At 40.5% G+C, this 72,089-nt stretch overlaps 2 protein-coding genes across 2 annotated transcripts in view; both read right to left on the bottom strand.

Moving 5' to 3' along the window:
* The window catches only part of si:ch211-129c21.1 (uncharacterized protein LOC563087 homolog), an 82,009-nt gene extending 68,611 nt beyond the window's left edge, over positions 1-13,398 (bottom strand). The window contains exon 1 of the mRNA XM_039766878.1: positions 13,225-13,398. The gene's annotated coding sequence lies outside the window, so the exon portion shown is untranslated. The remainder of the gene's footprint in view (positions 1-13,224) is intronic.
* A 19,327-nt stretch (positions 13,399-32,725) lies between these two features.
* Positions 32,726-65,135, bottom strand: s1pr3a (sphingosine-1-phosphate receptor 3a). The gene is made up of 2 exons (XM_039766881.1): positions 64,973-65,135; positions 32,726-35,029 (listed from the first exon to the last, which is right to left on the bottom strand). The coding sequence occupies exon 2, from the start codon at positions 34,889-34,891 to the stop codon at positions 33,773-33,775; it is 1,119 nt and encodes a 372-aa protein (XP_039622815.1). The 5' UTR covers positions 34,892-35,029; positions 64,973-65,135; the 3' UTR covers positions 32,726-33,772.
* Positions 65,136-72,089: the final 6,954 nt, after the last annotated feature.

Raw genomic sequence — 72,089 nt, 5'->3', positions numbered from 1 at the left:
AAGATGACCTGTCAATTTAATTAATATGTGAAACTAAACTTTCTAAAAGATGTTTGTGTTTTGGGTTTACTTTATGATAGGAAATTATTCCGTAATTTCAGAATATAAAAGGAACATATTTAAATTTTGTGAAGTTAATTCAGCAATTAGGTTTAACAAAACTGTTCAAATATGTAACACATGCCTAATCCCTTCCACTATGGTTAGAGTAACTAATGTGACTAGTGTTAGATAAACCACAATGAACGGAGTTTGAACTAGTCTATTAATTTATGTGGAGGTTTTACGTGTAATTGAATTAAGTTCCTCCAGTGAATCACTTTCAGTTTATATAGAGTGCGAGAAATATGAAACCATGTCCAAAAAGCTTTGTGAGATACCATTTTGATAAAATGGTACAGAATTAAAATTTAAATCTGACTGTAATACAAGTAACAATTTGTGAAACTGTAAACAATACTTACAATTATTTCCTAGGCCATTGTGTGCAATTTTCTTTAAAGTCTACTACTTTAAGGTGTTTCTTTCAATCCAGACTTGTGAATGCTCTTTATATCTAATTGCTCCGAATATATTAACAAAATAAATAGGATTAATTTAAGCAATTAACAAAAGAAATGAAGGGGGTTTACAGTACACTGCATTGAAAATAAAAGGTGTAGCTCCACAAGGTTTGCACGCTGTGGGTTAGCAGGAACACAAATCATAAAGCAAAAACTAGGCAAATATTTTGCCTTGTACTAGATATAAAATTAACAATAATAGAAATATTTAGGGAGATATCTACAGTATTTATGGTCATTATGCATGGTTATACCCTATGTTTTTCTGAAATATGAGTAGACAACTAATTTGTTTAATTCAAATGACTAGCTTGTAATAAATATATGTTCGAGTATTTTACATGTTTAAATTTACTTTTAAGATAACAGAAGTAACTAGGTTGTGGTCAAAGTACTGTGCCAGTGCACAAATGTTTGTATTAGGCACTATGCATTTATTCAAAAAAAAGATACTTCCTACATTTTGTTGCTATAATCTGTTAAATAACATGCAGAATTTTTCTTGCACAAAAAGCTAGATATATGAAGTTTATATGCTCTGTTTTTTCTCTCTACAGAACAGGTGTCGAAGTCCAGGCCTGGAGGGCCACAGTGACTGCAGGTTTTCATTCTAACCCTTTTCTTAATCAGTGACCTGTTTTCATTGCTAATTATCTTATTTTCCCTTCCTTTTAATTGCCTTGTTTTTAAGGATTCAGTCTTCTGAATTTATTCTTTTTTCTTTCATTAAATGACATCCAAACAGAAATGAGATGAGAAGCAAGGCAACAGATGACCAGCTAAATTGGGATTTCAAACTCAACCAATTTCACTCCAACCAATCTCTTAATTAGAAGTAGATTATTGCTGTTAATTAAACCCGTTATTTAATTCCACAGCTTGTTGCTGCTCTCATTCTGCCATAGCAGACATTTCCAAAACTGTTGATTTTCTGTTTTTTCTAAGTACACTGTCAAAATATTTTGGTGACCTGAAAGATCAACCTTACACAGACCTTCATCTTTCTTTATTTTCAGATATTGTGTGATGGGCACAGGTGAGCTGGTCATGTGGGGGCTTGTTTTGTGTCTCATTATTGTTTGGTTGCTAGTTAAGGAAAAAAAACAACTACGAGACTGAGTCAAGTTAATTAAAACTAAGGCAAAAGAAATTAATTAGCAGCAAAAACTGGTCACTAATGAAGAAGATGGTTAGAAAGAAAACCTGCAGCCCTCCAGGACTGGAGTTCGACAACCCTGCTCTACAGTATATATAAAATAAACATACACACAGAGAATTGTATTTTAAAGGCAGTTTCTAAACAGATTACTTTTTTTTTCTTATTATGACAAGTTAAATTTAAATATAGAATTAACTGGCAATAACATTTCTACATAAACAACATAGTACAAGAAGTACACGTCATATATTTTGAATGGTAACACTGAAGAATGTAATGCTGAATTGAAAACAGGTAATGACAGCCCAGGTAATTTCAAAATTCTGGATTTGTACAAATGGTAAAGCAATAAGAAAGTGTGATCACTCATCCAAAAAACCTTGAAAACAGCAAAAAACAGAAACAACACTGTTATAAAGAAGTTCTGAAATCAACAATCTCAAGGATCCAAGTAAAACTGACAAGTCTAATTTCACATAGGGAGCTTTAAAGCTGGCACAAAAGTGGAACAAAAGGAGGGACAAATTTGGAAAATATGACCTTAGAAATTTCAATTAATTTGATCTGTTAAATATTACTCTTGGTAATATTTTTATAAACAGCTAATGATACAAATATAAATCTAACAATAGCAAATATTAAAAATTTAACCGATTGGTTCACTAACAACTGAGACTTTAAAGGCATGTGTTAACAAAAACAGCTTTAAAGAGTTGGTTTAAATTATAATATCTGGAATTATCTTAGAATTCACAAATTCAACAGTTAATATGTAATAATGTTTGAATTGTAATATTTAGTATGGATTTTAAGCAGTATTTTTCAGGTACTGGGCATAAAATGTTAAGAGAAAAAATTTAGAATGTGCACATACTAAAATATATCCAGTTGTTGATATATCATCTTTTATTAATCCCCTCAAGATTGTAAACCTCATTTGTCGTTACATTGTGGCGATCCCCATCACTGCCACACATTAAAATTGAAGCCCTGTATTGTATTTTGATATTTATGAATGCCAATGCTTGTTTGCTTAAATGATAGTTGATTAACTACTTGATGAATATACTAGCATTTTAAAGCTGTTGTTACTATTAATCTTTACTGTAAATGTTTTAATTGTATTACAGAAAAATTTTGACATGAGTGTCAGTAGGCTTTGCGCCTTAGAAACCAAGTTACCCAAACTATTCTATAACATTTCAGTAATTACCACTCTGATGCTGATCTTTCTGATCATAAAATAGGTAATTACGATAGCAACTGCCAAGAAGAATTCATAATTAATTGCAGAATTACGGTATTTGAGGGTTCCTCTAGAGTGCCTCTTTCTCTTGTACGATTTGGCTCAAAAACTAATTAGCACATCATCATCTCATAACAGGCTTGAGTTTCGAGTGTGGTATTTTTCTGTCCTGCTGTTTTAGCTCTAGACCGTCCTCAAGAAACTGTGACACACAGACGCAAACCCATCATCAAGATATCAATGTTTTCGGTATCAATTGACCCTAAAACACTGAGATTCGTTGAAAACCAGAGATCGAAAGTTTTGGCTCCTCCCTCATAGACTATAGGTTATGGTGGGATAGGGCACAAAGTAAAAAGGCACAATATTGTTCACTTCAATAAATGGAGGTACTTTAATAAAAAGCTACTGAATGGGATTTCTGTTTTTACTGTGGGATCAGAAGGTAGCAGGTTCTCCAAAAATAGCAACAAGAAATTCACATGAACATGAAGTGGGATGGTGAGACCTCTCAAGTTATATCCTTAGAAATTCACATGGCAAGTGAAATAATTCGGTTCAGGAGAGTATTCAGGTTAGGATTTTTGAACTGGAATGCTATGGGTAAAAATGCACATGTGAAAACATACATGAGAACAATGCACCGTGCAAAAACAGATGTTAATATTTTTTGTAAAATTATCATTCACTCATTTTCCACTGCTTATCCAGGATTGGGTCGTGGGGGCAACACAATTAGCACTGACACCCATGTGTCCCTTTCCCCAGTCAAACTTGCCAACTCATGCTCTGTGATCCCGAGGCATTCCCAAGCCATCAGGCAGAAATCCTTCCAGTGAGCCCTGTGTCTTTCCTCAAGTCTCCCCATAAAGACTTCACAGGGAACCGACCAGGAGGCATCGGTATTAGATGCCTGAATTACCTCAATTGGCTCCTCTCAATGCAGAAGCTCTTCTCCCAGGCTCTCCTGGATGTTTGTGCTTCTCACCCTATCTCTAATGGAGAGCCCAGCGGGGAAAACTCATTTAGGGTGCTTACACCAGTGATCTTGTCCTTTCGGTCTGTATCCATAGGTGAGGGTAGGGATGGAGATGGACTGGTAAATCAAAAGCTTTGCCATCTGGTTCAGCTCCTTCTTCATCACTACATATCAGTATAGCGACCATATAACAGTGTTTGCCACACCAATCAGTCTGTTGATCTCATCATCCCTTTTTCCTTCATTTCTGAATAGGACCCCAAGATATTAAACTCCTCCACTTCCGATATTAAGTCACCTCCACCTGCCGTTTTGCACTCAGACCCAAACTTTTCAATGCATGCTGGAGTTCACAGCTCGTTGAAGCCAACAGGACCATGTTGTCTGTAAAAAGCAGAGACACAGCTCCAATGACAATGAACTGGACACCTCCCCCCAAAAACAAGGCTGCACCTTGATATCCTGTCCATGAAAAATAGCAAACTGGATAGGAGACAAAGCATAGCCCTGGGGGAGTCCTACACACACACACAGATATTTGCTAAATGTTCCCCCCACCCCACGTGTGCGCAGACACAGCTCTCAGCATGTTTATAGAGGGACTGAATAGCCTTCGTTAGGGGCCCCAGTCCTTACCACCAAGGACAAAGTCATTTTTCCCTGTTGGTATCCCTCTGCTGCTCCTGGAGTCTCTTGTGCTAACCATACATGGAATGCCTCCTTCAATCTGATGGCACCTCTCATTTCTGGCATCCATCATTGGATTCTAGGGTTGCCATTTTGACAGGCACCTATAGCAATCAGGCTGCAGCTTTTGGCAGCTGCTTCCACAATGGAGGCTTTGGACAAGGTAAATTTGGAATATGTCTCCAACCACCCCAGAATGTGGGAAAAGCTCTCTCTGAGTGGCAAGTTAAGTCTTCTGGACAGCTTTCCTCAGACATTCGCAGTCCACCCTCACTACTCTCTTGGGCTTTTCAAGTCTGTTCAGGCACCTCCACCAGATTGTGGTGAGTTGACAGCTCTGTCCCTCTCTTCACCAGAGTGCGCAGAACATACGGCCATAAATATGAGGATATGATTATAAAATCAAATCATAGATCTTTGGCCTAAGGTTCTCTGGCACCTTACACGGAAGGCCTCCTTCTTCAGTCTGATAGCATCTCTCACCTCTGGTGAGCCACCTTTTGTTTGAACTTGGTGTTTGCGAAGGACAAACTATGTCTAGCAGAATAGTCGAATAACAAAACAATACTCAGGTTTAGATCAGGCATGCCATTTCTCCCATTCATGTCTCTCCAGGCATCTCCCTCACTACATATGTGAACACTGAAGATACCCAGCAGAGCAGTGGAGTCCCCATCTGAGAACCTTTCCAGGATCCCCTCCAGGAACTCCATGTTAGCCTGGTACTCCAAAGTGCTATTCAGTGCATAAGCACATATGGCAGTCAGAGTTCTCCCCTCTGCCACCTTCAGCTGCGCAGAGACAACCCTGTTGCTCTCCAGAAAAAACTCCAACATGGCATCGACCAGACTGGGTCTCAATAAGAAGCTCACTACCACCCAATGCCATTCCCCCTAGGCAACTTCTGAGTAAGGAAGAGTCCAGCCTCTTTTGAGAGGTTTGATTCCAGAACTAAGCAAATGGGTGGATATGAACCCAACTATATCCAGTTGATAATGCTCCGCCTCACTCAACAACCCCTGCTCCTTCCCTCCAAGAGAGGTTACATTCCCTGTACCAAGTGTCAGTCTGTGTGAGTCGGTTATAGTCCACCAAGACCTCTCTACCTTTGACTGCCAACCAGGTCACATTGCACTCTGCCCCTTTTCATCCTGAAGGTGATGGGCACACAGCTGGGCAGTTCCACGTTTCGAGTTTGGGCTGGTAAAACCCATACTGGATGGGGCTCTTGTAGAGCTGCATTACTAGGGGCCATTATTAATTATTCTGCATTAATATAGGTGGTCCGCAACATTATTTTCTTTAAAAACACTGCCTTATTTGGTAGAATGTGCCAGACATGATAGTTTTTCATAGGATTCAGTCTCACAATATTCAGGTAAAGTCCATACAGCAGATATTCTGCAATCCAAGTGCTGCAAGGTTTCAAAGAAATATTGTTTTGTTAATTTGTAGCTTATATCTGTGATCAAATACATGTTCTCAGGAGACAAACTGATCAGCTGCAAATGTACCATGAAACAGTCTGATGCCCTGTCCAAGGTTGGTTCTCAACTCAGTGCTACTGGAACAGACACTGGCCCCTGTACCCCTGAACTGGATATGCAGGTGAACAAAATGGATGGTACCAATGATTATTCTCATTTTTTATCACTCTGCATTTGTAGTTGCTAGAATGTACAAGCTCAACACTAACTAGGCTATTTTTGAACCTGTTGAAGGAGGGTAATGGGTATGAATTTTGTTTTTTATGGGCTATTCTCCTCTGTATTATGTGAGGTCTATTTGGGTTTCTCTTCAAACAAAAATGACACAAAAAGAACATTTCACTCCTTATGAGAAACACTTTCTGTAGGTTGCTAAAGTACTTCAAACTATCTGTAACATATGTCAAGCTTATTCATAAGCATCCCTTTAAGATGGATATCTTTAACCTCTATCTCCCAGCTGTTTTCAAGTTATTTTTGACCATGCAATGCTTGAAAATAATATTCATCGCCAGTTCCTCCAAAAACAATGTTTTCTTTTTTGGTTTTCTTACAGTAAAGTGTTATACTCTATTTAAATTAATTCATTTTTAATATAAAATAGGCTAATGTGTAGTGTTTAGAGCTCCTCCAAACGTCTGTAAAACTTAGAAATTGTCAGAAAGCAATTATTTTACTGGTAATTAGACCACAGGACTGTTAACTCTTAAATCATTGCGATTTCTGCACTAAATTACGGATCAGGTTCTCCTAACTGACATACTTTCATTCTGTCTAGTTGATTTCTAAGACAGATACTTGTTCTCTGATGTATCTGGCAACACTGGGTTCTTTAATAAAGAGGAAATTATTGATGTATGAGCACATTATATCACTTGCCACAGATTGTTCTGATAGCACTTTTTTTCACCTGCTGCTTCTGCAAAAATAAAAAACAAAAATGACTTGAAATGTTTCTGCTATGCTCTGCCCCAATTAAGAAAATCAGCACACATCAGGCCTACTCTATAAACACAACTCATCGTTGCAGAGACTGCAAAAGTGTTTGTGAAAAAGAGCTTAATCATTACAGGTTACACTGAACACATAAAAAGAATAAAATGTTTTATTTTCAGTTTAAGTATATTATATAAATTTGATCAACCTACTGGATGGTCCTTTAGCAACTTGCTTATTTCTTATCTTTAAGACTAAATATAAAATACAATTCTTTCGTCCCACCTCTTGGCAATATGGGGAAAAAAAACATTGAGGAAATGTAATTGTTCCTCTTTAATAATCATTTTTGTGAAACTGCCAAGTCTATCATATTTTAGCCTATTATCAGTATGATAAACTGTTTTTTTAGTGAATTTAATGAGCAGTTTAGAGTTAAAGAAAAAAATGTATCAAATCTATCCGACTTAAAAGAAATTTGGAAGTGGACATCAGTAGGCTTGCTCTTTAGCAACCAAATTAACCAAACTATTCTATAACATTTCAGTAATTATTTACCACTCTGATGCTGATCTTCCTGATCATAAAATAGGTCATTACAATAGCAACTGACGAGAAGAAATCATAATTAACTGCAGAATTATGGTATTTGAGGGTTCCTCTAGTGTGCCTCTTTCTCTTGCACGATTTGGCTCAATAACTGATCAGCACATCGTCATCTCATAACAGGCTTGAGTTTTGAGTTTGGTATTTTTCTGTCCAGCCATTTTAGCTCTATACCGTCCTCAAGAAACGGTGACACACAGACATACACTCATCATTGAGATATCCAGGTTTTTGGTATCAGGGGACCCTAAAACGTCGAGACCCATCAAAAACCAGAAATCAAACCTTTTGACAAATCTAAAGCTTTTTCTCCTCCCCCATTGATGACAGGTTATAGTGGAAGAGGGTACAAAGCAAAAAAAAAAAACAAGCCATGGGTAAAACAATAATGGGTGTGTCAAGACTGATCCTAGTAATTGTTACAATCATATCATATGTAAAAATGGGTTAAATGGGCACCTTCCGGGCCTAGGAAGTACAGTGGTGGTAAGATCTTTAATGTTTTATAGGCAGGGAGAATTAGAAAATTAAATAAGACTGACCTAAATGGGTACACCTATTAAATGGTTGTACTTCATGCTGAGCTGAAATGAACTAGCCAAAAAGGGAACACCAGTCATCAACGCAAGAGTCACTGCTTAGGTATAACCGGGAAAAATGATTTTGCCTAAAGCAATGATAAGCACAGTTACTGGTTAATCTTTATATACAATACGCTATCATGGCTGTGCAGGATTTTAAAGCACGTGTAGCTCGCAAACCGTTTGACCTATTGACCTGAAATGTGGTACACATGCTACGTGACGTCTACTATCTGTTTTCAGGGTGATGATTGACCTCCAGGGTTATTCCTCTTTTTATTTTTATATTATTGTAGAATCAATTCTTGGCAGAGGCCAGCAGGGCGGCCATGCAGTGCATGTGGATGGGCGCCGTTCTCATCCCTACCACCTTCGCCGTCACTTCTCCTACCTCTTCATATCTTCAATCAATCTTGAGGCAGATCGAAGACTTAAGTGCCAGCTTAAGTGAAAAATTAAACAAAACGTACTAAGTAATGGCAACACAATCCCTGACTTAGTTTTAACGTAAAAAGATGCAGACAAAAAAAAAGAGAAGAAGCGGGCCACTAGGGTGGAGAAAAGAAGAGCTGCTCAGGAAGCTGCAAGTGCATCAACCTCTGAGCAAACGAATGCTAAACGTACAGAGAAAGAGGATGAAAACTATGAATACTCAAGTGAAGTGTATTAACTACACATTATCGTGAAGTGCGTTGTTAGTGGTATATGATAAATGACTGAACTAGACAGACAGAAATAGAAAAAGATTCTGTGGTAGCATGACTTGGCATTAGACATCATGTGATATCATTAAAGATGGAAAATTAAAGAAGATATAGTACATCACTAGTGAAATGTAAAGGATGAGGAAGACTTCTTTCTGTGCTGTCACAAATACTGGGTTGTGAGCAACTCATATCTACACACAAAAATAAATCTAGCATACACAATTTTGTAAAACAAAAAATAAATTGATCACTCTGAAAAAAAGGAAGAGCAACAAAATACACAAATATCTGCAAAAAAACTAGTGGGCCAAGTATAATATAGTTTATATAGAGTTGCCAAAGTGTTGTGTGCCTGCATTTCCCATGCAAATGACTGTTCAGACAGTAACAGCATGTATACTGTTAAGTACAATTCACAGGATGAATAGGAAAAACTAAAGATTTATGTTGCTATGAAAGTGACATGAATGTAAACATCAAACACAGATGAAATAATGCCTGTGGAATAGCACTTTTGCATTGGCTTTCTCTCTTTATCATAGGAGTGTGCACAATTTAGTAACAAAAGTGTTACATTTTGCCAACAAACAGAAGAGTATAACAGTGGTGCTGAAAGAGGCATATCAGAAGGAACAACTTGCTGTAACTTGTCATGAATGTGGTGTGGCAGCCGAAGAGACATCCACAATTCTGTGAACAAAGATCTGAATGTGGGAATGCTGGTAAACCCACCTTATCTGACAAACTCCAGTTCCTGCTGATTCATGCTGAAGGAAAAAATCTGATTATGCCAAAAAAGTTCAGAGTGTCAGCAGCACTAGTACGAGTGGTATAATTTTGTGGGTTTTGTTTCTCTGGTGCACAAACTGGGTTGTTGACAGGTGTACAACAATATCTAAATGCCACATATTAGAACTATTGGATTGTTTGCCAATAAGACATCGGAGTTTGCCAACCAGGAACATATCTTTATGCCAACTTTGTAGTATTTTTGCGGAATAATACTCAATGCACACAGAATGGTTGCACAAAAAACTGTAAAGAATTTACCTTAATAAAGTCAAAAGAGCACAATTTAGATGAGTGTTAGTGGGAGGCAACAAAACAATCCACTTGCAGTAGAGGTCACCCACCAGAAAATGTAAAAACAATGATAAAAACAATGATATCAATATGTGCTAGTAACCCCATAATGCTACCTTAACACCAGCTCATGCTCCAGCAAATTATGGCAGTTCTTAGAGTAAACAGAGAAACAGCTCATTATTAAGGAGAGTTACTTAAAGTGGACACTCAATATATACAATGACAATTTTGCATTTTCCTCCAATACCTTTTTTTTGTAAATATGTGTGATATTTCAAGCCTCCTTAATGTGAAATACACTACAGAATAAAAGAAATTAAATAACCATTAATGTGCAAGATTTTAGAAACCTTTTAAATCTGGATGCAAGACTGTAGCAGCAAGTCTCCACACACCAGGCTAACATTAAGACCATATGGCCAAAAGTCAAGGATTTTATTTTAATGCTCATTCACACAATAAGTGACCAAGGCACTTGAAATCAGTAAAAGTAAATAAGTGGAGAAGTATGTAACAAATTATAAATAACAAATTAAAAAATTACTTTAAATATTGTGCAGATTATATAAAACAGAAGTGTATTGAAAATTAACAGGTTGGACAAAGAAAAAAAAAACTTTAGGGTTTGTTTAAACACATCTATTAACTAGAGATCTGTAAAGTAAAACAGCCACTTTATTAAAAATGAACATTTTTTTCTTCTTGGAAAACAGAAGAAACCATCCAGCATCATGCATTGTGCAAAAAGTGACACGTACAGAAGATGTAAAGGATCATGAACCTTTTTAATAATAATAAAAATAATAATAATAATTCCATGATGAACAAACAAGCACAAAGTTTGTGCTGGGGATTTAGCAATAGCAATCCTTAGTCCATATGTACTTAAAACACACCAAACAATAAACGAGAAGCATCCCAAAACATTAAAAGCAACTATGTATTTCTTACTTTGTTGAGCAAAATTCACCATTTAGGTGAACTAGGTGGTTGTCTAGTGTAGAAAAATGAGGGGCTCTCCAACCCTGCCTTACAAACACTCAGAGTCAAGACAACTGTCTGACTCCCATTAACTCTATTATATTTTATATTATTTTCATGTACTAACAATGTTTGATCTTACTGTCTGATGACCCACAACAACAGACATGGGTGGTCCGCCAAATTCAGCTTCAGAGAGGCTATCTTTATCCTAAACAGCCTTGTTCCTTTGTTTTCTTCAGGTGCAACTTTATAGTTTTACTTTTCGTTTTTGTACTGTTTCTCTTTTCAGCAAGTTTAAAAAAAATTATACATTGGGTTGATGCAGATTTTGGATACTTTTTTATTGATACATAAATATCTATCATTTTCCCTTTATTTTGCAAATGTGTCACCATCATGGGTGGCTTTAGAAGGAACTTTTTGTGTCTGTTACGCACATTTAACTACATCAGATAAAGAACAAAGAAAATCCAAAGCTGGTGTTCTGCCTAATTGCTGAACAGGTCAGCATACACATTACAGTCTTGTCATTTTTTAACTTGCATATTTAATACAATGTACTGTATACCTTACAACTATTATTACAATGCTATTATAAAATTAGTGAAAATTATATGAATACCCTATCATACAATGTGTGTGGGTTATACATCTCCTTATGATTCTTATAAAGTAATTCTGAGCAACCTTATCAGTGGAGAGTGAACTAGCCCAGCCCAAACATTGGATTTAAAAGAAACTGCTTGTGAGAAGTCAAGCAAAATGACACCTTTTATTGGCTAACTAAAAAGATTACAATATGCAAGCTTTCAAGGCAACTCAAGCCCCTCCTTCAGGCAAGATTGCATATTGACTCCTTTTATTGGCTAACTATAAAGATTACATTTTGCCTGACTTCTCATTAAGTTCATAATGGCTAACACGGAACAACACCCTAGTCCTAAAGGAACTGTTTGTAAGTTTGCAAAGATCTTCACACAGAGATCCACAGACACATTGAATAAACGACTAATTAGTGGGGTAGAGAGCAGGAATTTAGGGACCTTAAATCTCGACTTGATGTTATTTCAGAGAAATTGGGTGGATTGGATTGACAAACATTGTTGAGCGTAATGGCCTGTTCTCACGGCAGTTGTTCTAATGTTCTAAGGATGAAGTCACGAAAAAGGCAGTTTCGAATTTCATCAAACTGCATTTTTATAATTGAAAATACATGTATTTGAACATGTACCTTTTTAAAACTGGCATTGTTTGCAAAATTAAATTTGCATCAAGCAATGTACCTAATGATTGTGTTATTATTATTTAAATTTTTGAAACGTTTTGAAAATAAAAGACTCAGTTTAAAAAGCTAAAAGTCAAAATTCCATTCATTCATTCCATCCATCCTTCTGTTTTCCTACCTGCTTATCCTGTTACCTTATATCTAGTAGTAAACTGCTAGCTTTTTGTGGCATTATTTAGCAAAACCTGTGAAATTCATTAAAACAAACATATACTTACAATCTACAATAAATGTGTAAAGGAAGTTAAGAAGCCTGCCAATTACAGCCACCCAGATTTATTTATTTACAATTGTTTGGTTAGTTTAGGTTGCAAGAACTAAAAGCCCTGTGGAGTTTTGTTAAGTTTAATTATAAAAAAAAAAAAAGTTTGATGATACCTCACGGCTCTGCAATGGTCCCGTGTTCTATTAAAATTTGATTTAACAAACACTCCTGGGCTTTTAGCCCTTTAGAGTCTAAACTAACTAACTTAACTAAATAAAACTGAGTGGCTGTAATTGGGAGGCTATTTGGCTACCGTTACAAAGGCATACATGAATGTCACCTTAAAGGTCATAATCACAATCTTACAAACAAAACATTATACAGGTAACAATTATTTAAAGGGCCAAAGAGTAACGACCCTACATTTATTAAACTCTTGTGCCACAGAAAGGGTGCTGTGACTGGCGGCGGAAGGCGCCATTTACAGCTTCGCCTAAGGCACCAAAAATGCTAGGGTCGCCCCCTGGTAACCAAACTAAGAAACAGGTACTGTACACTTAGTTGAGTGAACCTTAGAAACAAGTTGCATTTTTAAACTCTAGACACACTTCATGCGTGCTCTGTAAAAACTCCTGAACAATCCACGGCCACTCAGCTCACTGCCCGCCCCCACTCCGCCTCCTTAAACGAATTCTCCCGACGCACACGCTCACCTTTACAGCGTTCTTCGGATCTGCTTCACTTGCAGGATGGGGGAAAAAAAAAGTAATCCAGTCGAGCGGCGTATCCGCACACAACCAGTTTACAGGCGGGCACGCTCAACGAGTAAACTAGCAGGAGCGTCACCTGTGCCGCGAGCGCGCGCGTCGGGCGAGGCGTGTCACATGACGAGGAGGTGTCCGCCTTTTCAAGGCAGGTGCAGGAAGCGGGAGTTGTTTGCTGGTAGACTTGTGCACGGGAGTTTTTTTTTTCTTTTTCTAAATCTCAATCCCATGACTATAAACAGACCTTGTATGACTAAGTATGGATGACATTAGACTTACACACCGTGCCAGGTCTCAAGATGCAATTATTGGGGATTTGAAAGTGGGTGGCGTAATGGTTAGCGCTGCTGATTCACAGTTGCAAAATCCTGACTTCCTGTACCAGCATGACCCATTTGCCACGACGAGCGCGTGAACTTTACTCGGAGTCATTTTATTCGTTTTCGCTTAACGTCTTACAGACACGTGACGACTCCAAAGTGGCTCTGTGTGAGTGAATATTCCCTTTTGGTGGGGTACTTAGGTAAGCTTTGGCCCTTGCCAGCCTGAACTGGATTTAGCGGGTTGTATCGTGGACAACAGATGATGCCAAAAAGAAGTCAACTCAAGGTTGTAGTGGTGGCAGGGGTGTAACACAGAACCCTTTGCCCCATACATCAGTGGTACTCTCGAAAACAAATTTTTTATTACATGTTTTGCCCCCCAGTGGGCCCTGTGTAATTATTACTCTTGACTACCATGCTGGCATAATGCTTATTTGAAATTTTAAGAATTGAGTAAATTGAGTGTTATCAGAAATAGCCTGATCTTAGCTGCTTTGTTCTTTGAAGTGGGATAGGAACAAGCGTTTTTGTGTGAACTTTGTGGTGGCAAATTGTGTGACTAGTGATGATTTGTTTCCCTAGTGAATTCAGAAAGTATGACAAGTACCATATAAGACACATTAAAGGAAAAACGTTCTGTTGTCTGATGAGACAAAAATGAAGTGTTTAGGCGGAACTCCAGATTCTTTGCTGAAGACAATGCAATACTCATCAGCTCCCTAATATCATTCCTACAGTAATGTAAGGTGGTGTTGGCATCATGCTGTGGTGGTGCTTCTCAGTAGAGAGACTGGTCAGGATTAAGGGAAGGATAAATTCAGTCAAATACAGAGAAGTCCCTGCAGAAAAGTTTCTCCAGAGAACACACACCCTCAGAATTTAGGGACGGTTCACTTTTCAGCTCGATAATGAGTTGAAACATACAGCCATGATTAGTCTCTGACTGTCCTTGATAGCCCAGCCAAAGGCCAAACTTAAACCCTACAGAACAGCTGCGTAGAAACTTGCAAGATGGAAGTTTACAGATACTTGCCATCCAATCTAATGGAGTTTGAGAGGATCTGCCAGGAAGAAAGGAATAAACTGCTCAAATCCAGGTGTGCAAAGCTTGTAGAGACTTGCCAACAAAAGCTCAAAGCTGGAATTGCTGGCAAAGGGGCTTCTTCAAAGCACTGAATTAAGATTGGGAATATTTATATACAGTAAATGAGAGATTTCAGTCATAAATTGATTTTTAGATTTTAAATACATTTGCAGACCTTTCTGAAAGCATGTTTTCACTTTGTCATTATGGATTAATGAGTATGGAGTGATGATAAAGTGCCAAATATTGAGGGGTCTGAATACTTTCCGAAGCCAGTGTATGTGTAATACTATGGACTGCATTTCTGGGTTCTGCTGGTTTAGTTTGCTCAACCACTGCAGTGGCCATTTGCCCATAGAATGTGCTTCAGTAGTCTTGCAGGGACAAATTTGATGTTATTGCCATGTCTGTCCATCCATTTTCTAACATCCTTACCTCAATTAAGGGTCACAGGAAACCTGGTGAGTATCCTGGAAGCACTGCATGCAACATTTTTATGAATGTCGGTCTTTCACCGGACATATTGACATTGGAATTCTTTTTGTGTAAATTAATAAGAATGTAAACAGTAAGAAAAAATAAGTATTTAAAAATCCATCCATCCATTATCTAACCCGCTATATCCTAACTACAGGGTCACGGGGGTCTGCTGGAGCCAATCCCAGCCAGCAGAGGGCGCAAGGTAGGAAACAAACCCTGGGCAGGGCGCCAGCCCACCGCAGAGTATTTAAAAATAAAGTAATTAGTTAAAAAATTTAAGTAATTAAAAATTGAGATTAGAAAAACAATTATAGCAGCAATGTATGAAGATTTTGCTCTACACATTGTATTGACCTAGGTTGGGTTGGGTGTGAGAGACAGAGGAATGGAATTAGTCACTTTACACAGACTGCTGGTTAGTGGTCCTGAAAAGTACCTTTGACTTCTTCAGCAGCCGCGTCCAGCACAGTGTTCAGATGTTCTGCAGCTCCATGCACTCCCAGCTGCTTCAGTCCTTTGACCGCTCATACGTGTCATACAGCCACCCGCCTTTCTCTGCTCAGTGGGGTCAAAGGCAACCCCTAAGACGCTCTTTCCCCCACTCCATGAGCCGACCTTAGGCCAGGCTCTTCAAAACATTCACAGTTTGGGGATAGAAAATTGTTTCTATACCTGTTGGTCAAGGCTTTGATGTTGTAGTACCACCTCCCAGACTGTAAAGCTAACAGCTGTTTGTGCTGCCATGATTGGAAGGTTTTATAATTGAAGAAGTTTAATTACACAGAATAAGCTTTCAAGTAGTGCAGTTTATAGTAGTACTGTGAGGATTTTCAAATCACAGAGTTTTGTACAACGGATAGAAAAGAACTGATGTGCTAGGCTGGACTAACTGCCGTGTTTTTGACAAATCTGTTTCTTATGAGATTCCGTGACCTTTGTGTGGCTCTCAAAACAGTCAAAATGGCCATCCTGTTCCTTTGGTTATTCCATCATACCACAGAGTAATAAAAAACAGACACTTTTATTGATACAAAAATAAAGGTTTGAACTTATGAAGTTTGCTTTTTCAAAAAAAAAAAAAAAAAGATTTCCAATTTGCTCATTTTCAGAATGACATCAGTGTTGTGGCATCCAACTCAGGCTGTCAAATGTCTGATACAGGAGGAAATACACACATTCAATCTTTTCATCTTTAGTTCAGAGGGTGCAGACCAGAATGTGAATGTCCCTGCATGTCCTAAACAAGCTTAATTTTACTAAAATTTTTTTTTATAGTGAATTCCACCATAGCCTCTATTCCAAACTGCCATTAAAGTTGACAGTAGGTTTTTTTTTTTGCTTGTTAACATACTGTACTAATGTAAGAAAAGGTTTGATGAAAACATGATAGTTAATGGCTCTAAAGTCCAGTGGTTCTTGGTGTGTGTGATTAATTAAACAAAGACATGCACGTCAGTTAAGAATGATAACTCCAGATTTGGTTCGTATAAGGAGGAGGACTGCCTGTTAAGTGAGCCCTGCGATGAATCAGCATGACTAGAATGTGCTTCCTGTCTTTGGCCCAATATTGCTGTCAGGGTTCTGACTCTTCGCAGACTTGCATTGGAAAAGGCAGGCAAACCAGCAGACACAGTAGTCACTCTGACCATTTTTGGCAACTCCTGTAGGAATGCGGCTTGTGGAACAGATGTAATTCTGTACATATAGATGGTGTCACTGGGCCATGTCTTGTTTGTGTGGGAGCCGCCAAGCTTATCAAGTTAAAAGAGCACACCTTTTAGTTCCAGTTGGAAGTGCCTGTTTGAGCTCTTTACTTAAAATACTGCAATGTTACTGTCACTTAGGGTTAGGCACACATACACAAATGCCCCCCATTTGAAGAACACTTTTAATTCAGATCTTTCACCCATACACTTTATGTGGCACATTTAGTAATTTGGTGGTGTGGTGGTGCAATGTGTATTTTTGCTGCCTCACTGCTCCCGAGACTTGGATTCAATTGTTGGTCTAAGCTTGTGCCCATCGCATGGGTTTCCCTCTGGGTGCTCCAGTTTTCTTTCTAGCTCCCAAAAACATCTTTTTAAGATAAAATGAAAGATTCTAAAGCCGCCGTGTATGAGTGTTTGCATAAACTGGCTTAGTAATGGAGTGTCACCTTGTTAGTTAGTCCACACATTCTGCCCAGATCCTGCTCTTGTACCAAAACTGGGCTGGGCAGGTTTGATAGTGGTTGTTTCGATATTTCAAACTGACAAACATCTTTTACTGATTACATTTACTTAAGGACAATATATCAAGGAACATTCGAAAACTATGCCATAATATTATTTCTATAATATATCAAATATATTTCTTCATGCAAAAAACTAACAACAAGAGAGATATCATGGAAAACAGCTTTCTTACAAGGAAGCAAAGGAAAGAATTAGTGTTTCAGATTAATACAATAAGTAGTTTGTTTTCACTTTGTGGTAGTATTTTTATGTCTAAACAACACAACACTTTTTTAAAGCTCCATCATTGTTGACTTCAGGAGGAAAGACATGGCACATACTCCACTTTTAATCCAAGGTGTCACTGTGGCAGTGCAGGATTTACGTATAAGCTACACAAGCTATAGCTTAGGGCCCCCGCCTTCTTGGGGGCCCCCAAAACAAATCATATTTGGCACTTACATAGAATATCTGGACTTATAAAGGGCCCCATGTCTCAAATAGCTTAGGGCCTTATCAAGTCTAAATCCGGCCCTACACTGTGGAGTCAGAAAGAAGAACCAAGTCCTTGGTGGTGCACATCATGGATGACCTGACATGGAATACAAACACCACCTCCCTTGTCAAGAAAGCGCAGCAGTGCCTTCATTTTCTGTAACGAATGAGGAGAGTAATCCCCAAACCTTTCCTCACAACATTCTACAGAGGCGCTATAGGGAGCATCAGTCTCACAGTCTGGTATGTTAACCACACTGTTTCAGATCGGAAGACCCTCAAGAGAGTGGTAAAGATGGCAGAAGAGCTCATCGCAGCTTCTCTCCAGTCTGTGCATGATCTGTACTTGTCACACTGCCTTAGGAGAGCCCAACCACCCAGCCCATGGACTGTTCAAACTTTTGCCCCCTGGCAAACGCTACTGCAGTATGTGGTGCAGGACTGCCAGACTCCATAGAAGTTTCTTCCCACAGGCTATCAAACTACTCCGCTCCCACCAACAACAAACAACATGCTGACCTATTGGGACTGTTAAATTCCTGAACACACACACAGACAGACACAGAACACATATATTCGGAAATTCACATCTCCTAAAATGCTGTAATGTCTGGGCATTATGTTAATGTTTTTGGTCACGTGAACACTATTTACCAGATTGTCTATTGGACTGTACATATATTCTGTCTGTTTATGTTGTCTATTACTGTATGTCCATCTGTTGTATAACATGCACTTGTCTTTATGTTTGTGTTCGTACATTGAGCCTGTAGAAACGCAATTTCGTTCATCTGTGCACTCCTTGTTGTATGGTTTGAATCATAATAAAGTACATCCTACCCAATTCAGTCTCTGCAGAGACATCTTTCATCTTTAAAGGTATTTTATAAATAGAATGTTTTGATTTAAGTGATTATGTTACTGCAATTTTGCAGCATTCTTTCAGTGTCTTTGTAAATAAATCATTTGAAATTAGATGCAATCTCCCTAAACAGAACACCAGAATTAATTGCTGCACAGCCCTGTGCACTTAAACATAACCTCTCTCAATGTGCAGCAAATGGCTTTTATACAGAGTGCCTACCTTCAGCGCATTGTGTCTTATTTTAAAAACACCACTGTCGTTTTTGACCACAGTTTCCTTTCGTGCAGCACAGTATGGTTTAGAGGAGGGGTTTCTTTATTGATGCTTGTTGCACATCTTTCTGTAAATGCTTTTTCAGTTTTATGGTTCCCCGTGTATCCTTGAAGTGTTTGTGTATCTCCTTCAGCGATATAGTTTCAGATCATAAAGCAATGGAGAGACTTAGATGCATTGCCAAGCCAGTGCAACTCTCTTTTCAGAGAACAAATTGCTAAATCCTCTGACGATTTCCAGACTTTTGAGCAGATCCCAATCTCCGGAACCAGCCCTCCCTGTGGCTGTTGTTACTATTAATTCATTCTATGCCCATTTTTTCTTTGTAAAATATTTTGCTATACTTTTCAATGTAAAAGGTGCTATACCAGAAAACAAATGTCTGAATTACATTATTTCTTTATTGCATAAGATCAGTTAAGGCCATTTACAGGTTTACTGGAACAAGTTTGCTTTGATAACTGATTTTTGTTCTCTGTGGAATTGTATACTTAGAAGTGTTGGTCTTACTTTATTATATAATTTGTTTGCTTAAAAATCTCATTATTAATGGTGACAGGATTTTTCACATACCCAAAGTGGTTAGAACCCAACCCCTGCTGTCCTAATTACGACCAAGTCCTCTACAAAAGCTTTTTCAGTGTGTTTTCTCTGCCATATATAGGTCTGGCCCCCTGCTACAAAACGCTGATCCCATTTTTAAAAAATGTTCATAATGAGGACTCATTAAAACATAAACTTCATGCAAGGGAACAAGTTAACAATTAAGACGTTTTGACATTCTTTGTGGACTGCTGCTTTCCTGCAGTGCTTAACTATGCTCTTTTGGTAGCCAACTCTGGTAAATCAGCAAAGTGATTTACAAGCAACAAAAGCAGAATGACAGGCTTGGTGTGTCACCGCTGTCTTGTTAGTGCAAGTCCCCTGCAAGGTGATGCACACATTGAGTCAAAGCAGGTTTAGAAACATTTTCAGACTAATGGAGAACATTGCAAAGAAGGGAAAACCAAGTATTTGAAATGAAAAAAGCAGCATCTTTAGCATTATAGAGTGTAGTGTGTATTTATTTTATTCATTGTTGCAATGTGTGGTAGTTGGGCATACTGAGGACAGTAAGAGGGAGAACTGTTTTATAGCAAGTACTGGATTAGACTGTGCCTGTGTGTTGACCATATTTTGACCTTTTCATGCTGAACTGGCAGTAATATGTGTAAATTACAACATTTTTTAGGTGGCACAAGGCCAGTCAGAGAAAGAAAGGCTGCTTAGAATTAGCAGATTTATTGCACAGCAATACTACCGTCCTTAGCGATATGAAAAGAGAGATGAAAAGTTTCAAGAATACAGTTCTTTATCCCAGTTACACAGCGGCTCAAGGCTCATTGATTCAATCTTATGCTTCAATACCAGTCAGAAGTTTGGACAAACCCAGAAATCTCCAGATTTTTGATAGAAATTGATACCTTTTAATACCAAGATGTTATTAAATTGATTTTAAAATACATCCAAGTCATTGCTAGAGTTGCTAATAGTTATTACTGCTTCAAGTGAATGAATTTTAATTCATTATTTACATGTGACTACAAATCCCTAATTTCAGTAGCCATTCTATCAACCTACTGACGGCCAACTCCCTTAGCTTATCCTTAATTAGTCACTTTAAATGCTAAGTGGTTACTAGAGCGGCCTTTGTAATTGCATTAGCACTACTGAAACCTGTTATTCTGTTCACTTGGGCTGTAAGGTACTCACATTACTAAAGTTCAGTTCTTGTTTCAAAATTGGCCAAAATAAACTGAAGAAACAGGCTCTTGTTCAGAAAGCGGACGCCACTTGGTTGTTTCACAATAATTAAGATTAGGTATATAGGTATGTTTCACATTCCTGTTATCATTTTAGGGCTAAAACAATGACTTAACATCAGGGACCTATTTTATTGACCTTTAGATTAGTGTTTGGGTGAGGAGAAGGCCGTCTCAAGTGGCGTCCGCTTTCTGAACAAGACCCGAAGAAACATGTCTGTCTGTCTGTTTTTTTTTTTTTTTGCATTAATTAATGCAGATCTGTAGTACCCAGGGTCCTGTATGGTGTTAGCCATTATGAATGTAGTGACAAGTCAAGAAAAATGACACCTTTTATTGGCTAACTAAAAAGATTACAATATGCAAGCTTTGGAGGCAACTCAGGCCCCTTCTTCAGGAGTTATCTTGAAAACTTGCATATTGTAATGTTTTTAGTTAGCCAATAAAAGGTGTCATTTTGCTTGACTTCTCACTACATTCATAATGGCTAACACAGTACAACATCCTAGTAACTTGAGAGAAGAGAGTTAACTGGATCTAATCAGGGAAGAAAAAAATTGGAAGGGCAAGATGGGCAGCTGCATAAGAGGATAAGAACATCAGATTCTGTAGTTTGAGAAACAAACACCGTATTAGTCTGTAAGAAGTATGTACCTCTTTCTCATAATTATATATTTTTTCCATTTTATTTTCTAACCCACTTAATCCAGACCAGGGTGCCATGCGTTTGGGTTGAACAAGCCTGTCCCAGTTGGCATAGGGTGCAAGTCAAGAACAAACCCTGCACAGGGTGCCAATGCATCTCAGGGCAAACACACTCACGTGCACACCCTCACACCAAGCACATGCTATGTTCGATTTAGTATTGCCAATTTACCTAACCTGCATAAGTCTTTGGACAGTGGGAGGAAACCAGAGCACCTGGAGGAGACCCATGGAGTCCTGGGGTGAACATGCAAACTCCATCTATGGAGGACCTGGGGCGAAGCAGCGGTGCTACAACTATGTCACTGTAATGCCCCCGATATTGATTATTCCACATATTCTATAATGTTGATAGAGGTTGTGAAAAGGTACTGCAGCTTCTTTCAACATCTGACAGATTTGCAAATTTGATTCATTTCGTGGCTACAGTATATGGGCCTAGCATGAGTTAGTGTACTGTTGTCATTGACATGCACTCTTATGTGACTAATGCTAACAAGACAGGCATCTGATGGAATAAAGGATTTCTGCAAATGGACAGACAGATGGATAGAAATCTTGATCTGCATCTCTGACTATTGCATCTCTTAACTGTAGTTCTCCAAACACTTGTTTTCTATATACAGTAGTCCCAGGTATCTGCGGGTGATATATTCCAAGACCTACTGCAGATGCTCAAAACCACAGAGAGTAGTGACCCCTATATACAAGTTGTTTTTCGTTTACATACACAGTACCAGGGTGTTGTACCGTGTTAGCCATTATGAATGTAGAAAGAAGCCAAGCAAAATGACCCCTTTTATTGGCTAACTAAAAACATTCCAATATGCAAGCTTTCGAGGCAACTCAAGCCCCTTCTTCAGGCAAGATGTAATTGCTGATTTGATCTGATTGATTACACCTTGCCTGAAGAAGGGGCCTGCGTTGCCTCGAAAGGTTGCATATTGTAATCTGTTTACATACATACTGTACCTACGATAATGTTTAATTGATAAATTACACACAATAAGACATTGGCAACACTCAATTATTAAAAAGATTGTACGTTATTACATTTTCTCTTTCGACTGAACATGTCGGCGTGGTAAAAATTAGACACAGAAGCACAACCTTTGCGACACTACTGACGGGTGCTGGGTTTTCGCTGCACGCAACGCACAGAATGCGGTGATACAGACGTGCCGCCTTGTATCCAAAGTGGTCAGAACATTTGTTCAGAATTGCACACAATTTGAAACTTATTAATTGTTTATTTCTGTAATTTTTCCATTTAATGTTTTCTGGTCACCTTAAACCAGGAATAAATAAATAAACCATGAATAAACAATCCTTCTATATAAAAGCGGTCGGGATTGTCCTTCCGTCCCGTGAGTGCTACGCAGGCGCGGAGTTTCACACACGCCCCGTCCATTTTGCAATGCATGATGGGATTTGCAGTTTCGTTTTTCCAGGTAAAAGATGATTTTCTACTCCAGACTGTGCGATATCTTCTTCTTCTTTCTTACTATATAAAAGCAGTTGGGATTGTCCTTCCGTTCCGTGCGTGGAAAGCGTAGCGGTATTCCGCTTATCACAGACTTACTACTTGCAGCTTGCGGTACGAAGCGACATGATGTGAGCAGAGTTCTGGTGCTCCCATCGTTCCCTTGCTTTTGTGCGCGATGCGCTGGAAAAATAGACAAAATTATGTCTCTGGAAATAATTAATGTTGATGGAGTACAAATGCCTCCCCGCGTAGTAAATATCAGGGGGGTTCAAAAGGGCGACCTCAATATAGAAAAAGTTTAAATTTCATCACAAAAATAACAGAAACTACGAGTATTAAAGTAATACCGCTCAAATGCAATATAACCAAATTAATGAGTTTGTATAAAATATCAAATTGATCTACATATTGAATTGCCTTAAGAAGTGGTCAACTTAAAAGTCGGTCGCCTTAAAAGGCAGGTCAGCCTAGTGAATAAATAAAAACTTTGATAAGCAAATCTGCACATCTCGTAATACCCACAGATTAGGTCAGGTTCAGTTCAATTTATCTTTCTTTCGCCCTCTAACAGTGAGTCAAACTGTATCTTCTAATATACCGTGGCTGTCTGTTTGGGATTTTAAATCACCTGTAGCTCGCAAACCGTTTCACCTATTGACCTGAAATTTGGAACACATATACTATGTGACCTCTACTGTCCGCTTTCGGGGTGATTATTTTTATTATTTTTTTATTTTAATTTGATTTTATTGTAGAATCAGCTCTCGGCAGCAGGGCGGTCGTGCAGCGCATGCATACGGCTAAATCATTCTTGAGGCAGATTGAACATTTAAGTGAATAATTAAGTAAAACATACTAAGCAATTGCAACGCAAAAACTGACTTAATCAGTTTTAACGTGAAAAGATGCCAACAGAAGAAGCGGGCTGCTTACGAAGCAGCAAGCGCATCAACCTCTGAGCAAACAAACGCTAAATGTACAGAGAGACAGCACCAAAACTAGGAATGGTGAAGGCAAGTGTATTCACTGCATGTTAAATATTATATATTTGTGAAAATGTTATTAATCTTAGCTCAGCTCCACTATATAAAATGCATTAAAGCTACTGTCTCCCAACTTAGTGGAAAGTATGGTCACAGTCAAATACTTTTATTTGCCCATATCCCTGTGTTCATTGTGGGCTTACATTTTTCAGAATCTTTTTCATACAAGTGTATATGTTTTTTGTTTTGTTGTCTTCACTGTTCCTTGACATTCAGCAGGTCAAACGCATTAGAAAACAGAAGAGACAAGCAGATCTTTGTCTTGACATTTGCATGGCTTTGGCAGCCACATGTAGAGGGCCTTGCAGTTGTAAGACTCAGCTAGCACAACTGATGTTCAAAAGCAGCATTTTTCTTTTATTTCCACATAATTTAAGAATATCGACTCTGTGTCACACCTATGAAACACTTTTGGGAAACCTAGACCTGTGACGCCCAAGCCTGAAACCATCTGAACAGGCCTGATGAAATCGCACTGATTAGATTTCGGGTATTTATCTCAACTGACTTTTACAAAGCAAGCAAAGTGTGCTCCACCCTTAAAACGCTAACACAAAAAAGTGGAGGGAGTAGATGAGGCCTGTCGAGGAATGCCTTGCTCAATGGGGCCTGTGATGTGTCAAATTCCATCATCCTGGGGTGTTGTTTGCTAATCGAATTTCTTTAATTAAAAATGACTCGGGCTTAACAAAATCATATTATCAGACAGTATTGGATCATATCTGCTAAATGTATATGAGATTTAGATGATTTGCTGAACTAAAAAGTAGGGGTTGTTTCTGTCTTGCACCTGATGCTTCTGGGACAGGCTTTGTTTCTCCAGAATACTGTTGTAGGGGAAAAAAAAAAGAAAACAAACAAAGAGTTGAACAAAAGAATCTTTACTAGCCTGGAATTTTGGGAGTGGAGTTTTTGTAAGTCTGAGTTAGGAGGAGGAGGAGGTGTTCATCTTCCTTTTCTAAATTCTCCTGAGAAGTCATGCAAAATGACACCTTTTATTGGCTAACTAAAAAGATTACAATATACAAGCTTTTGAGGCAACTCAGGCCCCTTCTTCAGGCAAGACATAATCAATCAAATCAAATCAATGATTACATCTTGCCTGAAGAAAAGCTTGCATTTTATAATTGTTTTAGTTAGCCTGTAAAAGGTGTCATTTTGCTTGTCTTGTCATTGCATCCATAATGGCTAAGACGGAACAACACCCTAGTATTAAATTCCCCGGAGAATGCAAACCTTGTTTCATGCTATTTTGTGAAGGTGAATACGGCCCTGTATTGTTCTGTGAAGAGTATAAACCATAAAGTATGCTTGCAGAAAACATTTAAGAGTTTCAATTGGCAAGACAGGGGTGCTCTTCTCCTGTATTGCTGTTTAAAACCATCCCTCGGCTACACTACTGCAAAGGACGCAGGCCAAATCATTGCAGTATGGTACAGCAGTGGTGCTTAAGTTCAGTGGCTCCAGGTTTTTGTGCTAATCAGTGAGATGTTTATGCCTCTAGTTGAGCTTATTGTTTAATTATCTGACTTTTGATCTTTCTTCTATTTTACATTGAGAAAAGTGTGCTAGTATGAGATTTACATTTATAAGGAACTAGCTGTGTAAGCCTGTGCTACGTCCTAGAAACTATTGAAGTGGTCAGAAAAAAAAATTGTCAGGTAATTGTAAGGAACTACTCTGGGCATCTCTCTCCTAGGAGGTTTTGTTTTGCCGATGTGCTCGTATCGTTTGTGTATTAGCGGCTAAGTGACTGTCGTTCTTCAGAGGTTTCCTTTTGCCAATGTGCTCGCCTCACTTCTGTATTAGCGGCTAAGCAAGTGACTCTTTCTTCGGAGGTTTTGTTTTGCCAACGTGCTGGCCTCGCTTGCGTATCCTCTAAGGTGGAGCCAGTTAGTCAGTCATGATCCAACCCGCTATATCCTAACACAGGGTCACGGGGGCCTGCTGGAGCCAATCCCAGCCAACACAGGGCGCAAGGCAGGAACAAACCCCGGGCAGGGTCCCAGCCCACCGCAGGACACACACACACACCAAGCACTCCAATTTAGAATCGCCAATGCACCTAACCTGCATGTCTTTGGACTGTGGGAGGAAACCAGAGCGCCCGGAGGAAACCCACGCAGACACGGGGAAAACATGGAAACTCCACACAGGGAGGACCCGGGAAGTGAACCCAGATCTCCTTACTACGAGGCAGCAACGCTACTCACTGTGCCACTGTGCCACCCCGGATGTGGAGCCCTTACCCCAACTCCATCTCTTACTTACGGTGCCGGACAGACAGTTCCACGCGTAGACATTTATATATAAGACAAGCAGCGCCAACCAAATTTTGGAACAAAACAGCTTGTAGTCTTCCATCCATCCATTTACCAACCCGCTGAATCCGAACACAGGGTCATGAGGGTCTGCTGGAGCCAATCCCAGCCAACACAGGGCACAAGAAGGAACCAATCCAGGGCAGGGTGTCAACCCACCACAGGACACACACTAGGGCCAATTTAGAATCTCCAATCCACCTAACCTGCATGTCTTTGGACTGTGGGAGGAAACCCACGCAGGCACGGGGAGAACATGCAAACTCCACGCAGGGAGGACCCGGGAAGCGAACCCGGGTCTCCTAACTGCGAGGCAGCAGCACTACCACTGCGCCACCATGCCGCCCGCTTGTAGTCTTCCCATGTACAAAAAAGAGAATCTGTACATAATTTGAATTCATTCTGGATTTGCATACTGGACAATCACACACAAACACCCATTCAGGTTTATATATTACATTATGAGTTTTTTTTTTTTATTTTTGCCTGATTTTTAAATGTTTAACTCTGTTTTGTCATTTTATTATTAATTCACCTTTTCTGTGACAATATTACCAATTTGTGTGCTTATTAGTAAATAATTACTTAAATAATGAAAACATTAAGAAAGGAACAAAATATTGTAAATCAAAAGGAAGGAAATCTTACTTATCTAACACATTCAGTAAAAATTTACCATAATCGGTCTACACTATTTTGATAGCTAGAAAAAAAACTGAAACTGGGTAATACATTTTAGCTTCATTTAAGGTAAGAGTTCATTTAAAAGAAGAATTTGGTTGATAAGAAAACCTGCAGCCACAGTGGGTCCCCAGGACTGAATCTGAGAAGCAAATGGAGGAGGAAATAGAAGAGGAGAACGAATGAAATCAGGGTTAGGGTCTGCCATCTTGTGGTGAAAATGAGCAAAGATTAACAAATCATTCTTGGTAAAAACTTTTAAAAGTCAAATAAATACACACTTGGGCTATACCTTAGAGGAAATATCAGCCATTTTCAGTGCACATGTTTTACACACAATTCAAAGATACAATGGAGTCACCAGTCAAACTGTCTTTGGTTAGTAATGGAAAGTACAAACTAAATAAAGATGTTTAATGGCTTTCACATTCTGATTTGTGCTTGGACTAAATGGCTTTCTGCTAATGAAGACATTTTGATTGACATTGGTGTCAATCCTGATACTCATATCACAATTTCAACAAAATTATGATTTTGGGTGTTTCAAAAGATTAAGAATTTAATTAACTTGTAACTTATGTGATCTGTAGTGTAAGTAGGAAGCAGGTTTAGGAGACCCTGGGGAGGTGGAGATATGCTCTAGACAGGAGGGGAATGAAGGTCAGTAGGACCACCATGACAGAATACATGTGTGTTAATGAGAGGGACGTCAGTGGAATGGTGAGGATCAACAGTACAGAGTAATGAGGATTGTGAAAGAGAGATGAAGAAGAGAGTGCAGGCAGTGTGGAATAGGTGGAGAAAAGTGTCAGGAGTGATTTGTGACAGACGGGCATCAGCTAGAGTGAAAGGGAAGGTCTACAGGACAGTAGTGAGACCAGCTATGTTATATGAATTGGAGACGGTGGCACTGACCAGAAAACAGGAGACAGAGCTGGAGGTGGCAGAGATAAAGATATGAAGATTTGCATTGGGTGTGACGAGGATGGACAAGATTAGAAATGAGGACATTAGAGGGTCCATTCAGGTTGGACAGTTTGGAGAGAAAGCCAGAGAGGAAGATTGTGTTGGTTTGGACATGTACAGAGGAGAGATGCTGAGTATATTGGAAAAATGATGTTAAGGAAAGAGCTGCCAGGTAAGGGGAAGGCCTAAGAGAAGGTTTATGGATGTGGTGAGAAAGAACATGCAGGTGATGGGTGTAACAGAACAAGATGCAGAGGACAGAAAGATATGGAAGAAGATGATCCACTGTGGCGACCCCTAATGGGATCAGCCGAAAGAAGAAGAAGACTCCCTTTACTTGTAGCTGAAGATAAAACTGAAGAAAAAATGTTTAGTCTGCTACATCTAATTATTGACTTTTGCAACACCAAAGAGCCTCAATGTCCAGTCACCATTCAAGGAGTGGATGTAGAAATTATGCACTCCTGCAGGTACTTGGGGGTCCACATCAATGACAGGTTGGGTTGGTCTCAGAACACAAAAGAACTATATAAGAAAGGGCAGTGAAGGCTCTTCTTCCTTAGGAGACCATGTTCCTTCAATGTAGGAAGTGACATCCTTCACATCTTCTACATCTCTGTGATGGCCAGCCTGGAGTGTGCTGGGCTGGTAACATCACTTCAGGAGAGACCTACCCAATCAACCAGCTAATTAAAAGGGTAGGCTATTTGATGCACTCTGGACCCCAGGAGGTCATAGAGAAGGAGAGAATTAAAACAAAACAGAGTGTCATTACGAACAATGCTGCACATCCTCTCTCTGACACCCTGAGGACTTTCAGCCAACAAATCCCTCAGCAGAAATGCAACAAGAAATGCTACGTGGGCTCCTTTATACAAATAGCAAACTGCCAAGTCAGAAATGTTTTATTTTTTATTTTCTTGGTGTGTGTATTTATTTAATTGCTCATATTTCTATCTATTTCTGCATTTATTTATTTAATGAGCTTCTGTAAAAAGCCAAATTTCCCCAAGAGAACAAATAAAGATCTATCTATCAAATAAAAAATAAAACTGAACTTGATGTGCCTATAAAATAAAAAAAAATAAATGAATAAAAAAATGGATATAGATTTGAAATATGTCAACAGTGTGAACCATAGTACATAAACACACATTGGAAAACTCTCTAAATTTAGCACTGGCTGAGCGAAAAGAGCCCTTTTATTTGTAGTAGCTTATAAACCATGAATTACTACTAGAATGCTTCAGATGTAAAACATTATTTGAATATTATACAAATCTGTGACTAAAATACTAGAATGTGTGTTGCTGAGAGGTAGATTTAGATCATTAATGTTCTCTTTTCACGTTAAATTATTAAAGGTTCATTTGCAAGCAAAATGTGTCAAACACTATTTGGTTATCTTTTTCTGGTAAAAGTTCTATGTGAATTAAAGAGGAAAAAAATATTTACATACCCTTACTTTTTAAAATGTTTATTTCCTATTGATAAGGACATTAGTCTCATTTTCTTTTCTGTTGTAGCTCACATGAAGATAAACTTGTGAATGAAGACTCCATCGTGTCTTGCGTATGATACCCAGTTTTAGCCGAGGTTTCTTGCTTTTTCACTTTCTCTTTGAGTTAAGTTTGTCCGTTCCAAATTCAGCATTTAAAGCAGTCGTGACTGTTGAAGATGGAGAAGCAGTCCTTTATTTTGTGGTGATACAGTACTTGATTTTAATATGAGAATATTTGCAAACTTCATCTTTCTATTATACTGTTTCTGCAGTGCAACATTCTGTAAACCACCAAGCTCAATGTAAATGAGGTATAGGAGTTTATTTACCTTGCAGCTCAATCAATTTGACTATAATGTATTTGTGTTCTTAATCTTTCCTTAATATAATCACTATACTGAACCTGAATCTATCACACTTTCATCTCAGTCTGTCCATCTACTCCAGTGGTTGTCACACTCAGGCCTTAGGATTCCCTGTGGCTGCAGGTTTTTGTTGCAGCCGACTCCTGTTTGTAATCAGACTCCGAGCCTAATAAAGGATTCCTGTTTGTATGTTGGTAATATTTTGTTAGGATGTACTTGGTTTTAAGTTGTTCTTCATCATCAGGAGTCTCATTCTGTTTTTCCAGGTGTTCTGGTTATTTAACCCATTGTTTACTGATCAGCATGGTAGTGGGCCTGACCCGGAAGTAAGTGCAGCATTTTTCATATTCATTGTGTTGTTTGCTCAGCTATCTGCTTTTCTCATTATTTTTCATTATTAACATATGATTAAGAGAGCAGAAAAAGGCATATTAATAGCAGGTTGGATAATGACTGACTGACAATAAAAAAAAAAAAAGTACATATTTAAAATTATGGCCAAACTACAGTTATTTCTAAATGTCATATAAATATAAAAATCACAATGCTGTGCTTTTCAGAATGCAGAATAACAGAAGCAATAAGATCAGTTAGAGTTAATAATGACTTGCTAATTGTGAAACTGGTTGACACAAAACCTAATTGGGGTTCCCTAGAACGAAGTTCAAGGACCACTGCTTTACTTGACTGTGTTTTATACTTTTTCATTGCTTATGCACACTTTAGCTTGTCATTGTAACATATTACTGGGGTTTATTTTGAAACATACCCTTGTTTGTTATGTGAAGTGCTTTGTGATGCTTTATTCTATGCATGGCACTTTATAAAATACTAGCTGTGTAAGCCCATGCTGTAAAAAGCCCGGGGTCCTAGAAACTGTTGAAAACATCAGGGGGAAAAAAAATGAAATGTAGAGATGTCAGGTAATTGAAAGGACCTACTCTGGGCAGCTCCCTCCTAGAAGGATTCATGTTGCTGACGTGCTCACATCATTTGTGCATTAGCGGCTAAGCGACTGTCTTTCTTCGGAGGTTCTCTTTTGCCAATTTGCTCCCCTCGCTTCTGTATTATCCGCTAAGTGAGTGACTCTTTCTTCAGAGGTTTCATTTTGCCAATGTGCTGGCCTTGGTCGTACATCCTCAGAGGTGGAGCCCTTACCCCGACTCCACCTCTCACTTCCGGGCCGGACAGACAGACAGATGCACACACTTCCACGCGTAGACGTTTATATACAAGATGAACAATCTCAGCATCAGAGCAAATATTTGTTGTATACCATCAGTTGGAATTTCAAAAGGAATACATTTTGTTTTTCGAGTTCCATAATAAAATGCACTCTATACCACAAACAGCACGGCTGCAGAAATTCACATTATCTACTGTATACATGGTGCAAGCAAAAGGTGCAACATCTGTTAATAATCTCTTGGGACAAAAATATTGCTGTATCAATTCACTCTCTCTGCCAATTAAAGTATCTTCTGGGTAAAATGAAGTATGTAGTAGGAAGAAAATGATTTCCATCAGGGCTTGAGCGAGAACTTAAAGATGTCGGAGATGAAAACACCAGCAGCTCTAATGCAACTTAAAACTGAGGTGTCATTTTCTAACCTGCTAGTGTGGTGCCCACTGCACTCGGGTCCCAATCCAGATAGTTCGGCATGTGGTGGTTGCGGCAATGTGCCATCATTGCATTTTTAATCCAGACCAGGGTCATTGTTTCTGCAAGGGTTGGAGCCTATCCCAGCTACCACAGGGCGCAAGGCAGGAACAAACCCTAGACAGGATGCCAGTCCATCGCAGGGTGAACACACACACACACACACACACGCTAAACACACTTTAAGCCCAAATTTTGCACAACCAGTTAACCTAACCTGCATTTCTTTAGACAGTGGGAGAAAACTGGAGCACCTGAAGGAAACCCACACAGACACAGGGAAGAACATGCAAACTCCACGCAGGGAGGACCCGCCGCGACACAAACCTTGCTCTCTCCTTACTGTGATGGAGCAATGCTACCACTGGGCCACCCTGTCTTGAATTATTCTTGGCAAAGTACAATTGCACACCCCAGCTGTCGATTTGATTTTCTTTATCGTAGAAGACAAGAGATCAAGGTTTATCTGCAAGTTCAATTTACAAATATGTTCAAGACTGTGCCATTCCACTCGGCACACGTGTATTAAATTCAGTCATTTTTCAAACCCACTTGGTCTTGCAGTCTGTCATGTTTCAAACCCACTTAGTTCTAAACAGGGCCATGGGATGCCAGAGCCTATCCCAGCTAGCATAGGGCACAAGGCAGGAGCAAACCCTGGGCTGGGCAGGGTGCCAGTCCATTGCTGGACAAACCACACACTAGGGCTAATTTAGTAATACCAGTCCATCTAATTTGCATGACTTTGGACTGTGGGAGTAAACCAGATCAGCTGGAGGAAACTCACACATACATGAGGAGAACATAAAAACTCCACACAGGGTGGACCCGGGACGTGAAATCTGGTCTCCTTATTGCAAGGTATGGGCACTACAACTGCACTACCAGGCCACCCCCTCATATTGATTATTCCACCTATTCAGTAATGTTCGTAGAGGTTGTGAAAGGTACTCCAGATTTGCATGTTTGATAAACTGGGTGGCTACAGCATACAGGTCCACCGTGAGTTAGCATTCTCTTGTCATTGACGTGTACGCTTATGTGACTAATGCTGACAAGGACAGATGCCATCCCTCTGCAACACTGGGAGTGCTACCACTCCGCCACTGTGCCACCCCATGTACTGAATTATTCATATGCTGTAATTTCCCAGATAAAAATCAATAGTAAAAGAGGACTACCAGAAGTGAATAAAGCCTTATTTATTCCAAATATTTATTTTATTTAACAATGTATTTTCCTCTGGTTTGGTCTTATTGGTTATTTCATGCAAACCCAGTCTTAGGCAGGTGGCCAATGAATGGTGCACAAGATTGGGTTAAAAGAGAGGGGGATCCCACACTTCCGGCACATACTGCTTAAGTGAGCCACTGAGTAACATGTTAGTTTTAGATGAAGATAAAAGAAATAACTAAGCAGTTTCACCTCCTTCACATTAGTTATCACAGGAAATAAGACCCATCTTGACTGGTAGAGGGAAGAAGTCAGGGAGAAGCTCCTAGCAGCTAAGCTTATTAGCTCAATAATTGGAGAGAAAATTGGGCGTACAGTATATGGATCAATACTGGGGATAGAGAGGTGCTAGAAATGGAGAAGTGAGTAAGCGTGTCTATATACAGTAGCAACAATACGCATTAAACCAAACACACTCGTTAGTGTGCAGAGAGCAATAACTGCCCGACCTTCATTAGTCCAAAGACTTGGTCGACCGTCATTTTTTAGAATAAATTAAAATCTTACAAAAAGAAAGCAGAATGCTACAAATCACTGTACAGCATAATAAAGTACTGTGCAAATTTACAAATCAAGGCAATTCAGGATGCCTCTCCTAGAATATACGTGTGTGTGCACACTCTGCTACTGCATTATGAATCCTCAGTGTGATCCCAGTGAGAATGAACTGTAGGCGTCTGTTCAGGTATGACTCCTGCCAGCCACACTCAATATTCCAATATGGAGTTCCCTTGTCACCTCAGGCTTGTGCACACTGAACGCTTCTGTCCTTCTCGACTTGAATGGATGACACTGTGTCTTGACTTGGTTCCATTTGCTTGCAGTTTGTCAGTTTTTTTTGGACCTTGTAAAAAGTTACAGGTGGAACTTCCGGAGTCTCCAACCAATCCAATGTCAGGAGGCTTGTTAAATGAGAACAATATTTAAACAAAAGTTCTTGCTTTAAGTTCACATTAATCCCTGTAGCATGGCACACATGCATTTTGGTTATATTTTGGGCTTTAGGTTTTGCCCTTCTGCTGAGAAAATCCCTTGGCTTTGACAAGCACAGCGGAAATAAGAACAGCAGGAGAGTCCATTTCGTCATGAGCCCTTCGAGTTAGGGTTCCGCTTGATTTGCTGCCACTGTTGTCCACTGTGGGGGCCTGAGTGATATTTTTTACGTTCTTCTGGTCCATCATGCAACAGCAAAGCAGCCTGAAGAAGGCTCCTCTCATCTCCCTGCTGGACAGCGTGTAAATGAGTGGGTTGAGGGCTGAATTGAGTACGGCCAGTGCAATAAACCAGTCCACTTCATACAGGACGGGGCACTGCTTAGGGCTGCAGGCCACATCCAACATGAGAAATACAAAAAGAGGGGCCCAGCATACGATGAAGACACCCAACACAATGACGACCGTACGAAGCAGCGCCATGGAGCGCTCAGACTGGCTGTTGTTTCTGGTGGCCACTCTCTGACTGCTGGAGTTCACTAGCCGGTAAATCCGCACGTAGAGAATGACGATGGCAAGAAGGATAAAGGTGAAGATGCTGATGCAGAAGGCCACATAACTTTTGGAATAAAGGGGCAGGACTGTGGAGCAGCTGGGAAGGTCATTGATGCAGTTCCAGCCCAGAATTGGCAGAGCCCCAAGGAAAATGGAGATGACCCAGCAAGCAGCCAGCAAGATGAATAGTCGGTACTTCTTGGTGGCGTTGTAGGGCTTCATGTTAACCATGGTCATGTGCCGTTCGATGCCAATAGCCAACAAGCTGAAAGTGGAGGCGCTGAGGGCCACAAACATGCTACCTTCTCTCATAAACCACATGCGGGGTGTCAGGAAGTAGGTTCTTTGGCCAGAAGTGAAAATGTTGACCACATAGGCTACACCTGCCAGCAGGTCAGACAGGGCAAGGTTCCCAATGAGGTAGTACATGCTATTGTGAAACTTTTTGTTTTTCCATATGGCAATGAGTACCAGCATGTTTTCCAACACTATGAAGGCACATATGAGCAGAAGCAAAACCATTTTGCTGGCGTCTGCACTCTTCTGTCGGCCCCATTTTCCCGAGTGGTTATAGTGGTCGAAGATGATCTGGTCCATGCCCACCTCTGGGCCGAAGCTGTCGTTCTCCTCCATTATGTACTCTCGCTGACTCAACTTGGTGCAGTTATGTTATTACTGTGCAAGGGAAGCTCCTGAACCGAAGCTCTGCCTCATCCCTTAGCAGGCTTGGGCGACAACAGAGATAACTTGATCCCTAGCTGGGCCGGCATTCTGCAAAACATAAGCAGGACACAAGTCACAGAGTGCAACATGCATGTGAAAGCCTCTTCAGATGACATTTAGAGAAACGGGACAATTATGAAATGCATTTGTCATACTAAATTAGATAGGCAAACAGATAGAAGGCCTAGTCCTTTTGAGCTTCAAACCACTAGGTTGTGGTTTCATTTCTTGCCTCCCACTCAGTCCGAGTTAGTCACTTAACAACAATGGATAGCATGGCTGCAAGGCCCAAACAAACAGCAAGAAATCCGAAAACACACGCAAATCCTTCACATCAGGGCTGAGCAAACTCAATCCGAGTAGATTTGTGTTTCAGGAGCTACACTGTCCCTTGTTAAAGAATTCTCGGCTTAACAGGAACCTGTATGACTTGGGATTTCTGTTTATTTGAGTTCTTGTAGAAACCACTACAAGTTTAATAGGCACCACTGCATGAAGGAAACTTGTGATGAGCAGACAACAACATGAACAAGACTTTGTAGTAGCTGCGTATTCATCATAAGTGACTTGCTTTACACCAAAAAATGCAAGATAGAAAAAGCGAAAACAATGCAAGTCCAGGGCCGTCTTAATGCATGGACATGCTGGACAGTTGCCTGGGGGTCCCACAAGCATAGGGGCCCTGTGCTAATAATCTTTGTATGTTGTGATCTGCTGAGTAGTTGTGTAGGTAGGGACCCCAGAGCACTGCTTTACCAGGGGGCCTATAATGCTGTTAAGATGGCCCTGTGAAAGTCTGTAGTCATTTCTGGTGAAATTCAAAATTTCATCTTTTTTTTTTTAATACAAGAAAGGGGCTGTAAAAACTAAACCTTCAGTCCCGTCACAGGCATAACGTAGATTCATAACTGGCTGCAGGTAAAACTTGCTGCCCAGGCGGCTGCTCCTTCACTCATGTCATGTCATTTTCTTTTTTTGTTTTTTATTGATTTTAATTAAAAGCAAATAACATTCCATACAATCATGTCACACCTAACAAACCGAAATACAAACCCCACCTAAGAGAAAGAGAGGAGACAACAACCAGAGCAAATCTTTAAGAACAGCATGGAAGGAAGAGTATCCTTTTCCCTGATATATAGAAACTTATTTTAAAATATTATTGATTTAATTTTGCCATATTTTAAAAATGCTTTGAACAGATCCTCTACGTAACAATTTCATTTTTTTTCAATTTCGGATAGTATAGGACATCAGTTACCCACTGACTAAAAAGTGGTGGGGTGGAATTCTTCCAGTTGAGCAGGAAAAGTCTACGTGCCAGTAGTGAGGTAAAGGCCATTACAGTTTGTTTGTCCTTCTCCACTTTAGGCCCCTCTGGGGGTCCACCAAACACAGCTGTTAATGGGCTAGGACAGGGGCTGGCAACCTTTCAGCGGTGTCGTGCCAAACCTATGTTACAATGTTATTCTGCGTGCCAACATAATTTTGTTGTATATAGCATCAAAATTGGTCCGGTTATAATAGGCATAATTTTGAAGTCCATGATAATCAGATCTTATATTTTTGGTCATTCAATATTTTAAAATACATAGGATCATATGTGAAAAGAATATTTGTCAAATTTAAATTTTCAACACATTTATTAAAAGTTTTATTACAAATTATAAATTACAAGTTTTTTCAATACACAATATATAGTTTGAATAAGAAAAAGTTATCAAGAATTCTTATATGATTAATCATTCTTTATTATTAATCAGAGCTATTTATCAATGAATGCGAAGCAATTGTATAACTACACTCAGTGGCTTTATTTTTGGTTCCAGTTATTTGACTAAAATAAGTAGTTTGTTTCTTAAATCCAGAAACAGCCCTTCTTATAGCTTCACTTTTCTCATCAGAGTTTTTAAATGTGAACTGATGTTTAGTTTGATAGTGTCTTTGTACACTTGACGTACGATACTTTCACCGTATAACACACACACAGCCTGATCCTTTTGTTGTACAAATCCATATTCATTCGTCCAAGAGTCTAAGAGCAAACATCAAGTTTTTGTCTTTTATGAGTCATTTTAGGGCAGTATATTACTTAATAAAAATGAGGTTTGTTTTCATGTACCACAGCCTGCACTGAACACGTGGTTTCCATTTACATTTGAGTTGCATGTGCAAAACGTAGATGGGGACGCGAAGCGCGAATGCATATGCTGTGATTAAAATATAATAACAAGAGATTGGTTTTAACGTACCACGTCCTGCACTGAACACGTGGTTTCCATTTACATGAGAGTCACAACTTAGGTGACGGTGCAAACGCGTGCGCTGTAATTAAAATATCAGTGAAAATCGTTCTGTGCTGTAGGTTGCCGACCCCTGGGTTAGGAGATTGTGACACCAAGGCTGTCTGAGAGGAATTCAAAGATTTTTCTCTAAAATGATGTTAATTTGGTGCACTCCCAGAACATGTGGCCCAGTGAGGCTGGAGCTCGATTGCAATGTTCACATGTTGAGCGTTGCCCTGGAAACATTTTGGACAAATTTAAATGAGATAAAAATCGCCTATCGAGTGCATTTAAATTGAATGATTGAACACTCTGCGCATATGGAGCTCGAGTATATTCTATGCATGGCTGCCTTCTACTCTTTTTCTGAAATACTAAGTGAAAGATCCTTTCCCCATTGTGTCTTTGAGATCTGTGAAAAGAAGGGACTTTAAAATGTTTTTATAAAAATTGTGGAATCTTCAAGATTGATCAATATTTCTTTTGGAATAGAAAGAGGTGGAAGATGAGGAAAACTGGGCAAAGAAACTTTGCTAGGTTGAAAGTAGTGGAAAACATGTTGATGAGATGCTAAATTTGTAGGAAGCAAAAACATTTTCGATGCACGATGCAAGTCTCTAAATGTTTTAATCGTAGACATTTTCCAAGCATTAAATACTGTGTATGTTTGAGAGACGGGAAAAAAATCGGTTGTCATGTTGAGGTGCAACAGATAAGAGCTTTTCTGTCTTTAAGTGTTTCCTGCATTGGTTCAATATTCTGAGTGAATGAAGGGCAATTGGATGATTAGTGTATCGATGATAATTTGTACTTACTGGGGCACAGAACAGGGAATTTTAAGAAGTAAGTCAAGAATTGAATTCTACTACAGACCAGGCTTGTGTATATTCATCAACTTGTGTCGCGATTTAGGTCTTTATGGCCTGTATATATGCCACCCAGTAATAAATTTGAAAGTTAGGTAGTGCCATGCCACCTTCTGCTTTAGAGTCGCCCTTTGTGGATGTGTGGATGTTTCAAAATCCAAACAAATGAGATTATGTCATGTCATTTTCTAACTTGTCTTGGGGAGAGCTGGAGCCTGACCCAGCGGATATAGGGAGCAAGGCAGGAACAAACCCTGGACAGTCCATCGCAGAGCGAACACACGACACATCAAACACCCACTAGGGCCAATTTAACATAGCGAATTCACCTAACAGCGGGAGGAAACTGGAGTACCCGGAGGAGACACACGCAGACATGAGGAGAACATGCAAACTCCACGCAGATGGTCTCCTTCCTGTGAGGCAGCAGTAATACAGACTTTTGTCACCGTCCTGCTCCACTGACAGACTGAGGAGATCGTTCCTTCCCCACACTATGCGACTCTTCAGTTCCACCCGGGGGAGTAAATGCTAACATTACTCAAAGTTATTGTCATTTTTTTTTTTTTTTCATTTTTATTACTCTTTAATATTGTTTTTTGTATCAGTATACTGCTGCTGGATTATGTGAATTTCCCCTTGGGATCAATAAAGTATCTATCTATCTATCTACCACTGCGCCCCCATGCCACCCTGGTCCTTCAGTGCCAACTTTTGAAATGCCTTGGTGAGCAGTTTTCCTCTGAGCTCTTATTCCCTGTCAAATGAGTGGACCCTGGACTTCTTAATCTTTAAACAGGATTTCCCCTGATAAACCAGTAATGATTTACATTTCTCTCTCCCTGTGTTGCACTCTATGATGACCTTTAGTTTGAGTTTCCTGCATGGATCTGCCATTAAGTGTTTAAGATCTCTTGTTTTAAGACATGTGCAGTATGATGTCTGTGCATTTAGAACAAGTGGGTTACTGGGACTGCTCACCTTTAACTCCCTGCAGATGGCACTGTTGTGCCAAAATTAAATAAGTAGTAACCTTGCAGCAATAATTTAAAGCGATGGGCCCTGGGGGGTAAGGGGGGGCTGTAGTGGCTGCAGGTTTTTGTTCCAACCCAGTTTCTTAATGAGAAGTCATCCATCTATCCATCCATTATCCAACCTGCTATATCCTACCTACAGAGTCACGGGGGTCTGCTGGATCCAATCCCAGCCAACACAGGGCACAAGGCAGGAAACAAACCCCGGGCAGGGCACCAGCCCACCGCAGGGGAGAAGTCATTTCTCCCTTTTAAATAATTTTATGCTTTATTTCAGTTGTCTCACCCTTAATTTTGTATTTCAGTCTTAAGCCAAATTTCCCCTGGAAACAAAAATATCTATCTAAGCAGCTGCTTTCATGGTTTTTAATTTCTCCTTATCCACCTGAATAAAAGGACAAGGGTTGGCTTGTGTCCGTCCAGTTGCAATGTATCCGTCATTCCAACAGATGGTATATTGCAAACATTAATGCTGCTTTTACAAAGCCCATACCAAACGTTACATAAGAGAGATGTTAATGCAAACGTTAATGCTGAGGTCTACGTTGACTACTCAGATTTCCACCCATCTTAGATGTGTAGCTAAGGAACCAGCAGCTCTCCATATGACTGGTCACATTTACAGCTGTGTATATTCATTGTGGTTTAATAAAATACTAGTGAAACATGTGGACCTATGTCCTAAAATAAAAAGCTGCAATAGGCAAGAGATAAACTTTAACATGGCCTTTTTATAACTTCACTTTAACTTAATCCTGATACTCTGTATGTTCAATTCTTCATAATAATTATTCACAGTGGCTCCAAAATCCATACTAACCCCTACTCTCTCTTCTGTTTCTTTTTCCAGTGGTGGCGGCCTGCGCCACCACCACCTACTCAAAGCATCATGATGCACCAACATTGATGGACTGAAAGCCAGAAGTCTACGTGACCATCACCATCAGGTCCTTCCATGAAAACCCTAAATACAAAGAGGACTGTTTGACTTATGTTAGGTAGATTGCCCAGAGGGGACTGGCGGTCTCATGGTCTGGAACCCCTACAGATTTTATTTTTTTCTCCAGCCTTTGGAGTTTTTTTTTGTTTTTTCTGTCCACCCTGGCCATTGGACCTTACTCTTATTCTATGTTAATTAATGTTGACTTATGTTTATTTTTTATTGTGTCTTCTATTTCTCTATTCATTTTATAAAGCACTTTGAGCTGCATTTTTCTGTATGAATATGTGCTATATAAATAAATGTTGATTGATTGATTGATTGATAAAAAAAACAGAAAACTCTCTGCCAGATGTTTACAGACTCACACTTGATTAAGATTTCTGAACACATATGAACTGTGTCCTGGGGGATTATCAATAGATAGGCTTGCTGGGACTGATATTTAATTACAATAAAGTTTTCTTCCCACCTGTAAGATGCCCACCAGGTTGCTGCTACCTAAAAGTCTTTGAATTTTCAGAACATATCATAATCTTTCGATTAAGATCAAGATCTCATTAGGCCGTGAGTAATTGCAACCGTCTTGTATTATGCAGTGGACTTATTTTCTTTTCAGGCTATTTTAGGATTCTGTGATCCTGTAATGACAGAGACCCATTCCATCAAAATGGATTAGTTTGCTTAAATGCAAGCTATTTGATGTTTAAAATTGCCTCTGCTCAAGAAAAAAAAAAAAAAAAGGAAGAAGAAGAAGAAGACGACTAATGACTGATTTTGCAATACCACTGTTTTGTAAAAGAATCCTACCACATTTGCTTGTATGAATTGTCCGGTTAATACATGACACACGAGGGGACTTGTTTTTTCAAGAACAACATATTGCCAGCAACCACGTCACATGCACTTCAGAAAAGGTCCTCCACCTGAAACGAAGCATGTTCAGGCCCAGCCAGTACTTAGATGGGAAACCATCTAGGACAGGGGTGGCGAACTCCAGGCCTCAAGTGCCGCAGGTTTTCATTCTTACCATCTTCTTAATTAGTGACCAATTTTTGCTGCTGATTACTTCTTTTAATTAACTTGACTCAGACCCTTTAGTTGTTTGTTTTTCTTTAATTAGCAGCCAAACAATAATGAGACACAAAACAAGCCACCACATGACCAGCTCACCTGTGCCCGTCACACAATATCTGAAATTAAAGAGAGGTGGTGGTCTTGGTAAAGCTGATCTCTCAGGTCACCAAAACATTGTGATGGTGCTCTTAGAAAGAACAGAAAAACAACAGTTTTGGAAATGTCTGCTGTGGCAGAATGAGAGCAACAACAAGCCATGGAATTAAATAACGGGTTTAATTAACAGCAAGAATCAGCTTCTCATTAAGAAACTGGTCGGAGTGAAGCTGGTTGGAGTTTGAAGCCCCAGTTTAGCTGGTCATCTGTTGGCTCGTTTCACATCTCATTTCTGCTTGGCTGTCATTTAATGAAGAAAGGAATCAATTCAGAGGGCTGAACTCTTCTAACAGGGCTATTAAAGTGATGGGGAAAAAGTGAATTAACAGTGACAACTGGTCACTGATTGGGAAAAGGGTGAGAATGAAAACCTGCAGCCACTGCGGCAATCCAGGCCAGGAGTTCGCCACCCCTGATCTAGGAAAAGCTTGGGTTGCCGATGGAAGAAGTTTTAGTGAAGCCAGCAGGGGGCACTTACCCTCTGGTCGTCTTTTGACTAAAGAGTACTCTTTTTTTGGGTTTACAGTTGAAACCACACTATTATGCCCTCGCATTTTTTAATATAGCGCATATGTTTATATTGCAATATTATGCTTTGTACTTGTAGAATTTCATTTTTATATTGTTTGTAATACTGGTATAGCTGGCTTGACTCCAGTATTGAACTCTGGGCTCAACGGCGATTAAGCAATTAATTAATTAAGCAATAATAAGAAACTAATTGAAGTTTACTTAACAACCACTAGGTGGCGCTCAGTACCTTCGAGACCCACTTAGTAACGACGTTAGTATTCCGCTAGTCTAGTTACTGGTGTGAATGTAATAGTTCATCCATTATCAAATACACGTAATCGTATTGAACACTGGGCACAAGGCGGGTACCAGTCTATCCAAGGGTACACTCGCCCGTACACCCAAAATCATTCATACGGGGCCAAGTTAGAATATACCATCAGCTGGTTAATCTAAGACGCGATTATTGTTGGTATAAAAGTCTTATCGGTAAAAAGAAAACGGGACCACCCCGTGCTCAGATATAATCGGTTTATTACCAGTAATAGACACACGGGACTAACCCATGCTGAATACAAACAAATGGAGTTAACAGGACATCCTAATGAAATTTAATGTTCAGTGTTCTCGTCATCAAGAAAAGGATTTGAAAATTCAAAATTTAGTGAGCTTAATTGTTGAATATACATTTATCCCCTTACATACCATCCATCCATCCATCCATTATCCAACCCGCTATATCCTAACTAGAGGGTCACGGGGGTCTGCTGGAGCCAATCCAGGGCGCAACCCTGGACACACCCACACACCAAGCACACACTAGGGACAATTTAGGATCGCCAGTGCACCTAACCAGCATGTCTTTGTACTGTGGGAGGAAACCCACGCAGACACGGGGAGAAGCGAACCCGGGTCTCCTTACTGCGAGGCAGCAGCGCTACCCACTGCACCCCTTGCATACGCAGCTTAATATTTCTTAGTCCTGGCAGAAAGACAAACATATGATGCCCAGTTAAAAAAAATGTAGAAATTCACGTTTACTAAGGAACGTAATAAAACCAAACTAAAAAAATGGACGTGTCAGTCCCGAACTATTCTATAATATTTCAGTAGTTATTTACCGCTCTGATGCTGATCTTTCTGATCATAAAATAGGTAATTACGATAGCAATTGACAATAAAAATTCTTAATTGTAGAATTACGGAATCTGAGGGATCCTCTAGAGTGGTTCTTTATCTTGCACGATTTGGCTCAAAAGCTAATCAGCACACTGTCATCTCAAAACAGGCTTTAGTTTCGAGTTTGGTATTTTTCCGTCCTGCCATTTTAGCAAACACACATACATCGAGATGTCGATGTTTTTGGTATCAGGGGACTGTAAAACGTCGAGATCCGTCGAAAACCGGAGATCGAATTTTTTGACGAATCTAAAGCTTTCACTCCCCCTCCATAGACAACAGGTTATGATGGCTGAGGGCGCAAAGCAAAAAGGTCCCGTCACGTGAAGGGCAGAATGCAAAACCCTTGACTGTTACGACGTGCTCCTTCATCAAACAGGTTATTAATGAGCCGCTTTTGTCAAATGTGACACTTCGACGTCATGTTGTTGTGACTCATCTCTCAGTCTTTAATTAGATTACCAGTCCCGTGGTTTACGGTAGCGTGTCCCGTGCTGGGTGGCTCTGCTTGTCGTTGTTATTTTTAATCTACGTGGTCTGCGGTCGTAGACAGCAGCGCGAGTCAACGCACACACTGGGCAGGCGGAGGTTCGGAAAGTGGAGCAGTAAAACGGCAGACCGCTGGGACAGAGACAGACGCTGAACTGGACACGTAATGACAGAATTAACGATAGTTTCAAGATTTTATTGATCATTGCATACACGGCAGGCCGTCTTAACAGCATCATGGACTCCCGGGTAAAGAAGTGCACTGGGCCCTTGTTTTGATAGAAAAACAGAAAAATACAAGCCATCAGAAACACTGGGGGGTCCCTCTGCTCCTGGTCCTCCACAGCCAGTGCCTATTGAAACCATAAAGCACATTAACAAGCTCTTCAAGACTTTGGCTGCCAAGACGACTTACAACATTTGGAACACACTTTTATATTCACAGAGAGACACTATATAAAGCCACAAGACCTTTGGTTCAGTCCCCACTGTGTGACAATCATTGAAACCTGTCAGTACGCAAACTGCAATTTCTTTCAACAGTCCTACAGTTGATCTGCCAAGCTCTAGTAACATTTACTACTGTAAGGCACTACATAAAGCCACTGGGTTTCTGGTTCCACTTCCACTTCACTGAGTCACTGCTGCTTATGAGCAAAGTTAAATATGCAGCCACAGCTTCAGCTATATAAATATATAATTAGACCTGCAAAACACTTAGTCATAGTGTTGACTTTTGTAAGGCACTATATAAAGCCATAAGGTTTGATCTGTTGATCCAACGTGAACCATTTAACTTGCCAGTGCTCCACTTGGCATGCAAACAGAAGCAAGCTGTAGCCCTGGAGTTTGGTATTGCAAAGCCCTGTGCTTGTTGGCACAGTCCACCTCCTCTGACTGACACACAGCATGGCACAGAGTGTGCCAGTTAACTAAAGGGATCACTCTGGAGGAATGTTGGAATTTATTTAGCATTCATCCCATCCATCCATCTTCCAAACCTGCTTTATACTGAGCAGGGTTGTGAGGAAGCTGAAGTCTAACCAGGCAAGTATGGTGTGCAAGGCAGGAACAATGCCAGGACAGGAGGCCAATCCATCACTGGGCGAGGACACACACACTAAAGGCCAGTTTTGCAGCACCAGCCAACCAGTCTATTCCTAACGTACATTAGGATGGTGTTCAGCATTGACCACTATGTACAGCACAGCACTCTATACAGTCAATATTTGATTAATCAGGCAGTGTGGCCCAGTGCCCAAGACATTTTATTATCAACTGTGAGAATGTTGGTCTCTTTCCCACCATTAACTTGCTGTGCCACCCTTGATGAGACAGTTGACTCATCAGGGTCTCGCGGTAGATACAAGGAGACAATTGGCTCCATGCTCTTGTGGTTAGTTAATTAAGTCATTAAGTAAGGGGGTTTCCTGTGTGAAGGGCGTAAGCGTAGCATGTGTGCATATCGGAGCCAACGCTTTTTAGTGAAGTACTGAGGCCCCCTAGTGGTTAATCTGTCAGGAAAAAAAAATCTTTTGCCTATTTATTTCTTATTGTCGCCACTGTTTCACCGAGACACCCTGCCAGTGAGAAAGAATGGGCACTATATGATGTACAACGATCAAAGGGGTCTCTAGAATAAAATACCCATTAAAGAGTAAAGTAGACCCAAATAAATAAAAATTCCACAGCCTGCATGGTCCAAATCTGTCCAGCTTCAGAATAATAAAGCAAGTGAGAAAATGTAGGCAACACGTTCAGGAACTTGGTTAGCTGGTTTAGCATTTTTTGAATGTCACTGCTGAGGTAAGTAAACCTCTCGACAGACACACTGCTGATAGCTGTGCCCAAGAGCTCCTGCGTAAGACATTAATCTGCATCTGCAAGTTGAAGGACCACTTGCAGGGAAAACTTTGGGGTTGGTGGCAGGATTGGCACTCCAGCCACCACAAAAAAGTCACACAGCTCTGAAATGGCAGACGGGACTCCTTTCTGCTCTCCGCTTGAGTAGCTCTGCTGCGGCCACCCATAGGAAGGCTGCTCGCATTATAAAGAGGATGGGGGGAAAAGCCCTTGGGAGCCGAACCTCCAGAAAAGTCAAAATCATCAGAGAGCCAGTGGGATCAGGCCTGTTGAGGGTCGGAACTAGTGTGGTGCTGAGGTGCTTTTGCAGGTCCTTTGGGTCTGAATTTGAGGCGGCCCATCCGAGTAGGCGCGTGGAACGTCTGGTCTCTCAGGCAGTGCAGTTACCAGATTCTAATTTTAATGTATTCCAAAGATTAATATATATATCATTAACCTCTCTTATTACAAGATTATTTTTGTATATACTAGGGGGCTCGGCCTCCTGCTCACTTTGCTTGCCAACCCCCAGGTTTGGTTAACCAGATATACAATTTAAAGAGATTGTTATTTTCATGGGAATTGTTATATATGCATTATTTTCACTTTTACCTTAAAACGTCAGTTAAAACAATGTTTGGAATGAACTTTTCTTCAAGATCGCATTGAATTTTGACTCCGTATTTGGAGTTACATCGTGACAACGCAACGTATAACTGCCCACGATTGAATTTCATTTCTTTCTCTCTAATAAATAAACCAACTTTTTCGAATGTTTGTCCCTGTGATTTGTTAATTGTCATAGGAAAAGCTATTCTAACGGGAAACTGTTAACGTTTTAATACGAATGGCATATCAAGATCTCCTTTGGTGTCTAATGTTCTTTTTCGCAGACGATGTACTACATTACTTTTCTTGTCGCCTGTTAAAATTTTACATGTCAGAATTGTTCGACCAATTTTGAATACAACTAATCTTGTCCAATTGCATAGCCCAATACTCAGACATAAATTACGTAATAACATTACGATACATCCTTCTTCAACAGTAATTCGACTGGTGTTACCGGATGGTGTTAACAGTTGTAGATATTCTACGGGATATTGTAAATTGATGTTTTCATCTTCTGCACCATCACCACCAACTGTTTCAGCATAGAATATTGATACGCATTTAACCAATTTGCCGTCTAACCGATCGACAATGTTCATGTTAATTCGTTTCACTTCATCGTTTCTCACTGTCATATTTAGATGAATGGGTGATTCTAAGCCCTGGGGTTTGTTTCCTGCCTTGCACCCTGTGTTGGCTGGGATTGGCTCCAGCAGACCCCTGTAACCCTATAGTTAGTATATAGCGGGTTGGATAATGGATGGATGGATGGATGGTGATTCTAAACTGGGTCTTCATAAGTGTGTGTGTGTGTGTGTTCATAAGTAAGACCTTTAATGGATTGGTGTCTGTCCAGCTTAAGTGCCGGAATGCACCTGATGACGTGGTCTTGTTTGAAAATAGTTGTAAGTAGGCCGCGACGTGAAAGAATCCCATGGCGAAAGTCTCTGTGTCGCGTGACTTCCTTCCAAAAAGTCTCTTCAAAAAGTCACGTCTTGTCCCAAGATTTTTTTATTATAATAGAGAGATATTTATATATACTGCATGTATGTAATCTTTTGGGAGCCCCTTTTTGTGGAACCTGGTTCAGCTGCACACTTTTTACTTTTGCACCACATGGTCCGTGGTAAATCCGGCAAGAGAAGATTTCTTTGGTGCTCCAGGTCTTCCAGACCTAAAAGATCTTATTGAATTCTTACTGTTATCTCTTGTCCCAGCAGCATGGCTCCATCCCCCTCTCCCTTTAATGTCCCAGTCTACAGTTCATATGGAATTGCAATCAGCAGCAGCGGCAGTGACAGACAAGCCGTCGCCTTAATATGCCACCGGCACCCCAGTTACTTTTGTGGACTGCAGCGAGAAGAAAGCTGTGCTGTGACCACAGACCATTTTGACAATTAGGAATATTTGGGCTAAAGGGGAAAGGCTTGTGGGGGCTACAAGGATCGGACGAGAAGCAGCAGCTCATTTAGGTCTAGTGAAATATTCCTTCACATTCACGCCAAACCCACATGGCGTCACTTCAATTTGCCGGCCCCTGTGGTTGGAGCCATAAACTTCGGCGTGCCAGCTGCCAAATGATTCTTTAAATGTGGGAATAATCTTGACTGTCATTATCAAAGCTGGGCTGAATCATTAGAAAGATAAAATGAATAAAATTAAATTTATGAGCCACACTGGTTAGTAGGAGACATGGGATCTGCTCACTATCTCAGTTGAGTCTCTGCATGTTGCTTCCTGCCAATGTTAAAGAACCAGAAAATATAAAATGAACATACTCCATTAACATATGGGTTGTGTGATGGTTCAGTGGTGAGCATTTGCAAGGATTTGGGTTCAGTTCACAGTTGGTGCAAAGTTTTTGGCATGTTCTCCCTTTCCATTGGCCACCTAGATGAATCAAAGAATGCTGCATTCATTCAAGGGCTGTATGGTGGCACAGTGGTAGCACTGCCACCTCATGGCTCTGAAGATCTGGGCTCAAATATTTTTCCCTGTGGTATTTTTGTAGGTTCTTTCCTGTTAGTGGCAAAGTGAGCTGCAGCTAGAAGGATACAAAATATGGCATCAGTGTATGGACAGCATGGTGGCTCATTGTTTAGCTCGACTGCCTTACAGTTGCAGGGATCTGGGCTTGATTTACGGTGCCTGTGGGTTTTCTGCACATTCTCCACAGATGCTAGATGAACCAGGAAGTATAAAATAATAGAATTTAAGGGTAGCAGTAGGATAGATAGATAGATAGATAGATAACAGCTATGGGGAACTGGGTTTGATTTGTGCCCTCTTTCTTTGACTGTGGAGTCATTTTTGTTTTCTTCAGAATCCCAAAAGTAGTGTGTCAAGTGAATTGGTCACTCCAAATTAGCAAGAATGTTCCATGATAGACTGGCATACCTTACTGGATGAATGCTTTTTCGGCAGCTCCAGTGAGCTCCAGCTAGAAACAACTCCATTCTCAGGAAAGGGAGCTGACGGATTCCATATTTTCACTTTTGCAGCAGAGGTAGATTAAAAGACTCTTTAAGATGTGAGTCAATGACTCCTCCCAAGAAGAACAGAGTAGCTTGATCCTAATCAGTTAGGCCTCAAGAGTGGCCATTCCATGAAGATGACTCTACTCAATATGGATGACGTGTTATGCTCAGCTAGAGCTACCAACTTGTCATCTGTCTCCATCTTTGTTGATCTATCCTCTGCCTTTGACACGGTCAACCACCAGATCCTCCTTGCCACCCTCTTTGACCTTGGCATCACTGGAACTGCCCTCAGGTAGTTTAAGTTCTTCCTCTTGAGCAGATCCTACTGCGTACTATGGTGTGGAGAGGGTCAAGGGTGCACCAGGCAAACACAGGGGTACCCCAAGGATCAGTGCTGTCTCTTCTCCTCTTGTCTCTATACACACCTCCTCACTAGGCCCAGTCATCCTGTCCCATGCTTTCTCCCATTAGTGCTGTGCTGATGATTTACCGGTCATTCCTTCCAGAGGACCACATGGTATCAGCTATAATCTCTGCATGTCTCACGGACACTGCAACCTGGCTGAAGGAGCACCACGTCCGGCTCATCCTGACCTCCTTGTTGTCCCAGTTTGTCCGTCTATGAAGCACCCAATCTCACTGTTGCTAACACCTTCCAAGTCTGTGTGCAACCTTGGGGAGGTGAATGATGACCAACTGACCTTCACTGACCATGTTTCAATGGTCTATCAGTTTTGTAGATTCCTTTTACAAAACATCCACAGTGTCCAACTGTATCTGAATGAACATGCGGTACAATTCCTTGTCCAGGCTTTAGTCTTGGCATATCAGGACTACCGCAACTCTCTACTGGCAGGAGTACTGGCATGTGTTACTAAGCCGGTGCAGATTATTCAAAATACAGTGGCATATGTGGTGTTCAACCAGCCGAGGTGGGAGCATGTCACTTCTTGTTTCAGATCACTACACTGGCTCCCTGTAGTGGGACCTAAGTTCAAATCCTTGATGCTTGCCTACAGAGAAGTCAGTGGGTTGGCACCTACATATACGGAGACTCTTTGGAGGTCCTGTTCTCCTTCTTGACCACTCAGATCTGCTGATGAGCAGCACCTTTGCATGGCATCAAACCTCAGTCCAGACACTTTTCAAGTGTTGCTCTTAGATGGTGGAACAAGCTGCTGCCCCTCCACTCCAAATTCCGACTCCCTCAAAGTGTTTAGGAAGTGTTTGAAGACTCTCTTGTTAGTTGAATTTCTGTCTAACTGACAATGACTTGGTTGGGTTGTATAGCCTAAGAATTGTATTTAGTTCTGAGCTCTTCATTTGTGATGGTCAATTTTGTCCCCTTGTCCTGTAACACTTGTCCCCAAATATTCCCCCAGACTGATGTTTACTCTATTATGCAGACCTCTTTTGTAAGTCACTTTGGATAAAAGCAGTTGCTTTTTTTGAGTTTAGTGGCTTACGGTCTACTAGCATACATTACCCAAAAGGCAACAATGGCATTTTTAATACAATGTCTTTTGGTAGTATCACCGGTGAGAAAGTTGCCTGTTGACACCCCTCTTGTTTGCCTGTCCTTGCTTGGAGCTGCTGGATGTGGTGTGCAGAGTCTTAACCATTGGAGATAAAGGATAAGTCCATCTCGCTGGTGACCAGTCCATTTTCTGACTGTGGGGATTTCATCCATTTTAGGCTCAGTCCAGATAAACTTCACCCATAAGAAAATACGAACACATAACTCCAGTTCTTAAATCCTTACACTGGCTCCCGGTTAAGTTTAGGGCAGATTTCAAAATCCTCCTTTAACCATATAAAGCCCTAAATGGCCAAGGCCCAGCTTACTTATCATGACTTACAAACCAGAATGTACATTAAGATCTCAAGATGTTGGTGTGCTTATGATTCCAAAGATTAATAAAATAACAGTGGAAGGTTGAGCTTTTAGTTACAAGGCCCCTAAACTGCGGACTAGTCTGCCTGCTACTATAAGAGATGCTTCTTCAGTCTCAGCTTTCAAACCCCAGCTGAAGATTCACTACTTCAGTTTAGCACACCCTGACTAGAGCTGCTGATTAACTGTGCAGTCTGCATCTCTGTTGTTAGTCACGAGCACTAAAACACAAGTAATATGATAGGTATAAATTTGTTACTAACCCTCCTCTATTTTGTTTCTCTTCTCGGTACTCAAATGTGCCACTTGGTGCCACAGTCCACCTGCCAGGTTGTCCTGCTTGCCTAAGGTAAAGTCATCTCTAATGGAGGATCACAGGAATAATAGGGTAGAGGGGTCCTTTCATCGGATTGGCTGGTCCAGCACTGACTCAGCTGTGGAATGGCCAATAGGGGAAGTCAGCTTGATGGTCGAGGTCTCCAGGACTCTAAACAAATCCAAATTACATTATGTGATATCATCTACTCTGAATTCTGCTCTGTACTTGTAATATTTCTATTGCACTATTGCAGTATTGTATTAAGGATTACTTGTAATGAGGCATATTGATAAGGGGGATGACTTAGAGGACAGATTATAGAAGTCATGTTGAGAACTGTGAGAATTGTCTGCAACTCAACATGTACAAAGCCAAGGGTCTGATTATTGACTTTCACCGCTCCAAAGAAACTTGACGACCGGTTGCTATTCAGGGAGATGGCCCACTGCTACAAGTATTGTACATGGGGGTCCACCTCAATGACAGGCTGAACTAGTCTCGAAACACAGAGGAACTTAATAAGAAGAGTCAGAACAGATCATTTTGCTTTGTGCTCTCCCCCACCATAACCTATAGTCTATGAGGGAGGAGTGAAAGCTTTAGATTCGTCAAAAATTTCGATCTCTGGTTTTCGGGGGATCTCAACATTTTAGGGTCCCCTGATATCGATGATGGGTGTGTGTCTGTCTGTGTGCGTGTCTGTGTGTCTTGAGGACAGTCTAGAGCTAAACGGCTGGACTGAAAAATGCCAAACTCGAAACTTAAGCCTGTTATGAGTTGGCGATGTGCTGATTAGTTTTTGAGCCAAATCCTGAAAGAGAAAGAGGTACTCTAGAGGAGCACTCAAATACGTAATTCTGAAATTAATTTTGAATTCTTCTCGTCAATTGCTATCGTAATTAGCTATTTTATGATCAGAAAGATCAGCATCAGAGCGGTAAATAATTACTGAAATGTTAAAGAATAATTTGGGTAACTTGGTCCCTAAGACACAAAGCCTACTGACTCTCAAGTCTGAATTTTTTTGCCTTAGGAGGCTGTGCTCCTTTATTAAAAAGTAGTGACATCCTTTACATGTTCTACAACTCTGTGATGGCCAGTTTGTCCTTTCAAGACAGGCCCACTGAATCAACACACTAATTTACAAGGCAGGCTCAGTTATGGGACGCACTCTGGAGAGAATGAAGGCGAACGTGAACGCCATTATGAACAAAGCTGCACACTCTCTCCAACATAGAACAATCCGTTGGCAATAAATAAAAAAAAACTGTGACTGCTCTCTTATCTTTAGCCAGGTCAGAAACCGGTAAAACCACACCTGCAGTGCCCACGTGTGGGATTTAAATGCAGGGATGTGGAGCAGGGAGGCAGCAGGGCTTACCATTGTGTTGCTGTGGCCGCTGTGAAGATGACAATCAGCTGTTTTTCTAATCTTTCAGTTGTCCATTTGTCAGCTGCCATTGTCTACTGTGAGCAAGTGTGTGTGTGTGTGTGTGTGTGTGTGAGTGTGTACCGTGATGTAATGGCATCTGTAGGCAGTGTGGTCTAGTGGCCATGGCATTGGACTATAAATCACAAGCTCACTGCTATAATTACCAGCATCAACTCAACGACTCTGTGGCCCTAATCAACTTCAGAGGGCTTCATGGAAACAGTTATGTTATAGACGGAAGTTCTTTTAGATGGTGTTCACTACTGAAAGGTGCTATACTGTATATAAAAACAATCTAATCTAAATGAGCCAGTGAGTCAAGTGTAAAAGCATATCTGGACAGTTGGACTACACGATCCTAAATATAAGGGTGCCAAAGCCAAGAACCAACCACACATCCTGGATCCAGAAGGAACCTTTATTTATTTAGATCCGTAACAGGCTCCATAAATAACATTGAAGAGCTGATAGCAGCTTTGTGAAGCACCAATGGGTTACCAATTTTAAAAGGACTTTTGCTGCCTGCAATAACACAGGCTACGTTTAGGTTTTCTTCATCTGTTAGTATCAGGCTAGGTAGCCAGCTAGACATGAAGGTTTTTTGTTTTGTTCAATTATGAAGAACCTTTTCAAAGCCTGAAGAACCAACTTTATAGCCAAAGACCCCTTGACAGCGTGAAATGGCTCTTGTTCGAGCAATGGTGGAACCACACACCCCGGTAAAGTGCCATTTTAGAATCAGTACTTTTAAGAGCATAGCGAGGTATTTGAAAGGTGTATCCGGAGAGGGTTCACTATTGAGAGCCACTAAATGAACTCACAGCCATGTATTTTCTTCCCTTCTTCTGCTCCATCATTTCCACCAGGATTGGGCTTTGATCTCGTCAACACGAAACAGAATTATGGGAGTGCGGTTTATGGATTATTAGAAGGGATGAGTGGTGAAAACATGGGAGCTACCTAACAAATCCAATCACAATGTCAACTGGCTTTCACTTGAATCAGTTTTCACACAGCCCTCCTTCTGAAAAGGAGCCCACTTGTTTAGAACAGACTGGTCAAGGTGGTCCTACCAACACCTCACATTTCTTTTCTTCTTTAGTACTATGTTGCATTCTCACAGTTGTTAAAGTGTTTGTGTTATTTGTTTTTATTCTTGATGTCTTAAATGGACCAAGACAAAAGTTGCACTTTTAAGTCATTCATATTAATAAACTGAAATTTAAATAAGAATAAGTGCAAGTGTACAAAACAGACTGGCATTGCTGTATACGTTAGAAATCTAGTCAGTTAAAAAGGTGCATGAAGGCAAACTGAACGCTACAGAAATGAGGACGTTAAGATGGAGTAACAAAGCTTGAGGAGATCAGGAATGAAAGAATCAGAGGTACTGTTAAAGTTGGGAAAATCTCAAAGAAAATACAAGGAAGGAGGATAAAGTGGTACAAGCATATCATGAGAAGAGAAGAAACCAATTCTGCACCTATGAGGTGTATAGATAAGGAGGATGAGACAGAATAGAAGAGTCAGGTGGAGAACTTTGTGAGTCTCAAGGACTGTATGAGCAACTCTGGAGCAGCACAACGATCAGGCCGGTCTGGTTTACTCTTCACTCCGTACACCTCAGACCATGAATATAACAGCAGGTCATGTCACTTGGAGAAATTCTCATCTGATTCTGCACTTATGGGGTTTATTGATGGAGGGGATGAGACAGAGGAGAGGAGTCGCAGGGAGAACTTTGTTTCTTGGTGCAAAGAAAACTGTCTGCATCTTAGCATCAGCAAAACCAAGGAACTGCTTATTGACTTTCACCACAGCAAAGAGCCACTATGCCCGGTCACTGTTCAAGGAGAAGATTTAGAGGTGATGCACTCCTACAAGTACTTGGGGGCCCACATTAGACAGGTTGGAGTGGCCTCGTAACACTGAGGAACTATACAAGAAAAGGCAAAGCAGGTTCCTCTTTGTTAGGAGAGTGAGTTCCTTCTACAACTACAACTCTGTGATGGTCAGTCTGTGGTGTGCTGGGCTGGTAATGTCACTTCAAGAGAGGCCCAATGAATCAACAAGCTAATTAAAAGGGCAAGCTCAGTTATAGGATGCACTGTGGACTCCCTGGATATCGTAGCAAAGGGGGGAATTAAAACAAAACTGAGTGTCATTATGAACAACACTGCACATCCCCTCTGTGACACACCAACACTGAGGATTCTCAGTCAACAAATCATTCAGCAGAAGTGTGTTAAGAAACACCACAGGGGTTCTTTATACCAACAGCAATCCTGGAACTGGGATTGCCATGTCAGTTATTATTTCTTTTTAAATTTTCTTCCTTTTTAGTCATTGTGTGTATGTATATATATTTAATGTATCAATCTATTCATATACAGTGGTGTGAAAAACTATTTGCTAGGAGTGGCCTAGTCAAAGTCCTGACCTGAATCCAATTGAGATGCTATGGCATGACCTTAAAAAGGCGGTTCATGCTAGAAAACCCTTAAAATAAAGCTGAATTACAACAATTCTGCAAAGATGAGTGGGCCAAAATTTCTCCAGAGCGCTGTAAAACACTCATTGCAAGTTATCGCAAACGCTTGATTGCAGTTATTGCTGCTAAGGGTGGCCCAACCAGTTATTAGGTTCAGGGGGCAATTACTTTTTTTACACAGGGCCATGTAGGTTTGGATTTTTTTTTCTCCCTAAATAATAAAAACCATCATTTAAAAACTGAATTTTGTGTTTACTTGTGTTATATTTGACTAATGGTTAAATGTGTTTGATGATCAGAAACATTTTGTGTGACAAACATACAAAAGAATTAGAAATCAGGAAGGGGCAAATAGTTTTTCACACCACTGTATGTACTATTTAAAGTGCTTCTGTAAAAAGCCAACTTTCCCCCTGGGGACACATTCTATCTAAACAATGTTGGGAAAAGAAACCTGGATATGGAGGTGTTGGGACAGAAGAAGAGGATGAACAAAGAGAAAATGGATGGACTGTGTGAAGGGGAATCTGAGGGAGAAATGGGTATCAAGTAAGAACGTGTGCAACAGACTAGACTGGAGGAGGCTGGACCAACATAGCGACTCCACGTGAAAGTGGGAAAAGCTTCAGAAGAAGATATTAATAAACTGAATTAAAAAATGTCTGACAGTATATTTGCAAAATCTGTGCTTCAGGGACTGTGGTGTTCTCTTGACCAAGTACTTTGCAACAGCTTGTAAAAATGGGCTGATGTTGGATTTAGATGGCATGATCCAGAAGACTTTATGGGGCCAGGAAAGCGGAAGCAAATAAACGCAAGTCTGGAACTCTACGTATGAATGAATATTCTGGGTAAAATTAAAATACGCAAATAAATGCATTGTGAAATATGGCAATAAATAAAAACAGAACGGTATGCAAGCATAAACAGTTAAATGCATAATACATGTTTGTTGCTTATTTATATATTTAATTATTTCATCATTTATTTATGTTAGTGAGAGTGCACTGCTCTTATGATGAAATAAACCTTAAAATGCAAACAGTCATTTTCACCCACCAAGGTTGACTAGGTGGGCTCTAGTGACTACTGTGTGTTGACTGGTGAATCGTCATAACTTTGCACATGTCCGTGAGCCACACAAGGTGAGCAAAGCACATACTCATAGTTCTGATCTTGGCAGAAATGAGTATGCAAGAAATAGTTGCACAGAATTACTGCACAGCTACTTTAATTCAAGATGTGCTGAATTCATCATCAACAGGGGTCTGCATTGGACGTGTGGTTTCTGCCTAGAAGTGTAGCACTTCATGCCCCAACATTTATATGCACCCTACTGACAAGTAACCACACCCTGCTGACAAGTAACCAATCAAAACACAGCCCTTGCTAGAGCCCGCCCTCTCAACTTTGATAAGTGAAAAATGTCAGTTTTCATTAAAGCCGTATTTCATGTTGTATGTGAAGTCAGCAAAGTAAAGAAGTACTGCTATTGAATTAAAAACATAAAAGGGCAAAAACATTTCATGGCATGTTTATTTATGCCATATATACTGTGTGTGTATGTGTATATATATATATATATATATATATATATATATATTTTTTTTTTTTTTTTTTAACTAATTTATTGTTACATTTCACAATACATTTTTTTTCATCTGAACTTTGCCTTTAGAACAGGTAATCCACCTGAAGCTAAGTGTGTTTGGGCCCTGCCAGTCCTTGGGTGTGAGAAGTTTGGGTTGCTGCTGGAAGATGTGTTGGTGAGGCCATCATATGTCGCTTACCCTGTGGTCCGTGTGTCGATCCCAAAGCCCAAGTGCAGTGACAAGGACACTTTGCTCTAAAATTAGTACTCTCTCTTAGATGAGATGTAAAACCAAGGGCCTGAGTCTCTGTGGTCATAAAAGATCCTAGGATATCTTTTGAAAAATTGTAGGATGGGCCCTGATATCTTGACTAAATTACCCACCACAGCCTGGTCATTCATGTCCCAATTATCTGGTCTTTAAATTGGCCAGCTTTCTCTCTCAACTCTTCATTTCATAATGAGAAGCAGCTACTCCAGTATAAAATTCACTTGTAAGCAAATTAATAAGAAAATGATAAAAAAAAAAGCAGAACATGGAGAGCAAAATCCTAAAAAGCAGGAAAAAGAACAATAATGTCACACACACACACACACACACATTTACTGTATACGCACACAACTGTTTCCTACATTCTCCTATTCATTTAGCAAACCCAGTTTGTAATTTCTGAATTGACACATACTAAGTAAAAGACTGGGGAATTACAGCTTGTTTAATAAAGTCAGGAGTCCAGTTAAAAGCAGAAGGCAGGGCCATCTTCACAGCATCATAAGCACCTGGGCACTGGGGTCCCCGTTTTAATAGCAAAACAGAAATATTCATTGGTATCAGAAACACAGTGGGTGCCCTGGCCAGTGCCCATAGGTTAAAACAACCCTGGGTGGATGGAATGAACACCTGCAGTTAACATGGTCTGCAGTGGTGAACTTGAGGCCCACTTAGTTAAGCATTTTATTACTAACTAGACATTAAGCCTGTTACAATAACGGGCGCTAGAACAGTAGTGCATAAACATTAGTAGGAACAGTCTACTGTATATTAAATGGCAAGGGACCTTGTATGTAGCTGTAATATGCGTCACTGTATTGTGTGCCTTTAATTTTCTCTCTCAGCAATACTGGTTTGTATTTCCGTAAAATGCCTGTAATTTTGTAAGACAGTAATACAGTGGAACCTCGGTGGAACAGCGTAATAGTAAACTAAATGTAAAAAGATTGAATAACACTAAGAAAACCTTGAACAACAGAGAAAACTAACACTGCAAGAATTTGCGCTATAGCCTTACGACCCACTCGCTAAAAACTCTTTTTTTAAGGAGTTTTAAGCACAGGGGAAAAAATGAACATTTGAAAAATCCAAAATCTAATAAACAACCAAGAAAAGTAACATTGCAACAATGCATGCGTGCACCTGTGTGTGTGTTTCTGTCTCGGGCCTGTGTGTGTGTGTATGTGTGCGCGTGCGGACATGCGTGTCTGTCTCTGTCGCGGGTGTGCGCGTGTGTGTGCGTGCGTGCGTGTCTGTCTCTGTCGAGGGCCTGTGTGTGCACGTGCCTGTCCCCCATGCGGGCCTGCCTGTGTGTGTGTGTGAGTGTGTCTCTCGCACGGGCCTGCCTGCGTGCGTGTGTGCGTGCGTGTCTGTCTCTCGTGCGTGCGTGCCTGACTGTCTCTCACGTGTTCCTGCCTGCGTGCGTACGTGAGTGTCTGTCTCTCGGGCGGGCCTGCATGTCTGTCTGTCTGTCTGTCTCTCGCGTGCACGCACCTGTGTGTGTCTCTCTCTCCCTCTGCACACACAGGGAATGCACAGGAAGAGACTGAACATGTGTGTGGCCCTGCACATGCGCACTTTACCAGAAGACACACACACACACGCACACCTGGACGCACACAGGGGTTTTATTAAAGAGGATAAGCACACATATGAATGCAACACTGAAGTAGCGGTTCCATTTTAACACTCAGGGGTCATTTGCATCCGTGTCTTTACTTTCCATCACTAATCGTCAGTATTTAAATACAATTAAGAGAGTAAACAGGAAAAGGCAAAATGAATGCAGTAAACAAACCTTTAAAGACATGAGAAACCCTGCAATTTCTGAATTTTGCTTACAAGTAAAGATATTAGCACATATTTCTGAACGTAAAATAAGAGACTAATTAAACAATCACATCCTTTAGGAGTAAAACTAAACCATTTATTTGTCTAACTAACTGTGGAGTTAAAACCAGTAATCACAGTGGTACCCCAAGATTGAAATAGGGAACCCCTGCTGTAAGCGGATTTGTTTGGGCCACATCTGGAGAATTGCCTAATGTTAGTAAATCGACCTTTCTTTGAGAAAAGGTGGTCGCCCTCTCTTCTCTGTCTTTCAAGCTACCGGCATTTTTTTTGCTTTTCTTGAAACCGGATCTTGCCTTCAACATTTCAGTTTTAAGCAAAAACGAAAATGCATCAGATGTTGGCGATCCATTTGTGCAGATCACAGACATAGAATTACTAGATGCCACATGACCAGCAGCATCGTATGTCAATATCACTACCATATTGCGAGTGGCACTGCTGTGGAGTGAAGTAGTAGATAAAGATGCTTCATGTATGTACTGCTTGGGATTGTACAAACCGCTGTACACTCCAAACCAGATCCCGGGGGATAACATTTTATAGGTAAGGCTGAACAATTGTTTTTGTTATATTTGGCTGTTAGAAAATCTCCGTTTTATAATCTTAACTTTAGCTACACCAGGCTAAGCTAGCAAAGCTATGCATTCATGTGCTCAAGTGAACCTCCAAACAAATTTTGGCTAAACATATTTAGTCACTAACTATGTAGATTATTGTTAGCTGTTAACATTTCTCAAACTCTAAAGATTTGCCAAAGAAATCCACCTCAGAAAGCAGTGGGAGATAACTTAGACGGGATTTTGAGAAAGCTGTCCTGTGATGTGTGCCATGCTAGTTTGATAACGGATGCTGTAGCGACATCATATGATCAAAGCTACCACTTGCTCACATTAAAAAACAAAGGAGATTTGATGATTCCTTCTGAGGGTCCAGTCAAGGTGGTCAAAGTAGCTGAGCGTGTTATCCGGCAGTCGACATGAGGGCAGGCTGTCAGTGTATCTTTGATCAATCGGTTTGTTTGGGATGAGATTAGTTCAGATGATGTGTTTTTTCTCAAGGAGCACATTGAAGGAAACACAGTTTGAAATTGACAACCATCATTTCATGAATTTGGCATCTACCTATATATGTCTATGGTGCAAATCATAGATATATATAGATAGACGCCGCATTCACTGTGTTGCCCAGTCGAAACGATACGTCAGAGCATCCGCCTTATTGCGAGTGGCAGAAGTGCCATTTAAACTAATACAGGTAGGTGTGGAAACCGGGTTTTCTGATGAAAAAACAATAATGTTTAAAACAGTATCGTTTACATACATCAGATTTTGGCGAATCATTTAAATGCAATTATTTATATCCATTTATACACTAATAATGGCAATTATTAAATAATAATAAATTATTATTATTATTATTATTAAATAATTCTTCCCATATAAGTAACATTTCTCAGACTGCCTTCTTCCATCTCTGAAACATTTCTAGACTTCGTTTATTGGTTAATGCCCGAGTCACCTCACGTAAAGATTACTGTAATGCTATTCTATCTGGCATCCCACAAAAACTTACCCATCGCTTACAACTTCTGCTGCCAGAACCTGTTGTTCTAAATCCACTGAACATATCCCACCTATTCTCTCTCAACTTCACTGGCTCCCTGTTAACTACTGAATACAATACTAAATACCGCTCTTAACATTTAAAGCTCTCCACAACCTCACTGATCTCCTCCAGACTTGCACTCCTCTCGCTCACTCAGATCCTCCCCTGCAGCTCGACTTTCTGTACCACACATCAGACTCAGTGCTGTGGGAGCTCGAGCGTCTCTCATGGTGCTCCTCGACTTGGGAATTCTCTTCCCTCTCATATCCGTCAGCTTGATTCAATAACACATTTTAAAACTGCCTTCAAAACTTATCTTTTCAAACTGGCATACCAATTGTGAATTTTGCATTGTTACTGCCAGTTATCTTTGTTTATTTGCCAATTATTGCATTTTGATTTATAATTTGTTTGTTTTAATTTTATTAATGTTGTTTAATTTTATTATAATTGTAAGGTGACCTTGAGTGCTAAGAAATGTGCCTATTAAATAAAATGTATTATTATTATTATTGAGATGAAAACTTGACCAATGTCTGAAAGTCAAAATAGTAAGACTGCAACTGGTAGTCTGGTCTTTCTTTTAACAGTGAAATGATACACTCAATGACAAAATAAAAAAATGTTATTGTATAATAATTGGCTTAATTTCTGAAAACATTTCACTCATTCCTGTGCTATATAAATAAATGTTGATTGATTGATGTCTCTCTCTCTCTCTCTCTCTCTCACACACACACACAATATGGTTACTTAAATATATACAGAATAAGATCTAAAATCCTTGAAACAGAACTGTCTTACATGGCTTTTTCCGTGTGTTGCCACTCTGTAATTTGAGAGTTTTCAGTCTGGCAATATGGTGCAGCCTTAGTTTGAGTAAGACAGACACAACTAAACACATGAGCATAAAATGATGGTTGTCAATTTCAAACTGTTTCCTCAATATGCTCCTTGAGAAAAAAAACATCAAGTTTGAGAAATGTTAACAGCTAACAACAATCTACATAGTTAGTGACTAAATACGTTTAGCCAAAACGTTGTTTGGAGGCTCACTTGAGCACATTAATGCATAGCTTTGCTAGCTTCGCCTGGCGTAGCTAAAGTAAAGATTATAAAACGGGATTTTCAAATAGCCAAATATAACCAAAACAATTGTTCAGCCTTACCTATGAAATGTAATCCCCCGGGATCTGGTTTGGAGCGTACAGCGGTTTGTAAAATCCCAAGAAGAACATGTGTAAGGAATCTTATCCATTACTTCACGCCACAGCAGTGCCACTCGCAATATGGCGGCGACGTTGACGTACGATTGGGCTGGTCATGAGGCGTCTAGTTATTCTATGTCTATGGTGCAGATGACCGCTCCAGAGTACAAGTTTGAGCGGACCGGGCTAAACCATTTTGGCTGAAAATGCCGGGAGCACGGAATGCAATAGAGTCTGCCTCCATGGCGACGCTGTTCAAAAAACAAGGAAACGCCACAATATTTAGTTTATAAAATCTCATTGAAAACGTGTACAATTATGTACAATTATGTTCTAATATTCTGAGGGCCTCTGTCAGTCAGAGGCTCTCGTAATCGTCCTACCTTTCCCCCTCTCTACAGCGCCACTGCACTCACCTGAAGTCGCTATTAGCCCGTTCGACAAAGAGCACAGCAAAAATTAACGGGATATTATGCCATGCATTAAAACTAGAATTTTCATTTTGGTTTTAATATGAAAAGAAGGAAATTACTGTATTTGTAGCAGCACGTTTCGCTTGCAGAAAAAAAAACTTTTTCTGATTTTTGTTAACTGTTAGCAAAGGAATGAGGCGGCGGAAACATCTTGTGTGTCTTGTACATTGTACGTAAACGTAGCTGGTTTGTCTGAGCTCTGCTGCCTAGCATTTTAAACCGCAATGATATAAAAGTCAGGATAATTAAACCAGATCAATGCATTTGCTAACTCGTTGAATCCAAAACTGGCACGTATATAAAATACATGTACCTCACGTACGCCATTCAAAACGTGGAGACGCAGGTCCTTCTTCATATATAGCGCCTCTTCACCCGTTTATCTCCGTTAAGCATTAAACATGGACATGGTGCAGGTGTATCGCACTACAGGAAGGCACATGCGATCGATGGTACCCTGTTACAGGTTTTATTCCGATCTGGTGCCCTGTCCTGTCGGGACAGTCTCCTAAAACATGAAAAGCTAAGCGGGTTCTGAAATGGACATACCCTGTACAGTATACATGATTTTAATATCGATAGATAGATACTTTATTAATCCCCAAGGGGAAATTCACACAGCCGTACATAACAGCAAAACAAGAATGCGGCGAGATTCCCTGAAATATGTTCCAGTGTGGTGCTGAGGTGTCACCCGCTGCATTTGGGTCCCAATCAGGTGCTTCGTCGTGTGTGTATGGTGAGGCAACGCGCTATCCGCGCATGCTCTTAACCTTTCTCTTTCCCTCTGTCTCTCCCGATCAGGCGCACTCTTAATATACTGGTTCTAAAGTGCCACTTAACTGGGTACTGTGGTTCCTCGCTGAACGATTGTTCGGCAAAGAACTGTTTTATTCCGGGAAAGGTTCCATATGAAGTTGTTTTTTCGTGCTTTGAAAGGGTTCTTAATACGTGGACAAAACAGAAATCCTTCATGTATAGTAGACTGGCGGAATACAACATACGAAGAAAACCTAAACGTGCCCTGTATTAGTGTATACGGCAAAAGTCCGTTTAAAAATCAGGGACAAATCACAAATCTGTTGTCATCAGATGTGTAGCTTGTTGCGGATATAAAGAATGATTCTTCACGTGGAAGGTTATTTTTGAGCCAAAAGTGGTCCCCCCTATTGCATGACTCTGAGAACAAAAAAAAAAAAAAGTGCAGAATCTTCTTTTTACTCAGTTTCGTTTTACGGACTTAGAAAATCCTTGAGCGCAATGAAGCTCGTAAGAGGCCGTGCACTACTGGAATCTCGCGTTTGTTTTAAATGGCAACAGCAGTCCAGCTTGGTTAGTAGCATTTTGAACCATGTACTGGCAAACAAATCTGTTGTTCATATTCAGGCTTCTAAATCCCGCAAAATATATGGCGTGTAGTGTTTGAAAACATTAAAATGTAAGTATAGGTTGCCTCTTTATTTTTAGTTGTTTATGGTACAGCTTACTAAAATACAATACAGACTGAAGAATTAATAAGCATCCATAATAACTGCTAAAGAATGCAAACCAAGCGGTGCCAGGACCATACAATACTGATTATAAATGTAGCTGAGCTCAAGCAGGGCTTTAAGACAATCGAGCTTTTCACTGCCAGGAGTAAATTCGAAAGGTCAGCTGAATGGATTTGCATGATTTTATCTACGCCAGGCACAGCTACATTCTGAACAGATTGATTTTCAATCGTTTCCGGAATTACGGGTTATTAAGATTTGATGAAGTAGGTATACCCTGTTTGATTCCGCTTTAAAACTGTCATTTTATAAGGGAGGGAGATGGAATTTATTAATTCTATCATACTTTCATTTATAAGCACATTTCCTCGACCCCATATGCAGAGGGTCCCTTATTTCAATCAATGCCCACCTGGATCGCTCTCCCTAAAATCATTAAAAGCATTCAAACCTCAATCTTTCACATTTTTAAATATATCCTAAAGTAGCCGCTTCCAGCAAAACAGAGAACCGGTGTGGTGGTTAAGCACGTGGACGTCAAACCCTGAATCGGACCACTGACACCGTGTGACCATGAGCGTGAAACTTCACCTGCCTGTCACTCATTAATGACATTTTGTGGTTCTTTATTGGGTCGCGTCTTGTTCACTAAAGCACCATTTCATTCTGGACAGGGTTCTCTGCATTTGAAGCTGATTCTTTGTGCTTTGAAAAACTTTCTAATATGTTAAATGTTTAATGCCCGGTAGGCTACCTGGCAGAACAGTAGCAGATTAAGAAAACCTGCACTTAGTCGGTGTTACTGCATGCAGCAAGCGTCCCTTTCACATCCTGATTTATTGATATTTCATAGATCTGTTCGTATCTAATCGTGGTTATTTACGCTATACGGAGCATTTTACGGATTCAGATTAATAAAGATTCTTTCTGGAACCTTCATGAGGATGCGTCTTTTGAGAACCAAAAACGGTTGTCCCTATGGCATCGCACTGAAGAAACAATCTGGCGCCTTTATTTTTAAGAATTGTGCCCCGACTGGAAAAACAAAAGAAACGTGCATCTCAAATGCTGTAAGCTGGATAAAGGCATCAGTCAATTAACAGTAACAATAAATCAACAGGCGACATTTAGCCAGAATGGATGAAAGAAAGGAAGAATGAAAGAAAGTCACCTCGAATACCAAGCCGGTCTTTTTGATTAACGTCACGGTTAAGGCCAAATTTCTTATTCCTTATTTATTATTCACCCTCTCATCTTCCAAGCTCTAAATGGAACTCTTCCTGCAGAAATGGAGACTAAAACAAGGACCCCCACTCACTCGAAGTGGATACCAGTTTATTTACAAGACACATACGCATTTGGTCACCAATCAAACAAACTCCAAGTATTTGAACTTCAGGAGGAAACCCGGGGAAACGGGGGGGAGAAGAGGCGACATTTCCACAAAAGGCAATCCATCTGCACCGTACATGCGTCTGGAATCGTCCTGATACAGACCTCCGGAAGAAAGCCGCTAAATAAAAAAATAAATAGATAAAAAAAAAAAACGCCACCACACCACCAAAAAAAAACCCCAAAAAAACTGTAAGGCTTGCAGCCATAATACCAGTGGATATTTATTCTCATGTACAACAAAAAAATAAAAATTATATGTATTGCTAATTCCAATGCGTAAACAAAGCCATACACAGAATCAGACGATCTTCTTGGACACAAAGAAGCAGTTATTTAAAAGCAAACAGAATGAATTTCTATCACCTTTCATCGTAAAAGCAGGTTTTGAAGTGTTGTGCGTTTTTTTTAAATTTTAAAATACTCCACCCACGCCGCTGTTTAAGAGTTATAAATAACTTTGTTTTTTACTTCTTGTGAATTAAAATAGCGTACCTCAAGTGGTTGTAGCGGTGGAGGTGCCAAATATACCCAGCAGGATAAATGAATTCCAGAGTGTCCCGTCAGCGGCAAGCCCTGCGTCCCCAATACCAACTCTTCTATCAGACTTGTCCAAAGTTGCTTTTCTTTTTCCTGTCTTCTTTTTTTTAATTCTTATCTTACGGGTACACTGGGCGGAGGAATGGCCAATATGCGACTCCCAGGGCATCCTGGCCAATCGAAAACAGGCTTTCGCGAAATAGGGCGGGACGCTTAAGAGAAAGGAAAACAACGTAAATTGTTCCAAATATTACCCAGGCTTCGTGATTTCTAGGATCTGGTGACGAGCGCAGACACGCAAACTCAGAGAGAAAAAGATAAAAGCTTCTTCGTCTGCTCTTTTATGAATTAACACTGAAAGGAAGCGCGCAGCAGCAGCAGCAGCAGCAGCAGATGCGCAGGAAGTCGAAGTGTGTGCAGGTTAACCACGGCACGTGTCACCTGCGCGCCTTTGATCAGTGCCGCTAGGAGTCCACTTAGGAGGAGTGGTGGCGCAGTGTGGATGCCTGGCACTGAAAAAAATCTTTTTTGAAATGATTTAAATTTGAATTAATCAATAAAGGTAAGTGGTCACACGACTTTTTCAAGTAAACCCACAAATGTATAAATACGTTTTATTTGCCAGCTGTGTTTTAGTATTATCAGCTCAATTATTTTGAGCAGTGTTTGCGTTAAGTCATTGAAACACACTAAAAAATATAATTGTTTTCATGTCACGTATTTCCATCTAAATAAATTAAGCAAATTCTACCTAAAATAAAAACGCTGTGCTTGCTTAAAATATTTAAGGTCTTTTATTTTAACACGATGAATATATTTAATTCAAACCTAGATTAAATCAGTTAAACTAAAATACAATAAATTAAATAACTGGGTGCAATAAACACTAAAATACCCACTTACAATAGAATACGAAACACTTATTAATTTATTTCGGTTAATTGTACTTTCCACAAAATCATAACACTAATTGCTATGCTGTATTGGAAGAAAATAAAAAAATGCGTTTTGCGTTGAATGATGCGTGACAAGTTTGCCAGTGTATCAAAAATGTACCATGAATCAGCTTCCATACCACACCAAACGATGGAAATTCAGACCAAAATCAATTTACAAAAAGACTTGACCTTTCATTACAACTGTTCAAAGGTGAGGGGACGCAATAAGGTGGGTGGAGCTTTATGCAAAAATAGGGTAGTTATTTGCATATAACGCGTTTGTCTTAAGTTAAATCAACTTAATTCAACCATGTTTTGGGAAAATTTGAATATTATGTTTTGAGGAATAAAAAAGTGTTGATTTTGAGTAAGAGTAACATGAAGTAATAATAAACAATAGTCTCTGAGGCAGATTATGTTTCCACTAAAAGAAAAAAACGTAATGTCTTTGCTTCAACATGAACTAATTGTGTTAATGTGACATCGGAGAGATATTTGTCAGTGTCACTAGAAAAAGCTACAAAACAGCAGCAGACATGATTATTTTAAATTATTTTACATTGAGTAATCTTAAATGAGACGCATAAAGTAAACATCGCTCTGTAAACATTTATTTTCAATGAACTACGAGATTTTGTTTGAATCCTGGCCTGGGTTGAGTCTTTATGGTGTTCACGTACACTCTTAAAAATCAAGATGTCAGAGCAGCTCTTCAGAGCAATGCCATATAGGGTTTTGGTTCCCAAAAGACCCACTGGAATGAAGGCTCTAGAATGAATCTTAATTTATTTACATCCATAACAGGCTCCATATAGTGAATATCCGGGAGTAGAAGATAACAGATTTGTGAATTTCCAGTGGGTTAGGATTTCCACAAGACGTGCTGCATATGTACAGTAATACAGGCCAAGTCCAGGTTTTTTTTAATCTGTTAGGTAGCCTACCATACTTTAAAGATTTCAGTGTTTTTCTGCCTATTAGGAAGTTTTTCAAAGCAGAAAGAATCAAGTCCATATGCAAAGAACCCATCCCAGAATGAGATGGCACTTTGTCAAGCAATAGTTGTACGAAGAACCACACAACCCAGTAAAGAACCATAAAGTGCCATTAAAGAACCAGGATTCCTAAAAGAGTAGGTGCGTCTCCATGTATTTCCACCACCCAAGGTTAATTTCCTTGGTGTGATTGTGTGCAATGAAGGCCGCACTGTCTAAGGACGGTTCCTTGATAGCACACCCGCGGGACCTTAAACTTGGAATAAGAGGATTTGGAAAATGTACAGACAGAGAAAGAATGTGAGCAGATGAAATAACTTGGCTCATTAGTAATATTTTTTTTAGCAGAGTTAAATTTGGGGATTGAACTAGCAGCATAGTTGCTATTGTATAGTGCCTTTCTGTGGCTAACAGCTCAGACTTTATCAGTTTATTTAATTAACTCCCAATTACAAAATGCGGCAGCGAATTAGCATTGTATAGTGCCTTTTAGAAACACCCACCTACAGTTCCCTAAAGGTACACACCAAACGCACTCGAGATAACATTCATTTCAAAGTGTATGTTGTCAGACATTCAGGCCTAGGGCCTGCAAGCCAACAGTGTGGTGTCATAGCCAAGGCTATGGACTTTATACTCTGATGTTGTGGGCTCAAATCGTGCTTCTGACACTGTGTGGCACCATGAGCCAGCCACTTCACCTGCCTATTTTTCAGTTGTAAACCACAAAAGAAATAACCTGGGTTCAAATTCCAACCTGATCACTACCTGAGTGCATTTTGAATGTTCTTCCTGTGTCCTCCAGATATTTCTGTTTTCCTCCCACATTTCAACAATGTTCAAGGGTTGGCATGTGCTTGAAGGCCTTGTGATGGACTGGTCTCCCATCCCAGACTGGTTTCTGCCTGGTTCCCACTGCTGCCTGAACTGGATTGTGTTAATAATAGACTATACACATTTGTAATTGTGTGCCACCTGTAATGTTTATAACATAAGAATTTCACAAATTACAGGAGAACATTCCATCTGTACAGCTTATTCAGCTCACTAACAGCTAAGAAGTCCTGTTATGGCATCCAGACATCTTGTAAATGCTGGCAGTATCTCAGCTTCAGACTCATGACTCAGTAATTTGTTCCATTTAAATGGTAACCATAAGGCTAGCCGGTGGTTAATGGTTTCATTTTAATATTTAATGCAGCAGTTCAGAACTGGCGAGAGATGCAGCCCGTGCTTACTGACCAGACTTGTGCCATCTGTCATGTTTAACCGGCAATTATAAGGACAAGAGGTGAATCACCCTTTAAGAACAAGAATAGAAGGAAAGGAATGAGAATTATCAATCCATCCTTACTATAGCTTTTAGCAGGCAGTGTGGTGGTCGATGCACCAAAGGCGTGTGGTCTACTCCATAAATGTTTGAGACCACCCCCCTCCACTCCCATGTTAAGGCCAACTCAATAGACACATTTCTAGTCTTACCAATGTGTGGGCTTATTATGGCATCACCTAAATCTGACATCTAAAACACATTCATGTGAAAAAGTAAGTGCACCCTGTTTTTTTTTGTTTCTTTTTTAACTTATGTGCACATATAATGATTTCATATTCATTTAACAAGCATCCTTATCTTTAGATAAAGATAATGTATTTGTAAAAACAATGAAAATTTGAAATGTAAATGTAACCGAGACACTTAAGCCTTAAATTGAATATCAGGTCAGGTCAGGTAGAGGAGCATGTGCTGGTACAACACATTGGTGCACCCACCACACAATGAAACAGCTCGGGATCCTAGTTGGTAACCCCCCAGTCAGACACATGGTCCAGTCCCACCCTCCAATAATAACCATCTGTTTGCCGCAGCCAGGTTTTACATGGGTGTCCCCTTGGCCTGGTCTAACCACTCGGGTTCTAAACAATGAGGAACCAAGTGAGGTGGACCACTCTCGGGGAATCGCGCCTCATGGCCGTAGTGCCGTAACTGACACTCCCTCACAATGCAGGTAATGTGCCTCATTCGGGACTCCATGAGCAACACAAAGTCAAGCCAACCGTACCCAAAGATTCTCAGAAGAGACACAGTACCAAATGAGTCCAGTCTTCATCTTCATCCATGTCTCGCAATCACATAGCAAGACAGGAAGCACCAGGACTTCAAAGACTTGGTCCTTCATCCTTTGTCCAAAGATATCAGGAGCGCCACACACCCCTGTCTAGCGACCTCATTACCTCCCATGCTCTCCCAATCTGTCTACTGACTTAATAGGTAGAGTCACCAGAGACATGAATGTCACTGCCAAGGTAAGTAAACCTCTTGACAAGGTCGATGCTCTTGCCGCAGACAGACATTCTGCTGATAGCTGTGCCTAAGAGGTCATTAAAGGCCTGGATTTTGGTTTTTATCAAGACAATCACAAGCTCAGACACACAGACTCCTCGCTCAGTCTCTTGAAAGCCCCAACCAGAGCCTCCATTGACTCAGCAAAGATCACAGCATCATCAGCAAAGTCAAGATCAGTGAATCTTTCTTCACCAACAGATGTTCCCCACAGCCACTGGACCCCACGATCCTCCCCAACACCAGTCCATGCAAGCACTGAACAGAGTAGGAGCAAAAACACACTGCTAACGAACCACAGAATCAACTGGGAAAAATGCAGAGGTTCTGCCTCCACTCTGCACAGCACTCACAGTACCAGTGTACAGGTCAACCATGATATCCAGCAACCTTGAGGGGAATCCTGCAAAGTCTCAGGATATCCCACAGGGCAGCTTGATCAGCTGAGTCAAACACTTTATGAGAACTGACAAAGGCTGCAAAGAAACTCTGCTGATATTCGCATTTGTGCTCAAACAGAACCCCTCAGTGCCAGGATACAGTCGATGGTAGGCTTCTTAGGCATAAAACCAGACTGCTCTGGTCGCAGGTAGGTGAGTAAGTGATCAAAGATTCTATTGAGGGCAACCCTAGCAAGAACCTTACCCAGCACCAAGAACAGTGTTATCCCCCTGTAGTGGCCGCAATCTAGTCCCATTTCCCAGTCAGTTGGGATGACGCCCGTCTCCCAGATGGAATAGATTGTTTGCAATGCCAGAAGCACAGCCTTACCACCAGACTGGAGAAGTTCACCCCGGATGCCACAGATCCTTGCAGCCTTCCCTACCCTTAGCTGGTTCACCACCTGTGCAATCTCAGTGAAACTCAGTGGGTGGTTCACAGCAAATGGGAGGATCAGCCTTAAGGACTATAGACCCAGAGATATCCAATGTCCTAGCCAGAGAATCAACTTGAACAGCTGCTCAAAGCAACCAGCTCAATGTGTCACAACTGCAGTGTCATCTGTAAGGACCATTCCATCAGCCTCCCTGCCTGCAACTCTCCGAGGAACAGATTCAGATGTGCGTAATGCTTTAATTCCTCAGTAAGCAGGACGTGGGTCGCTAAACCATAGATGGTGTGTCACCTGCTCACAGATTCCATTAACAAATGCCTCCTTATCTGCCCTCAGAGCCCTCGTAGCCGTCCTTCTCAGTTCCCAGTACAGATCAGAGTTGCCATCAAGCGATGCTCTGCAACTCCTCTCTTGACGATATCCAGAGTGCCCTTCGAGATGAAACACCTCCTTCAGAGAACACCACCAACACCAACACAACTCTCAGTAACATTCAAGGTCTTGTCATGGAAGGTCTCTCACATCACATTAGGATCAACAATCACACCCAAGTCTACAAGTTCCTCTCACAAACTGTGTATAAACTCATCAGAAACAGCCTGATCTTGGTGTCTGGCCAGGTACAGCCTCATTCTAGAAGATGGGCACCTACTGGATCTAAGCTGGATCTTCAGAGTAGCAACAACAAGTCTGTGGTCAGAATTCATAAACTGGGCATTTCTGTAAACCCTGCAGATCTGTAGGAGCCTCCAGCATCTGCCCACAAGGATGTGATTGATCTTCTTCACCGCACCACCAGTACTGATGTATCAAGTCCAACGATGCAGCTCAGGGTGCTTGAACCAGGATCCAGCAATTCGCAGCCCCTTACCTTTTGGAAAGTCAAGTAACATAGAGCCACTTTCACCATGGTCACTAGACCCATGAGGACCGAGACAATCCTCATAGCTAGCCCTGTCAGGGCCGGTGGTTGCATTGAAGTCACCCATGACCAGAAGAGTGTCATCTCATGGGCACCCATCAACCACTGAGCGAGTTGGAAATAAAATGTCTCCCTCACTGATACATCACTCACCATGTTTGGAGCATACACTGAGACAACAGACAAGGCACCCAGAAAGTCTCATAATACGTTTGTTGAAAAGAGTGACGTTGGACCCCATTGGAAGGAGCCGATTCGCCACAGCAACAGCTATTCCCCGAGTATGACAGCCTTCAGAGTGACCAGGCCAATAAAAGTTGTACCCACCTACAGAGATCTGGCCAGTCCCAGGTCTACACAACTCAGAGAGTGCTGCCACTGAAATGCAGAATTTATGAAGCTCCTCTGACAGCAGAGGAAGATGATCACTGGAGAAACAAGACGTTCCACTCTCCTACCCAGATGGGCCCCCTCAAATTGGGACCCAAATGCAGCCATTTAGCACGCAACGCCTCAGCACCACTCCAGTTCCGATCTCCAAAAGGCCTGACCCCATTGGCTTTCCAACGGTTTCAACTCTTCTGGTGATGAGGCCCCTAAGGGCTTTTCCCCCCATCTCCTTCAAAATGCGAGCAGCCTTCCTATAGGCGGCTGCAGCAGACCTACTCCCATGGACAGCAGAAAGGAGTCCATTCTGATGTTTCACAGAAGCGTGAAGTTTTCACAGTGGCTGGAGTGACATCCCTGCCACCAGCCCCCATGTTTTCCCTTCAAGTTGGAAGACCGCACCACTTGCAAGGCCGGATAGAGTTTAACATCATAACCAGGACCATACCTGGGAAAATGGAGAGTCGCATTTCCAGGTTAATGACATAAGGCGCTTATGGGTTCAAATGCGAACAATTACAGATTCAGGGAATAAGTCCATGAAAAGGACAAATGTGGATTGATTACTGGCAGTAGAATTAAATGCATTTTATGCTCGTTTTAAGAATATTAATCATCCAGCTGGCAGTGACATCAATGTCCTATCATGAAGCA

Source organism: Polypterus senegalus, chromosome 10, assembly GCF_016835505.1.
Source record: "Polypterus senegalus isolate Bchr_013 chromosome 10, ASM1683550v1, whole genome shotgun sequence".
NCBI lineage: Eukaryota > Metazoa > Chordata > Cladistia > Polypteriformes > Polypteridae > Polypterus > Polypterus senegalus.
The sequence above is the reverse complement of the archived record's forward strand: the minus strand, read 5'-3'. Positions and strand labels throughout refer to the sequence as shown.

What these genes read in the sequence shown, in the direction of transcription:
- s1pr3a (XM_039766881.1), bottom strand. Translation starts at nt 34,891, where the DNA reads ATGGAGGAGAACGACAGCTTCGGCCCAGAGGTGGGCATGGACCAGATC.